This window comes from Bacillus rossius, chromosome 12, assembly GCF_032445375.1.
Source record: "Bacillus rossius redtenbacheri isolate Brsri chromosome 12, Brsri_v3, whole genome shotgun sequence".
Taxonomy (NCBI): domain Eukaryota; kingdom Metazoa; phylum Arthropoda; class Insecta; order Phasmatodea; family Bacillidae; genus Bacillus; species Bacillus rossius.
The window spans coordinates 34,595,704-34,667,792 of record NC_086339.1 but is presented as its reverse complement, the minus strand read 5'-3'; the positions used below and the strand labels follow the sequence as shown (position 1 = coordinate 34,667,792).

The 72,089-nt window shown below is 39.4% G+C and overlaps 1 protein-coding gene across 1 annotated transcript; it reads right to left on the bottom strand.

The window, feature by feature from the left end:
• Positions 1-33,347: 33,347 nt before the first annotated feature.
• LOC134537829 (maltase 2-like) lies at positions 33,348-57,904 on the bottom strand. Its single transcript, XM_063378679.1, has 10 exons — positions 57,632-57,904; positions 55,165-55,344; positions 53,487-53,647; positions 48,061-48,186; positions 45,344-45,543; positions 41,849-42,047; positions 39,091-39,346; positions 36,505-36,700; positions 34,349-34,492; positions 33,348-33,482 (listed from the first exon to the last, which is right to left on the bottom strand). Exons 1-10 carry the CDS (start codon positions 57,810-57,812, stop codon positions 33,410-33,412), a joined length of 1,716 nt encoding a protein of 571 aa, XP_063234749.1. The 5' UTR covers positions 57,813-57,904; the 3' UTR covers positions 33,348-33,409.
• Between the last annotated feature and the right edge of the window lie 14,185 nt (positions 57,905-72,089).

Here is a 72,089-nt window from a genome sequence, read left to right as displayed (position 1 = left end):
CCATGCATCTTTTGATGAGTTAAAGTTTAACTATATGAAATTAAATATTTAAGTGAACATAAATATACACTGATCAATAAAATTGGTCTAGGGAGGGGCTATCGCCCCCGCCGCCCCCCTTCTGGAGCCGCGCTTGTCCCGAATACATTTAGTTTTTAGTTAGGTTAGGAAAAAAAAACTGTGAGGCGCTCGGTGTGGCTGCAGTGAGCCGTGTCAGGGTGCGTGATGCCTGACGCGGGGCGGAAGTGTGTTCGCAGCGCTCTGTGCGTGCACTTCCTCTGTGCGCCCGTGCGGGTCGCTTCCTGTCCGCCCGCTGCGTGTCTGCGCAGCCTGCGCCTGGCTGTGCCCCCACGCCACGGGAAGCCTTCTTTTCACAGACGAGAGAGACACACACTTGAAGTTCATGCTCGCTTTATTTTCCGTTCTATCACATTGATAACCCCGGTGTGGCATTAAATTTTGCGGTCGATTCGGATAGGTTAGCTACATTATAAATACTTTAAAACATTGTGGATGGTTGGTTATATTAGGTAAGTATAGCTACATTAAAAATACTGTAAAATCGTTTTATGGTTGCTTAGCAAATAACATTTTAATATGTAGCTATCCAGGGCTAGGACACCGTTTACATGATTTCGCAGTATCTTTAATGTAGCTATCCTAACCAAATCAACCGTCCACAATGTTTTAAAGTATTTATAATGTAGCTAACCTAACATTTACAATAAACAAAAAAAAAAAAACCGAAGATGCACGATCGGGCGTTTGGCTCTCTCGTCTGTGAAAAGAAGGCTTCCCGTGCTCCCACACTGCAGGCGCTCGTATCGACCACGTGTTGCTGTCTCAGACTGCGTGTTGTCGACGTGTATTTCATTACAGATAACCAACAAGAAGAAACAAGAAGAGTAAAACTGAATGTTTAAATAATCCGTTAAATTTTCCGTGAATTTTTTTTAACTACGTCTTATAAAATTAATATGAATATACAGTGCTCACGTAACCTTATCACTAAAGCTTGCTAGTTTTACTACAATATTTAGTACCTTTATTTACACATTTTTTGTTATACTGTCTAATTGTAACAGACAACGGACGACAAAATATGCAAGGGTGCGCATGAGACACACCACGAAAGTTTTCCAAAAATTATATATATATATATATATATATATATATATCTTCAAAAACTCCACAAGGCGACAGAAAGCACAATTCATTCAAAAGACAAATGACTTGTTCGATGCTTGTGGATTCTGAACGTCAACTTCACTCCTATGTCGAGGTTCTTTAAGTGGTTTGCTGTGAAACGTAAACACAAAATGGGGTTAAAATAAAGTTACTAATAGCTTTACAACTAATAAAAGATAAGGAAATAAACAGTGCTCATTAACAAGGTGTGTCGGGTACTTACTCCAGTTTATAAATAATGTAGCAAGTTTACTCATAAAAGAATAATTCAGCTAAAACTGATTCCATAATAATAAGTGAAAAGAAAAATACTGTGTATTACAATTTGTGAGAGAATATGTACCAGCGTTCTAGCACCAATATAAAAATAAACAGTCAAACAGTTATAAAAGAATATATGACCAAACGTCCATATCGTTTACCTTATTGGAACGAATTAAAAAAAAAATTCAATATAAAATAGTTTTTGCTGTTATAATACCTTTTTACTTAGTACAAACCACTCGAAAAAATTCTCCCAAACAGTATGTAGCAGGAATCAAGAACTTCCCAATGCAGTACAGTTTTGATGCCGCATTGCTGAAAACGTAGTAAACTTCAGTGTTAGAGTACCAAGTGCAACAGGTTAAATAAAGTTTGGATATAGGATTGACTTCCCTGCAACGCAAAAGGCTCTTGGCGCACTGCCAAGAACTGGAACGCCGTCAACTGGTTCCTGCGACCTTGCTTGAACTTGAACCGTGGCGTTGTTTTCCTGGATGGTTTCTAAAAATAGGACGCCTATCAGAGAAAACCTGTTTGCCAAAAGCCGAGATTACAGCTCTGGTAATGTAATAATTTTAAAATGCAGTGACTTATACTGTCCATAGTTAAGAACATAAAATATGGCTAGTTTTTTTATGTTCAAACTTTAATGTTGCTGTAATTATCAATAAAAATCAACGCAATTGTGATTGAATGTAAATGACAGATTTACTTTCCAACTAAACAACATTTCTGTAAAATCCGTAGATATGTATTCTTTGAGACAAGATAAAAAAAAATATATTATGCAATATTAAAGTTCATGTTTCTAGTTTAAATGAGGTGATGGGTCCACATTTGTTCCGCTCCATGTAGATGTAATTTTTAATACGAGACCAATCGTCGGTGCCATAGCCGTACACATACACCCCTGTCTCAGACTCGCTTTCAGTCTACTGCACAGAAAAAAAAAATTGTAAAATTACACATAAAATGGTTTATGAAAAAAAAAGTATAACAGTTGGTGTAATTTTACACAACTGTTTCAAAAAATCCAATTAGTGTACAGGCTTCAATAAAAATATTCAGATGATCATATGTTATTACAATATGTACTAACGTGTTAAATTACACATTTTAATAAAAGGTAAAATTACACTTAGAAAAGTCTTAAATTAATTAGTGTCCTGGTTTTCGTGCTGTACATTTTACTTCTAGACATGTAATGAACAAATAGTACACACTCTATGGACACACAGTACACAAATAGGACACGCAATGGACACCAAGTACACAAAATCAACACGTAATAAATACACAGAGAACACATACAGTATACACACAATACACACTCAATTCACACATAGTACACACAAAGTACGTGCAATGGGCATACAGTTCGAACACTAGACACACAGTACACACACCAAGGACACGTAATTAACATTCAGTACACACTCAATGAACATGCAGTACACGCACAGATCAAGCAATGGAGACACATTACACACACTTGACACACAGTACAAACACACTGAACAAACAATGGACACACAGTACACACACGCAGGTTACGCATTTGACAAAAAAGTAGCTCATTTGACTAAGAGGAATCACATTTTAACGAAATTTCGATGGGGTGTCAAACGATCATAACACGGTAATACGACCTCGTCACAGAAATATACTCTCGCCAATATATACAGCAGATTTTTTCCCTAACCTAACTAAAACTGTGTTGGGGAGGAGTTCGGATTAGGGAGGGAGACTAAGTGCGTCTCAGGCCGAAGCCTATACGCTCTAATCATGCAGTGTGTTAGCCATGCAGGAGGGGTAGCATGCATCATATGCTAGGAGGGGGATTGGCCAGCCATGGCAGCGATTGGCGCCATGACTAACTCCTCTCACTGACTATACTAGACTAAAAACTAGATAGGTTTGGGCCCGCGTAAAACACTGCATAGACACAGGGAAAAACCCCGGGTACTTACATGCGGGAAGCAAAATTTCATGCATTAACATCAGGCAGGTTTATATACAGTAGTTTCCATCTGCTCCAACTATCTTTGGCTCCAACAGATCCAGCCATTTTCGACTAGGAGTTAGTGAGGCTACAAGGCCACGATGCTGCATGGCTGCAGCGAGCAGCCACAATGTTGGTCGTGGGGGAGGACAGTGTTGTCCGAGGTGGCACAGCCAGCAGACATCAGACCCGCCGGCAGTGACACTGTAGCGGGAGGGGTCGTTACCACAACGCCGAACGTACAATAACGCCGAATACCATAACGCCGAATGCCAAATGGACCGCAACGCCGACAGCTAGAAAACTGCTGTGTACCTCAACGCCGAAATACAGTAACGCCGAAAAAAGTTGCTGCGGGGAGGGGCGGCCACAGGAGCGAAATGAAAAAAAAACTGAATGAATTTGTGTGTGTTTTTTAAATGTATCTTAACGCCGAAATACCACAACCTAACCTAACCTAGGCTAGCCTAACCTAGCCTAACCTAACCTAACCTTACCTAACCTAACCTTTTTGGATGTCCTGCAATGATATTTTTCGGCGTTAACGTATTTTTTTCCTAGTTGTGGTAATTCGGCGTTGTGGTACACATCAGTTTTCTAGCTGTCGGCGTTGTGGTCAATTTGGCATTCGGCGTTATGGTTTTCGGCGTTATTGTACGTTCGGCGTTGTGGTATTTCGGCGTTGTGGTGCGTCCCCTAGCGGGAGTGATGAGACATGGTGTTGTTCCACGAAAGGCGCGGGCTGGTCGTGAGCTGTAGTTCAAGGGCGTGATGTCTGCTGGCCAGGGGAGGGGTGGGGGTGGATGGAGGGATAGTGCAGTGCTGTGCGTGCGGGAGAGAGGAAAGCGTGTAACACAATGATGGCGAGGCGAGAGGATGGGAGAGAAAAAAAAGACAGGAGCGTGCGCAGAATTTCGTTCCAGGCGGAATAGAACTACTTTTTCCTCGCTGTTTGCATTCTAACTCTCTCTTTTGTGAGTGGGATTAATAATTATTATTTTTATTTTATTTCTGGCGAGGATATATCCTCCCCGACTTCGTCTGCGTACGCCAATTCAAAAAGATAACAACGTTTTTATTGCTCAGATCCTACCGAGTGAGTTGGGGCATTTGTTAAGGAGCTTTTATTTCACGGGTAGAGTAAAAACGGGATGGTAAATAGGGCAAGTATCAGAATTTATAATACGGATAGAATGAAGGGAATAGAAACTAGGGAAAATAATGCTATAGGCACTGTTAACTCATGTACTATTCCGTTTACGCCACCCTTGAAGAGGTTCTTTTAATATTTGACTGGCATCCAAGAATACTCGCGGGTTTGAAATTCGGTCCAGTCATCCTAATTTATGTTTTGCATGGCTTATGGAACCCTCTCCGGGAGAATGTTGTTTTGGTTGTACAGATCAAGCGCACAACCTGTTCATGAGGCAGTGTACGCGCACGTGATTTCGTTGCGCCGATGGGACCTCAAACTGCGACTCAAATTCAAATGGCGGATCCAAGATGGCTGCCATGACATCATACTGGCCGATGTAATATATTCCTTGGCATCAGTGGTGGAGGGTCAGTCTGCCCCGGTGGCTTCCTGATGGAAGGAGCCGTCCTCTTTTTTTTTTTTGCCCTCGCCTGGTTTTAACTGAGGACTCCATGACGCAAGTGCGTTTGTTTTTAAAATTCCATTAAATAAATTTTTTATGAATTTTAAAATTTTTCTAAATTTTTTTGGATGAAAATTATGAATTTTCAAGATGGCGGACATGATGTTATAATTTCAAAATGACGTAAGGTTCAAGTTTCCATGATGGCAGGTGTAATGCAAGCAAGATCTTTATTAAAATTTGATTAAATACTAATTAAGTATTTTTTAAAAATATTTTAATACATAAATTCACTCTCGCCTGGACAACTTGTAACGAATAGTAAACAAAGGACCTTACTATGTCACCATTCGCTAACATGTGACATCCGATGATAATGTAGAATGTCTTGGTTTCAACACGAATGTTGGAGCGACAAGAAGACAGTCTTCAATATGATTCGTATCCACTCCAATTTGTACAAGTTATCTTACGTAACCGACGTAACTTATTGTAAACACTCTCGTAAACTTCATCAAAAAGTCCTCAGATTTAAGAAAGTTATTTCTCTGACATTTAGGAACTCAAAGAAGCACAGTATTTTTCTTTACGTAACCATAACGTAACACTCTTACATCTCTTACGTATATTCGCTTATTTCAATACACACCAATACCAAACCAAAACAGTACCAGACTCTGGTAACAGATATCAAACACTCGCCAAATTATCTCAACAGGCTCGTTACCGTCCCTGCCGCACGGGTATGCTAATTCCTTATGTCACTCGTCTCTTGTATGCCACATACTGTACGTTGGAGATCTCTTTACAAAACAAAGTCCAAACACCAACCACACTTGTAAAAGTATCATCCAGAGTCCAAGAAATATTCCAAACACCTACACCTGAGTTTCGCGAAATAAATCTATCCCCAAACTTTTGATTAGACGATGAAATACCAAATCCAATCTTCGTAAGCGGCGTCCCGGTTAGTGTAACAACGCGTGGAGATCCGGCGAGACAGCAGTATTCTGCTCGACGGGGTTACATACCTGATTTAAATTTGTTTCCCTAACCTAACAAAAAACTGAGTGTGTTTGGGAAGACTAAGTGCGTCTCAGGCCGAAGCCTATACGCTCTAATCATGACCCCGGCGGCCATCTTGGATCCGCCATCTTTAAATCGAGCGCCCAGCTCACTAATTCTGCACTTTTCGTTACGGCCGCCACCTTGGGTTTACCTATATGACGTCATCGTTGTACTTTTCGTAACGGCCGCCATCTTGGATTGTAAAACGTTGCAATTTTCGTTACGTACACCGTGCAGGAGAGGTAGCACGCATCATGTGCTAAGAGGGTGATTGGCCAGCCATGGCAGCGATTGGCGCCATACCTGACCAATACGCTCGAGGACACAAGTGAGAACATTCTCACACTGTCGCAAAAACCCCCCTACAGATCACACGACATTTTTTTTCACTAGGAAAACTTCTTTCCACAGAAGGGCTTATTTTTCTGCCTGTAACATTTTTTTTTTTTTTTGCTGTCCAGCTGTTAGCCTGTCAGCAAGTCTTCGTGCGTATGACGCAAAGCCTCTCATTTCTGTTAGCCCATGACCAACATATAGACGATTTAGGGTGAAGGGAGGGAGGAGAAGGCCAGGAGGCAAAACATAGTTCCTTCTCGAACGGGAAGAATTTTTCATATTCCCAGTGTTGATAGATAGCGTGTAATTAATCATCCAAATAATAAATAGTGTTAGCTAACTTTTGATGCCACTAGGGAGAGCCCTTAACGAGGTCGCGTTTTGCAAACGTCTCAGAAGCACGGCGAGGTCTTGAGTGTCTGCTCTGCGCGGTACACGGTCTCGGACACTCAAGTCTCCCCTTCAGTGGGCGGCTGAGAGAACACAATAGGCACTTCTGCGAGATTTACAACAGTGGCCGCTCTTCTTAATGAGCGGGCGAGCCCTGAGACGTCGCAGTATTGTGGTCACGTCTGATGTCGCGGTGTCTCTCCTTACCAGTCGCTCGGCGCGCGGCAGCCGCGGACCCGCCTGCTAATGCCGCGGAGCGCCGGGACAATCGCCCATCGCTTCCTGGCCAGCCTCGCGGCACACGCCACGGCAGCCCGCACACTGGCGCGTGTGCAGGAGTTCGTTATGTGCATTCCTTACACGCAATGAACAAGACTGAGACTGCAATACTGTCACTGGCGCATGTTCAGGAGTTCGTCATGTGCATTCCTTACACGCAATGAACAAGACTGACACTGCAATACTGTCACTGGTGCGTGTTCAGAAGTTCGTTATTTGCATTCCTTACACGCAATGAACAAGACTAAGACTGCAATACCGTCACTGGTGCGTGTTCAGAAGTTCGTTATGTGCATTCCTTACACGCAGTGAACAAGAATGAGACTGCAATACTGTCACTGGCGCGTGTGCAGAAGTTCGTTATGTGCATTCCTTACACGCAGTGAACAAGAATGAGACTGCAATACTGTCAATGGTGCGTGTTCAGATGTTCGTTATGTGCATTCCTTACACGACATAACAAGACTGAGACTCAATACTGTCACTGGTACATGTTCAGGAGTTCGTCATGTTCATTCCTTACACGCAATGAACAAGACTGACACTGCAATACTGTCACTGGTGCGTGTTCAGAAGTTCGTTATTTGCATTCCTTACACGAAATGAACAAGACTAAGACTGCAATACCGTCACTGGTGCGTGTTCAGAAGTTCGTTATGTGCATTCCTTACACGCAGTGAACAAGAATGAGACTGCAATACTGTCACTGGCGCGTGTGCAGAAGTTCGTTATGTGCATTCCTTACACGACATAACAAGACTGTGACTGCAATACTGTCACTGGTGCGTGTTCAGAAGTTCGTTATGTGCATTCCTTACACGACATAACAAGACTGAGACTCAATACTGTCACTGGTACATGTTCAGGAGTTCGTCATGTGCATTCCTTACACGCAATGAACAAGACTGATACTGCAATACTGTCACTGGCGCGTGTTCAGAAGTTCGTTATGTGCATTCCTAACACGCAATGAACAAGATTTGAGGAATAATGGACTGCCTGCTAATTTTCATTTTATTACAGAAAACAATAGCATAAACTTTTATCAGAATAATGTAACTTACATTCCGATAAGTTTCACTACGTTTTGTGTTTACAGAAAGTCTGAAATGAACATTATTTTTTTCACCTAATCCAAAACCTATTTGAAATTGTATTGATAAATTTAGTACTGCTGTCTTACAATGATTATAGTTAGAAAATAAACTGAGTATCTTGTAAGTTCATAAAAAAATCAAGGTTGTGGACTTTAAACCGCTTTGCGAATTTTTCAAATCACGGGCATTTTGAGAACTAAAAACGGGAAGTTTTTTTCTCAATATGGTAATTTTGCCTTCGAAATTGTGTCAATTTTTTTTTATTTGTTTGGATTTATTGGCGGGATTTTTTCCCTATAAACTGAAAATTTTGGTGAATTTTAGAAATTTTTGAGATATTTTGGTCAATTTTGAGTTGGTTTTTTTTTGGTAAATTTAGGCAATTTTTAAAAGTCGAGTTCAGAGGTCAAGAACCTAGTGCCAGGTCTTCTAAAATATCAACCGTGAAGGTAAGAATCCAAGATGGCGTTCGACACCAACGCTATCACGCACCGGCCCCAGGCGTTGGACGCCCATTTAATTACTACTAGCGTGCAGACTGTATATTTTACTTGTTAGTTACCCCGAGGCCCTCCAGCCCATGCACTACCTAAGCATCATGTTTAGCCAGTGCTTCCTGCGGTCGCCGCCGGATGAGTCCAGGCACACCCTGGCCTTTATCGGCTGTAAACCTGTCGGGCCGAGGTACGGCAGGTCGGAGGGTAGTCCGAGGAGACGAGGACATCCAGTGGAGTGATTCTAAAGAGTGGCGGTCGATTAGCCTATTGGCGAATGGTCTTATGCCGTATAGACACCAAGTTGGTAGTAGTACGGGAATAATCCACGAAAGATTGAAAGGTGACCCGTTGAGGTTTCCTCTAGGCCCTGGATTCTGATTGGGTAGGAATCACAGCTCCGGTACTAGCCTGGACAGCTATCAGAGGTTTGAAAGGCCTCCACTGGGTGTTTTGAGGGGTCCCAGTGTGATGTGGGAGTTCGGGGTAGGCGCCATCAGCAGTTCTGAGAAGGTCTAAGGGCTAAGGACACAGCCAACTTTCTGGTTAGCTGAGTGAGGCAGGGGGCTAAGGTGGTCATAGCTGAAGTTGTAACACCTTCCCGTGCAAAGGGGGGAGTAATCCCATGACAGCTTTGTCTTAATTTAACTTGCTGTGGAAGTTTTAAACTGTTCTGTAAGCCGACTCCTGATCTTCCCTAAAGGACGCATATTTGGGAGGAGTGGTGGAGGTACCGGTGTTAGTAATACTGTTGACTCATTCTTTAAACATTTAATCTATGTGGTGAAAATTTTTCTCATTTGAGTATCTCAGAAGAGGTCTCAGTTAATTATATGATGTTATATTTAATCATAAATCTATAGCATTGTTCCTGCAATTATTTTTTTTATTGTATTCGTATTTTCTTAACACCGGTGATAATAATGTAAAATGTATAACATGAAATTTGTATGTATAAGATAGGTACTGTAGTCTACCTATAAATAATAAAAATATGCTAATGTGGCAATATACGTGTCGTACATTCAAAAGGAACCTGGTTTGAATTCAAAACCTTGTAAACTGGTATTTGATTAATTATCACCCAAGATCATTTTCGACAAACGTTCGGATAATTTCCTTCATTTCTTCTACACATTTTCTTGTATTATTTTTCTAGTATGTATCCGTTTCCATCATTGACAACGAAATATAATACATACAATTAAATATGTTATTAATTCATTTCATACTTGTGTGGATAGCAAGAAGGAACTAATTAATTATACTTTTCTCCCAAATAGAGGATTTTTCCAGCAGCCATAGTGCCACTTCTACATTACTTTGTAAATAACTTAGGTTTTTCTGACTCACCTACATCTTTTGACTTATAATCTTATAACTGTTCTAAATGCTTTAAAAATAAATTTGATTCAGTTATGAATTCACGGTTCCATATACTTATAAATATTAAGACACTATCTGAAATACAACAAGAATTGTCAAGTTGCACATTATAAAATTTCTCGAGATAAGAGCGAACGATTGTATGGAAAAGCTTACGAGAAAATAATGGATAAGAAAAGTGCACAAGAAGTATGATAGGTTTAATTGACACACGTCTTTGTTTTTAAATATAAAAGGAATTTTAAAAAATGAAGGTTTACCTATGAATGATAGTTGCAAACAAGAAGGGAAGAAAGTCGAGAAATATACTTTCAAGATTTAATGTTAACATTATCATACACGAAAAATAAATATATATAAGAAGATTGTTTGCTCAATATATTATTACTACAGCCATTTCTATTGTTACACGAGATGTATTATCAACAACAGAGATTTATTTATTAGTATAGAAGAAATCAAAACATGTGAGTTTATTTTGAAGCAAATTATTAAAATTTAAAAATTAAGTTCGTCTGAATGAAAAAGACCTCGCAGAAAAGCTGATAGTGAGATCATCAAGAACTATTTGAAGAAAGATAACAAGAATGTGGAACCATCCAAAACTCCTAGGATAACCTACATAGGGTTTACGTATAGGAGGAGTTAGTATCTCAAGAGGTTGTAATCACGTGTGTTCTCAAAGCGAGAACACGCCCCGGGGCTGCCCACGGCCAGAAGTCGCGCCACGACCGCGCCGGAAGTCGACCATCTGGTCGAGTCGTGCAAGTGTCGCGGCGGCCGCAATTGGCCGGCACGCGTCGGGTCACGCCCCCTCGGCGCGTGGCGGCGTGGGAGGGGGAAGGACTCGGCCTACCACATCTCCCCACCCTCTTCCTCTGCGCAGAGCCGGCGGTGGCCAGAAGCGCACTAGCGTCAGTGCGGACCGTGCACAGCACTCACTGCGTTTAGCGGGAATCACCTGAGGACCTTGCCCTTTAACACTTTCGCACCTACTGAAGTAAAAATGCAGTGAAAAGAGAAAGACAAATAATCATTTGCAGTTACAAAATAAATCTGGAAAGTAGACTCCAGATTTAATCCAAAGCAAAATTTCTCCCTATTATTCTGCTAAGAACTGACTGGACTGCATTCAGAAGGAGGAAAAAGTCCCAATATTAATCGCATATTCTATATAGTGCAGTAAAATTATCCAAAATTTTCATGATAGCTTAAATAATCCATGCAGTTTTAAAAATTGGCACATTTGTACCTTAAGGTGTTCCAATAAACACACTTAAAGTCCCCAGTGGTGGGAGGTGTGCTGAAGGGGCGCGATCCCTAAAAAAAAAAAATTGATTCGTTTTTTGGGTGATATAGGCTATCGTTAACAGTAATGTTTAGAGTTAAAATTAATATTTTCAATCTAATGGTCAAGTGGCAATTCTAAATCAAATATAAACATAAAGTTCATTGGAGTTTCTTTCTGTTATGTCGCGGAGTGGTGATACCAGGCACATCAGATCCAAATGATCACTTCCACTCTCTGATGCCGGCTCGCTGGTCGCCATGCCAGCAGTTGTCTCTGGTCTGTTATAAGTGATAAATGTTTTATCCCTGAAAACGTCTTCAGTGACAAGTGTTTAGTGGGTGGAAAATGAATTCTAGGCCTAGTTATGGCAAGTAAAAGTAGAAGAGATGGTTAGTGCAGCAAGAACTAGAAGAATTTAGTGGAGACATTTTTTTTTTCTTTAGGAGAAAAGTATTTATATCTATGATTGTCACACCAAAGAAAAAAAATAAACAGGAAAAAACTTTTTTATTTGGTTCGAAGTACACTATCCTTTCCCACAAACAGAAAAACTCATATCACTGTCAACTGGGATTGTTGGAAACTTTGACTTAAACAGGAGGTTGGTACTCAATTTTGGCCAAAATGTATGGACATAACTTCGCAGAGGTAAATATATTATGCAAATACCAAGTTTTATCTTTTGAAGTCATACCAATGTCAGTCGACCCATTACTGTTGTTTCAAATGATTACATTTGCAAAAAAAAAAAAAGCTATGAAGATCTGACATCTTTATAGGAGTTTTAGTTAGCTTCATTTTCGCTTGCTCTTTTCAAAGAAGGCTGCATGATAAAAAATTAATAAAGCATTTCTTTATCACATTTCGCCTGTTAGTGACACCATATCAATGTGAAAGGGACTGTCATAGTTATAAATGGTGGTTTACTTCTGCACCGCGTTAAGTGGCAAGTTGGATCCCCTTTTTTAAACATTTGTCAGCATATATATGTTATGTAAAGTCATACTTTGGCTTCTTCTGTTCTGTTATACTTAATGAAGGAAATGATACAATCAACAGTACTTTGTTAGTAGAGCAAAGATGAAGAACGGGGAAAAAACCAACTGTGGATATAAACTTTGATATAAATATAATTGTGACTGTTTAACAAGAACACTTCCTAGCTAATCAGTAGAATAAGTCCCGACAGGTTCAGCTACTACCACAACAAATGGAAACTGAAAATATTGAAACTTCAATGGCTGCCAGTGATACCGATTGCACTCTAATACAAAGTTCTATCAATAAATCCACATCTTAGCCAATGGTCGCTATTGTTCTTTTGATGTTATTAACACCTCTAGAGAAGAAATTAAATCAGGAATATTAACGTTGAATCCAAAATATTATCTTGTCAGCTTCTACATCTTCTTTCGTTTTCTTCTTTCATACTTTTCCTCCACAGTTTCACCGGCTACGATACAAACTCTGAAATATACCTACAGGAAGAATAAATAAAGTCTTGTTCATCAAGATATTTAAACAGATCAAAGAAATAGCTGCCACTTTCTGTGACCCAAAAGATGCTCATGGCATCCTAGAAAATGCAAGGGTAAAGATGTTCCAGCAGTGTACCATTCTCCATCTAGTCATAACGATCTAAATCGTCACAGGTACTCTAGAGATGGTGGCGAGGTCTAGTAGAGAACAGGGTTTTGTGCACCCCAAAGTGATTTTATTTTATAACTGTTCTGTGTAACTAACTTTGTGCCATCACTTCAAATGCAGACATATTGTAATGGAATTTCTTCGTTCAGAAAATTCAACAAGCGTCCTCGCTGGCCAACGATTCTGACGACGACTTCGTGTATGCACTTCACGACGACTGGAACGTAAGTTGTACTTTGCGGCACTTCAACCAGTTTATATCCTGGCGGGACAATCAGCGAAAACAGGTGAAGCATGTGGTTTAGTCTACCATTGAGATACGTTTAACTTGCCAAATTGTAGTTTATTTGTGTGACATTCACAGGCAATATATTGACTGCTCACAAAGATTCGTATTTTTTAATGCACATATTTGGTTCGAATCCAATAATCGTACCAATGGTTTTAGCTTTCGTAAAGTCAACATTTTCACTAAATGCTGGAATGCTTTTTTTGTTTCGATTTCAGCGGAGTTGAAAGTGTACATCTGGTGGTAACTTTTCCTTGATGTAATTGGTAATATCGACAATTTCTTACAAGTCAACAGGCAACTGTATTTCTTGAGCAGTCCCATAAATTTACAGGAATTTGATCTTGCAATTATCTTCATGAATATTCGATATGGCATTAAATGATCGAAAATATGCAAGACCAATACACCATTCTGAATCCAACCAGAGGCAGGAAATGAAACAACCGCAGCTCCGAACTGTATCCTGTCAACATACGTGTTACAGACACGACTATTTCTGAATATTGTGTTTAATAAAAAACTTTTTAGTTAAATGCGAATTCACAAGTGACCACAGTTTATTTATTAAGTCTACTCCTTGGTTTCATAATTGTAATTTAATTAAGTAATTAAAGAAGTGCTGACATAGTTCTGGTGGAGATTTCAAATAACCGAAACTGTCATAGTACACCAACTTCTTTTTACAGACTTTATGTAATCTAACCAGTGTGTACCAGGACCTGCATAATTGCCTATATTAATAATAAAACACTAGCGAGTCTAAGTTTTGTTAGGTAAATTATCTCACATGACAACTCCTCGGAAATGGGGTATTATAAGTTTTCGAGAGTACCTAATTAAATCTGTATTTGAGAGCTATCGTTTCGGCAGAGTATATATATATATATATAATTTCTCAGGCTTTTTTTATTTCAGCAAGCCCTTAAACATGATAACACTTTGTGATCACCAGTTTTCTCATATTTACTGAATGAGAGTTGCGTTGGTGGTGGTAAAATTTTCAGAAAATCCCCACTTAAAATTTGCTAATTTTAAGCTCAAATATATATAAGTAAGGAAAATGTCATATGCATACAAATATATTACTAAAAGATTAGTTTTTATTTTTAGTGTGTTTTATATTATTAAATGAATGGGTGATAATATTCTGGGTAAAAACATTTGGGAGTTTTGATACAACATTCATATTGCAATGGAATTCGTTTTACTTTTTCTCATTGAAAATAACTTAAGGAATTTGTAACATAAAGATTTGTTCGAGTGTTAGATTTATCCTGCTTTATTTTTAGATAGTTTATGTTTTAAATTTGACCTTCCAAATATATGTATATGTTTTATTTCCATGAGACAATAAATATAAGCGACAAGTTCGGGACGTATTTCCTATCAGTACCTGAAAGAAGTTTGCTATTTAAATACATTTCAAGTAGTGTGTTAATCATTTATTTAACAATTCATTGTACATAACTTTATTTACCTCTCTACTTATAACTTAAGTATCATGTAATTACTTAAAGTCATCACTAAAAAGCAATCTTACAACTACAATGTGTCATTTAAAATGTTTTTGCTATCTAATGACGAGGCGCGTTATATCTTCTAATGTTGAAGAAATTACAATCGCCACAAATGATAGCAATGTGTTACTTGTGAATGTTTAATACGTGAGTTTACATGCAAAGATGCCCTGTTTTAACATTCTTAGTCAAAAAACATTAAATCAGAACATTAACTCAGTGATCTACATAATAAAGGTAGTACATGGTATAATCTTGCGAATTAGTTTTTAATAAATTATGTTCAAAGAGAATTAGCGTGAATTTTTAACGAGTGAACAAGGTGAAGAGGCAGGTAGTTCGAAAAAAGTCTTATGTTCGGAGATTAGACTTATCATGAATGGAGTTGAAATCCCATACTTTTGGATAGCGATGTAGAGATTTTATGCAACAGAGACGATTGCGTTTCGATGATCGAAAGTATAGGAAAAAAACTGCCATTAATAACTGTACCATCTTTAAACTTTTGTGAGTAACATCGAGGGATAACCCCATTATTAATAGACAAACTCTGCTGGAAATTGAAGGTTCAGGAATCACGAAATATGTACCCATGTTAATTAAAAGGTTTAGCCAAGCCAATTATTTTAGTTGTTGAGACTATGTACCACCTTAAAAATAATACTAGACTTTGGAGGATAGATAGATACTGCCATGGATAATGTAGAAACCTCTACAACTACTGAAAAGTGGGAAGTCACTGACAAAATATGATTTTCTTATTCGTAAGGATCCCCCTTATGTATATGTATGCTAAAACTAGTTAGGATAGTCTTGAAGCGACAGAAGAAGACTTGTGTAGCGCCGTGAACGAAGTCACAATGATTGATAATCAATGTAAGGATAAACGTATTCATGTTTTAAAGAATTAATGAACTGAATTTTATGACCAGCCAGGGTTAAAAACCATAACCAGGCCATCATACAGGTTAAACCAGGTGAACCTTTCCACAAAAAGTAATACCGGATTCCAGCCTGGTATTTAAACGAAGCAGAAGAATATTTACGACTAATGATCGAATGTAACCTGGGTAATAGAGCTCCAACGCACTTTACCAAGCCATATTATGTGTCAGCAAAAAGGATGTATCCGTTCGTTTGTGCTTGGAAGCACGCGAGATAAATAAAATCACGGCATAAGACCAGGAAAGTCCACGGCCCACCAACGATATTCTACGATTATATCATGGAGTCGAATTCCTGACTAGGTTATATTTATCGGCCAGTTATTGGTAGAAACCTTTGAGAGAAAACTTCAGAAAATATACATATTTTCTGTTTCAAAATTATCAGTTCATTTTTCAGGTCATTCCTTTCTGGTTATGCATTGCCATGGCCGAATTTACAATATATTTAGACAAGACCTTAGGATCTGAATGTAGGGAATTTGCTCATGAATATGTTGATGATATACTTATTTCTTCGTCTGCATATGAAGAGCACATTGAACATGGTAATATTGTCCTGAATAAATTGTGGGAATCTTACATGACTGTGAAATTGAAGGAATTTATGTTCTGCTGTCAAAAACTACCGTTCTTAGGACATATATTGACTCCAACCGGCATGAGAAATTCACCTGATAAATTACAAAGCATTACAAATTTCCCAATACCGAAAATCGTCAAACAGTTAAGGATATATCTCGGAGTTATCGGTTTCTATAGCAATTATAGTGATCAAATAGCTAAGATAGCCGTACCTTTATTCAGTCTATTTTGAAAGAACAGATGGCTTTTGAAAATTTGAAGAATATAATTATCGAAGGACAGATCAAGTAATATATATCCCTATTTTAGGCAGGGAGTATCTTCTCTACACGGATGCATCATCTTACGGCTAGGGGCAAAGTTAGCACAAATGGACGATAAAGGAATAGAAATAATAGTAGCAATGGTAAGGGAATTTTAAACAGTGCTGAGAGAAACTGCACTGTCACAGAAAAGGAACCACTAGCGATAATATGGGTGTTGCAAAAATTCAGGTACCTACTTCTAAGAGAACGCATAAAGTTACTTACCGACCACCAAGCAATAATGTGTCTGAAAACTGGAGTCTTTTTATGCACAATTTGACATAGAAATATGTCACATCTAGGGCAAGGAAAATACCGTGACCGATTTCCTTAGCAGAGTGGCAGATGTCTTGTCAAACGAATTACTATGTAACAACAACGCTAAAGAATTTTTATTGGCCCATATAGTGACAGAGCAAATTATGAATAATGTTGCTGTCAAAAATGTTTTTGTCAATTTAGCACATTAAAAAAATTTTCGTCAGAATTTAATGGTAAAGTTAATAAACGCCGAGTTGAACCAAACTTCATAGCAAATATTGCGAATGAAGGTGAAATAAATTAAATTTTCTGAAATTTATGGAAAACTGTTATTCCCAAAGAAAAGATAAATAAAATAATATGGGAAATTCATTCAAACTGTGCCCTTATCGGTTAAAAGAAACTGGCCAAGGCATTAAATAGGCAGATATGTTGCCCAAATTTAAACAAGGTGGCAGCTGCTATTACAGCTTCATGTGATGTGTGCCAAAAATAAAAACGCACAAAAATCTTATTGGCGAATCACAACCTATTATTCCCAAAAGACACCTGCAGTTAGTATCTTTGTATGTAATTGGACCTTTACCCGGATCGGTAGCTGGATTAAAAAACATTTTTGTGATGGTATTTATTATCTAAATATACTAAGCTTTAACTTACCGCCAATGCCACTAGTAAGATTATTTATCAAAAGGTCCAACGTTTTGATAATGATGTTGGTCACCCAGAAACAATAATTTCTGATCACGACAGCCAATTTGTTAGTAACATCTGGCAGGAAGGTTTAAATAAATTTAATACTGTCCCCACCATGTCTTCAGTTAGACATCCACAGAGCAATCCGGTTGAACGGCCAATGCGCACATTGGGAAACCTGCTGCGGGAATTTTGTCACGACTCACAACAGAGTTGGAGTAGAAAATTGCCGTTCATCGGATGCTTTCTTAACAACACTGTACGTAGTTCGACGAGTCTCACCCCTCACGAAGATAATACGGAAAGAGATCGTCGATAATTCCGTAATAATTAATACCGAAACCTTAAATAGAAACACACGAAGAAGAGAAGTGTGAAATGCAAGAAATCCTGAGGGAAACTGAAGTGTTAGTGAAGGCTAAGTTGATATCTGCAGCGAATATTCGCGAGAAAAAACAGAAGATTTTTGGAAAAAATAGTTTCAACTGTGAAGAACTTGTCTTGAAGAGGACCAATCCTGTTAAACCAATTCTGAAACTGTGTCACTAAGAAGTTATTACTATTATTAATGGTCCGTACGTCATTGACAGAATAATTAAGCAGAATTGTTATGAATTGTCTGATATTGAAACTAGGCAGGTTGTGGGTCATCATAATATCACACAGCTCAGGGAATATCACACACCTAAAGTCCCATGATAATGTAATGTATTTATTTTAACAAAATGTATCCGGTGATATTGCACCAAAGCATTTATGTGGCGATAATTTTGAAGTAGTGTTATGTTTGTATTCACTTATGTTATCATTGTTTGAATAATTAGTGCAATATGTAACTTTTAATGAATTATTGTGTTTATGTTAGTGTTTATTTAATATTAATGATGGTATTTTTGAGGGGAATTTTGTACATCCATCATTATGAAACATTTGAACATCGAACATAATAATTATTGATATTTTGTTTTGGACTACTGGAGAAATATCATATCTTTATTGAAATATTGCCCAGTTATGAACATTTCTGGAAGGAGCTATATTATAAAGGCAAATATTTTCTCTTTCATAGAAGAGTAAATGTTACAATTTAACTCTTATTAGTTTATTTATTCTTTGTGTTTCCTTGCCTTACATTTAATTCAACGTGTTTTTTCTCTGTGATTCGCTTAATGTAATATGGTATATTTATTTTCTCTTACCCTTGCCCTGGATTGAAAAAAAACAAAACGAATATCAATTTAGGTTGAAAATGGTATTACTTCAGGAATTATGTAAATGTGTTGGACAAGCCATTACATATGAAGAATATTAGAAAGTATAAAAGCCTCAATATTAATATTTGACAAATATATGTATTGACCGATGTTTTTATTTCTGCAAGTTATATATATATATTAAGAATTACTGACGCATTCCTAACTCATCGGAATGGCTGTCTATACATTATAAAAAGAAGTAGTCAGCAACTTCAATAGAAATTACCAAACCTGTTAGTTTATAAACAGCTGCGACTAGCTAATCGACGACAAAGTCGTTTAACACAAGAAACTCAGAAGATTCTATGCTAGTTATCCTACCCGAAGGAAGTATGTCCTTCAACTCGCAGACTTCTACGAAGTAGCTGGAATCGAGAATATTGCAGACGCGGAGGGCTTCAGGTCATATCGCACCAAAGTGAGCCGATCCAGAAACTGCAAGTTCTGAAGGAAGGACGTTCCAACTGTTAGCAGTCGCCATTTCATACCTACGCAGACCAAGAGTCCATGCAAGGAGGCCATCAACGATGTTAAACCCTGGTGTCATTTCGTACTGAGGTTGTTCGTTCGCCCCAATTGGTTGTCGAATTCTTCGATTTCCGATGTTCGGGTCATTTCCGTACACATTTCGAGGTAATGACGTACATAATTTTACGTTGTGAGAAGAAAATTTGAAATTGACATAAATGAATTAAAACTAAAAAAAAAAAAAATGTGCTCTGGTATTCGTCCCCCCAAACCCTGACTGCAGATCTGACTTGAGTTGCGCCATGGAGGTAGGAGAACGTGCATGGTTACCGCTAACACTGAGCAACTCCAGCGACCTCAGAGACGCGTGGCTGTGCATTGTCACTGTATCTCCAGATACGACACCGTGTTCGTCGCTCGGCTGGATGGCGAGTGGCAGTTCCGGGGCTGCTGTCTGCGTGGCGGCGACAGCAGGTCCCGTACAGGTCCACTGCAGGTGAGCGCGCCTTCCATCGCTGACGAGCATCAGTCGCTTTGTATTGTCAGTCATTACTCAGGGTCTCCAACACCAGTACCTGCTTTCTAACTAGATCAAGTCCTTTTCATAGATTTCTAACGTTTTAGTGCATTAACCCACAAGTCAAGTACTTTTTTTAAAATTAAAAATGCTTTAGGAAAGCAAAGATTTTCTTAACGTTAGTCAAAGTTGTTCTGTGCCTCCCTCTCTCATCAGCAGTAACTCAAAGAGCATTTTTAGCAGTTACATTTAAAAAGTAAATGAAGTAATTAATGATTTATATAGCAACCGGTGCATAGAAAAAAAATTTCTGTTTTTCTTCATGAGTTAGAAACACATGAATGTATAAGTATAAAATTAAATAGTTGTCAGTTTAAAGTATACTAATTAACTTCAATAAAAGTTTTATTTTAACTATTTTATATTACATAGTAAATATAAAAAAAACATGTTTAGTGTAATAATTACAATTTTTATATTTGCTCGTTAAAACTGAAAGCGGAGGTATAAAAAAACTTTGAAATTTTAACACTTAATTAGAGTTTTTTCTTCCTTGTTTTTTTTTAGTATCTGCTGCTGTATCACTTTTTTTTTAAACATTTTGAGTTCATTTCTAAGAGTGTATCCAAAAAGTGTAAAACAATACCTTGGTGTCAGCCAAAGAACACAATGAAGTGGATAGATAATGTATCGTAGAAGTGGAAGGAAGATAACCCGCTGCATTGTCGTGTACAGGGGCGTAATTCTGAAGAACCTCTGCGGTGGAAAAAAAGGGTCCTTGGGGGGTGGGGGTTTTCTGCGTTCGGTTAGGCGACTCGAGTCATCTCTGATAAAGTTCTTTTCTGTTGTATAATTCCCATATTTGGTCCAAAACGCATGCAATAATCATAAAAAAATAATTTATACAGAAAGTTTTCCATTCCATCAAACATAGCATTAAACATAGTTTATTATGACTTGATGTAAGCTTTTGGACATACGCCATTGCTTAGCACATGTACGTCTATGTCTGTAGAAGAAAACTTCAAAAAACACAAATGACAAAAAAACACAAACTAAGCAAAAAATTTCTCTTGTCAGGATTGAACGCCACACAATACTCCACAACAAAAATATGGTCAACAAACAAAGAGAAACAAAGAAAAATGGACTAACAGAACGAAAAAAAAACCACAAATGATGACAGCACAAAAAAAATGAACACAACAGACATACATGTACTAAGCAATGGCGTATGTCCAAAAGTTTACATCAAGTCATGCACTCCCATTGCACAAATCTTTCAAAGATAATATAGTTTATTATGTTTACGTTTATCAACCCCTTTTCATAGTCACACTATTGAACGCGCAAGAAGGGCTGCTTAGATTCATGGGGGCCCGGAACAACCCCCCCCCCCTCCTGGTCAGAAAACCAAGGACTCGTGTATCTATAAATTCATCTTACAACACATATATAAAACTCAAACACAGAAATTTTCAATTCCAAAATATATGAAGTACAAAAATGTTAAATTTTGGAAATGTCTTGATGGGAAAAAATCCTTTAGCGAATATTAAGTAGTATTAAAGTTAAGTAAATTTACTAAACATGTCTGCTTTCTTGTAAAATGTATGTATGTGAGACAGAATATTATTGTCGTAAAATTATTCACTCATATTTCCTTTCAGGTTTGGTATGTGATAACAAACAGATTATTAAACTGCTGAAATTTTCTGCATCTAAGAAAAATATACATGATTTGATTAAAAAAAAACTTGTTATTAAAAAAATTGTAATGTGATTAGTAACTTCGTCATGGTAAGGTTTGTCTCGATTGCCAGAATAGTTTTCTGCTCCAAACAAAACGGTTTCTAAGGTTAACTTAAAACTCTTTAGATAACACTACCGACTGTGACTAGATCTAATGACAATTATAAAATAAACTCAACAGTTCGCACGAGAGATGTAAAAAAAAAAGTCTCCAAAATTATACTACAAGCAGGTCTGGAAGCTTATATCTATAGTGATAAGAAATGTCGGTAGAATTATGATAGTTCGTTATCCATGCTGGCAGTTTCCCCCCTGTTTCTTGTATTTTCTTGTTTTAAATGTAAAATGTTAATATATTACCACGACTCCCAGCAAAACATAAAAGCTCAAACCTAGATGTGGAAACAGAACACACTATCATTGTTGACAATCAAAGAACCATAGCAACTCTTAGGCGCATATTTTCCATTGTTAATGTATCCGCAGATACAAGCCTGCGATAGCCTCCCAGAAAAATTAATCGCGGTGAGACGTCATACTGCAGGCAAGCTAATTCCAATCAAGGGACGAAGGAGAAAGCCACCACAAAGTAGTAAGTACAAGGCGTACCTTGGTCATGGTAGATTTTAAATCATTGTTTATATTGATCACGGGTTAACAGGAATGAGGGAGTGTGCATCCACGTGTGACACAAAGTTATGTGTTAAGTTTCAAAAAGTGGTTTATTATTTTGAAATTTTTGAAACTTTGCTAATCGGACTGCATTGAGAACATTACGCTTCCGCTTAATTAAATTCAGTAAATCGTTAAATGATTTGTGATTTTTTTAGCAGTTCTCTTTGAAACTCGTTATTTATAACATTTGAATGGGTTGTAAATTTAATATTTATCAAACTAAATAACTTCCAAGAAATTAACATAACTTTACTAAACAAATAAAAAACTAACAATAAGTCACAAAAATTATTACAAATATTTAAATTAATTCTGGTATTTACACAATGTTTGAATATCTTCTCGTGTATTTAATATTTTATTTTATTTTGTATAGCTTTCTGATAATGTAAATTATTAAGGTATAAATACAAATTAAAATATATACTTTGCATTCTCTGCAGTAAGCCAGAACTTTATCAAGTAGAATATAAGACTTTTACTTAAATTTAAAAAGACGATGTATTCCAAATTGTTACGCTTTTATTTAACGAGCAGCATTTAAGGTTCGGTCACACACTCCATACTTATTATTATTCTACATTTTTCATTATTATTTTTATTTGTCTACTTATATAATATTGATAAGATACCAGTCATGAATATGTTGATCTAATAATTAATAACGATCACTTGCGCTACTCTTTACAGCCATTGTATTTCAAGAAGTGTGTATATATTGACAATTTGTGTGGTAGAACAACAAATGCACGGGAGGTATCATGTCAAAATATTTTTAAAAAGCCCTTCAATAATAAAAATAACGAAGAAAATAAGAAAAAAAGTTTCCATAGTATGAGAAAACGAGCCTTAACAGCTTCTATTTGAAGCACGTTTATCATACACGTAGGACATATATAATTCTTCATTTCTTAGTTACAACACATATATGGCAGGATCGTGTCTCACATATTCTCCAAACTAAGGAGCATGCAGGTGGAAGGGATGGAGAGAAGAAACTAAATTAGTTTCAAAGGCGAATCGAGGGTGTTCGTCGCACGGGTTTGCGCAGGGATTCAAGGCGAAGGGACATTAAAAGATTACAATGAGCTCAGAATCTTTTCGGATATCGACGTAGCGCTTACAAGTTCGAGTTATCCCTGTATGTCGTGACGGAACCCGCAAATGTCACCATTAACGAGCTGTAGACGGATAGAGTAGTCAGTCAGTGAGACTGCACCAATGGTCGTAGCCAGGATAACAATTATATAAAAATATTTTTATGAGTAAGTTTTCTCAGCAGTTGATTTTTAAAACATTATTGTTTGTCACACCAAAATGTTAGTAAATATTAGACATTTATAACTACAATGTTTACACTTTAAAATATAAGTAATAATGTTGCTTGATAAAGAGAACTGAACATTTTATAATTGGTTCATATATATTAGTCCGGCCCGCAGAGTCTGGGCGCCTCGGCTCTCAGGTAAGCGAACAACGCTGCAGCGTATCCGAGGTTTGCGCGAATACACCACTTCACAAATATCTGATAACAGATTTGTAAATCTTTATTTGGGATTCATTTTTCTTCCATTTGTTTACATCACTACAACTACACGTTTAATATTCTGCAATTTTTAAAGAAAAATAGATTCACTGTCGATGTATTGGATCTCACATAGCTAAAATTTTTAAATTTATACAATATTGGTGTTTATTGTAACACACGTGGTAGTTATTCTAGAAAAATGTTGTCGCTGAATGCTGTTCACAAACGTATGTCGCAAGTTCTAAATCAGAAATATATACAAAAACAAGTTTATTTCAAAGAATGGATCCAAGACGATATTTCGTAATTTTGTAATTATTAAAGTTTATCTCCACGTTTTATTTCCTTGTGTGGTTGGAACAGGGCCTGAGTGTGTGTGCGTGTTCCAGTGCAGGCCGTGTCTTCGAGGGGTTCAGGTAATGGTGGAGTCCATGTGCGGGGAGGGACAGGGAGCGGCTGACCGGTGGCTCCTCCCAGCGGCAACTGCAGGTACTGCCGCCGCGCCAGTAGCGTGTTCCAGTGCGGGCCGTGTACTCGAGGGGTTCAGGTAATGGAATGGAGTCCATGTGCGGGGAGGGACAGGGAGCCGCTGACCGGTGGCTCCTCCGAGCGGCAACTGCAGGTACTGCCGCCGTGCAGGTAGCGTGTTCCAGTGCGGGCCATGTCCTCGAGGGGTTCAGGTAATGGAGTCCATGTGCGGGGAGGGACAGGGAGCGGCTGACCGGTGGCTCCTCCCAGCGGCAACTGCAGGTACTGACGGCGCGCCAGTAGTGTGTTCCAGTGCGGGCCATGTCCTCGAGGGGTTCAGGTAATGGAGTCCATGTGCGGGGAGGGACAGGGAGCGGCTGACCGGTGGCTCCTCCCAGCGGCAACTGCAGGTACTGCCGCCGTGCAGGTAGCGTGTTCCAGTGCGGGCCGTGTCCTCGAGGGGTTCAGGTAATGGTGGAGTCCATGTGCAGGGACGGACAGGGAGCGGCTGACCGGTGGCTCCTCCCAGCGGCAACTGCAGGTACTGCCGCCGTGCAGGTAGCGTGTTCCAGTGCGGGCCGTGTCCTCGAGGGGTTCAGGTAATGGTGGAGTCCATGTGCAGGGACGGACAGGGAGCGGCTGACCGGTGGCTCCTCCCAGCGGCAACTGCAGGTACTGACGGCGCGCCAGTAGTGTGTTCCAGTGCGGGCCATGTCCTCGAGGGGTTCAGGTAATGGAGTCCATGTGCGGGGAGGGACAGGGAGCGGCTGACCGGTGGCTCCTCCCAGCGGCAACTGCAGGTACTGCCGCCGTGCAGGTAGCGTGTTCCAGTGCGGGCCGTGTACTCGAGGGGTTCAGGTAATGGTGGAGTCCATGTGCAGGGACGGACAGGGAGCGGCTGACCGGTGGCTCCTCCCAGCGGCAACTGCAGGTACTGACGGCGCGCCAGTAGTGTGTTCCAGTGCGGGCCATGTCCTCGAGGGGTTCAGGTAATGGAGTCCATGTGCGGGGAGGGACAGGGAGCGGCTGACCGGTGGCTCCTCCCAGCGGCAACTGCAGGTACTGCCGCCGTGCAGGTAGCGTGTTCCAGTGCGGGCCGTGTCCTCGAGGGGTTCAGGTAATGGTGGAGTCCATGTGCAGGGACGGACAGGGAGCGGCTGACCGGTGGCTCCTCCCAGCGGCAACTGCAGGTACTGCCGCCGTGCAGGTAGCGTGTTCCAGTGCGGGCCGTGTCCTCGAGGGGTTCAGGTAATGGTGGAGTCCATGTGCAGGGACGGACAGGGAGCGGCTGACCGGTGGCTCCTCCCAGCGGCAACTGCAGGTACTGACGGCGCGCCAGTAGTGTGTTCCAGTGCGGGCCGTGTCCTCGAGGGGTTCAGGTAATGGAGTCCATGTGCGGGGAGGGACAGGGAGCGGCTGACCGGTGGCTCCTCCCAGCGGCAACTGCAGGTACTGACGGCGCGCAGGTAATGTGTTCTTCCTCGGTGAGTGTGTGCACCGCTGCAGCAGCTCTGCAGGGTGATGCTAGAAGTGTTTACGCTGGCACCTTGAGAGCATTGCGCTTAGAGGCGGTACCGCGTTAGAAATACCAGCAAGCGTTGAGTTTATAGACCCGTCACACTATCATACACACCCTGACCCATCTTTACTTTAAAGTTGGTTGGAGGAATCTGGGCCAGGAATGAACGTGGATGTAATCAGCCAATAAGGCGTGAGAGGATAATGTTTCGGACAGTTGAGTCTAGACTAAAGCAGACTAACTATGTGATAGTTGTGGGTCCAATCATTCAACTAACCAAAATTCAACCCAATAGAGTGATTTTTGTGAAGTTTAAACATTATATAATGTAAATGAACGAATTATTTTTAGTTGATTTTTAAAATAAATATAGATTGTGTCACTAATATCTCACGGAATAGTAGACTTAAAGAACTTCAATATTCACATAATTAAATTTAAGTAATAATTTGTCTGACAAAGGAAAACTTCAAAATCTTCTACATAATCTGGATTTTATTTAATTTCCTTTTAAACTTGGTTCTTATGTCAGTTATTTGAAGATTTCGCCTAAACAAAGTCTAAATATATACATGTATATGCAAAGTAGTATTAAATATAAATTACCAGAGAGCAATTCATACACTTTGGTGTATGAGGCAACTAGGGCTATAATGGGAAGGAAAATTATTATACACTACTTAGGATTATAATAATTTTTCTTAAATTATCTCTCTGTAAACTTAATTAGCTAATTTGCTTAATATATTTTTTAATTCTGTCTCTTTGCATGTGTTTATTTTCTATTAAATCATGGACAGGAGAGTCCGAAACTCCAACCCTATTCTCAAATTAACAACACTGTATAATAACAATAATACAAAGTGCAGACACGCCACTTTTTTCGATATTTTTATTGTGTTGCCTACAAAACACTAGGTAAGATAGCTGAGCCATCTGAAGCAGTATTGCTGCCTCTCACACTGAAGGTCATCCATGAAGCAAGCCAGTGTAGATAATATTAATCTTTAAATAGTGCATTTTCACCTCATTCGTTTGCGAAATAGTTACTAGGCAAACACTAGGTTAGAAGAGGCGTATCATCTTCTGAAGCAATCTTGCTGTCTCTTAAGCTTACGTAAATTGCTGCAGCAGTCAATTCTGTATAAACTGGATACTCTAATAGTGCACATTCAATGTTTTTGCCTAGTTCGTTACTTGCTGTACACCAGGATTGATGAGCCGTCGCATAAACAAAAGAAGTATATATGCTATTCCTTCAGGTTTCGATTCCAATAAAAAACGATCGTAGTTAGGACGACCCATCAAATACTTCAGTGAGGCCACATCTGTCGCTGCACTCTTGATTATATAAGCCGTAGCACCTACTAGAGTAGTCGTGTTGCTACTCCCGAAGACTTCTAAACCTGAGGAATCTACTGTGGCGGGAGTGGGCCTGACCCTGCGGGGAAGGTGATTGTCGCTTGAGGTGTCGGAGCTGTTGCCGGCTCTAGTTATCCGAGACATGATCCAACAGGTTCACGGAATGGGTGCATGGAAGCGAATACATAGCCTCTCCGCACCAATGGCAATCCTCTGCCTCCTCGTGGCACCGCTGTTGAGGGACGTGTGGTGGCTATGCCGAGACGGGTACTCGGCCTGGTCATAGCTGCGTCTCTAACTAAAGAGGACTCTGCCGGGCGTAACCCTGCCTCACCGCATCCTCAATTGCCTGGATGGGACCAGAAATGGTGAATGGGCTGAATCTGCGGGCAACAGCAGATGCGATTGAAACCTTTCTGGGGGGTTGGACTGCCGAGCCCCGGTGTCTGGGTACCCGAAGGACTGAGAACGCTGTTGGCATGCCAGGGGCACCCGGGCCTAACAGGCTGTAAACCGTCTACGCCCCGTCCCCCGGTCGGGGGAGGTACCGAGGTCAATCCGAGGTCCCTCCAGGTCTCTGGCATGGCCTAACGGTTAGTTCTAGCCACGGCTTTCGTGGTCGCCGTCGGAGGAGTCCGGGCACGTCCGGGCCTTAATCGGCTGTAAGCCCGCCGGACCGAGGTACGGCGGGTCGGAGGATCATCCGAGGAGACGAGGTCGATCCAGTGGAGTGGCTCCGAAACACGGCTGGTCGGCTAGCTGCTGGCGAACAGTCTATTCCCAATATAGACACCGAAGTTGGTAGTAGTACGGGAAGTATCCATGAAAGTGAAAGGGTCCCTTTGAGGTTTCCTCTAAGGCCTTGGATCTGATTGGGTAGTTCTCGTACGTACAGGTGTTGCTCCGATCTTTTGGAGCAGATTCTGAGGGTTCCCTAGCCCTGTGACGAGTCGACGTTGTGAGCGACGACACAGCTCCGGTACTAGCCTGGACAGCTAGGAGAGGATTAATAGTCCTCCACCGGACCACGGGTTCACTGGGTGATTGAGGGGTCCCAGTGTGATGTGGTAGATCGGGGTAGGCGCCAGTAGTGCTGATGTCATAGGGCTAAGGACACAGCCAACTGTCTGGTTAGCTGAGTGAGGCGGGGGGCCGAGGTGGTGACTATGCTGGGACGGGTAGCCTCAGCCTCTGGTTATAGCCGAAGCTCTAACACCTTTCCCGATTGCGTATACGGCGTATTCCGTATCCTCGCCCATGGGGGCCCCAGGCAAAAAAGGGCTGGGTTAAAAAACCAAGAGGGGTGGTAATCCCCATTTGATTGTGCAGTCAAGCTGCATATTTTTGAACTTCTCCCGCAGTATACTAGATGAGCCGTAGCATCTACTGGGGTAGTCGTGTTGCTACTCCCGAAGACACAATACCTACGACAGTCTGTTGTATATAAGGCGGACCATCTAATAGTGCTTTCAGGCCACATATGTCACTGATCTCTTCCCCCGCTGCACACTAGATTAGAAGAGTCATCTCATCTACTATAAACATTTTTTAATTTCTTTGTTGAAGTCGATCCCTGTAGATAAGACAGCACATTAAACAGTCAGCCTCCTCCACTCATCAGTCGTAGATCTCTTATCCGTAGCACATTAGGTCAGAAGAGCCTTAACATCTATTGAAGGCGATTTGCTGTCACTTATTATCACCTAAAATTTCTCGCACAAGGTGAAAGTGTTAAATTATTTTGTATTTCTCCGGTTCACTTCGTGTTTTTGATTCTTTAGGTTGACTAGTTAATAATAGCGTTAGACTACTCAAGCTGTCTCGCTAGATCTCTGTCTTCGACCCTACATTTGCAGGGATCATTTCTAGTTAAGATATGTTAATTATTTGTAATAACACTATTGACATGATTTAAAACTAAGGTGAAGTTAACTTTTTTGATTTTACTTATTAAAATAATTATAACGATACAAATTGAATAAAGGACTAAAATGTCCTATAGTGTTATTTTTGTATGTGTATAATTTTGTGATTTTTTGAAATAGGTATGTGGTTCTGATTGCTCATTTAGAGTAATATTCCTTTTTTTATTTTTAGTTTTTTTCATCATTTTCCAATACTTATATGATTTGGGGTTACCCGAAATAATATTTAATGTTTTAAAATTTGATTGTATTTAATTTAAATGTTTTGTTGGTTGTATTTGTTTGAGTGTCACTGAGGCAGTTGTAGAGCAGGCTCTGACGGCGGCAGACAGAAGACACACGAGATCACAGTCACTGACCCAGAAGCTGCAGTGAGAGCAAAGCGGTCAGAGACTGAACAGAGACGCCTTTCCAGCGAGAGACGACCTGAAGAACTTCTAGCTTATTTGAAGAAACCCATTATTTGTACTCAGGGCTTCCAAGAGAAGATGTTGATAAGATACCTTTAACCTTAGCTCGTTAAATGTATCTTATCAAGGTCTTTTTTTATTGTGAACATGGATGAATAGGCCTCACGGGGAAACTCACCATGTATAAAAAAAGAGTTAACGAATTGAGCGCTGTACCTCCTGAGAACGCACTATGAAAATTTTTTCGTACTTTAACAAGGATAGTCTTTGGAAACCCAGTTTCCAGAGATATCACTTGAAAAATTGCAAAGTAGAGCTTTGTACCATTTGCAATTTTACAAAGTTATGCCTTGCATTTTAGCAAGTGACATCGTTGCCAACTGGGATTCTAGAATTTTCCCTGTAAAAAGTACAAAATTTTTAACAGTTCGTCCTTTAAGGTGATTGGGAAACCAGTGCAAATAATGATGTACAGTTAATTAGGAAGATGATTAAATGACATTGCTACGATTTACGTATAATTGCATCTATGCCACAAATTGATTCCAGGTGAGATTTTTCCGTGACTACTGGATTGGACTATTAACCCATGAGAATTTTAAGGGTGCGCATATATTTTTAGGTCATTATTTTATGTTCACGTTAAACACGATTAAGCATACTTTTTGTTTGGTTACATTATGCCAAACTTAAAGTATGTATATTGTATGTATAATATAGATACTGCATACACTTTACGAATATAACTACCAAAGTTATTTTTTAAAGGTTTCATCATCAAACAAACTAGGGGGGGAAAAAATTATAAAAAATTTTTTAATGAAATTTTGCTAGTTAATTAATAACATAGTGTAATTGTATTTCCTAAGTTGTTATTTAATTTTTCTTATATGTGATAATTCTTACAAATATATTAACTTTTGTACAATTTTAAGACATTTTTCTGAATGATATTCAAATCTATTAAATTAGCCAGTATCAATGTCTTTAAAGATAAAATATTCTTTTTCTTCCTTAATTCTCCTGGTTTTAAGCCCCAAAAGTATTAAAATGTTAAATTAATAGCTAACCACGCAGAAAGTTTTCAATATTTATTATTCTCGATTAGTGAAAGTTAAGGTACTCAAGTGGTCAGCATGTTTAACAGTATTTAATGTAAAATAGAAAAGAAATGACATGAAATTGAACACGCGTGTTTGAATATTATTATAGACATGACTTAACATTTCTGCAGATGATAATAAAATCCTGAAATGAAAGAGCAAAAAAGTTAACGTTCACATTACTCTTGAACCTATATTATAACTAAAAAATAAAGCAATGACACAGTGGTGTTTTCATTGGATGGGATGTGATTCGACAGCCAGGTATGTTACCGGGTGGTTATCAGTGAAGGGGATATGTTTAGAGTGAGCAGTACAGTTACAAGTGTAGGTACATACTGTTGCGAGGCTGCTAGAGACGAAGCCGGCCAGTCATCCAGCCCGGCATGCCAGTCTGTGGGGTTCCTAAGGAAACACCACCGCTCACTTGGGCACGGGTGACGCCCGTCTCTCCCAATCCTATTACAAGTTAGAAGACCTTTTATTAGCGGCCGCTTTTTGACAATCAAACACAACCCCTCTCCTTTACTTCCCCAGTGCCTTCCTATGGAGTCCGGGTGACACTGTTTCTCCGCAGAGTTTCGGCATGTACCCAGAACTTCGTCGCTTGAAGTGGCGTAACTAGGACACCATTGATCTCGCAACTTTGAGCGTTTAGTTCAGGAACTTTGATGACACCACCCTTCAGAGGTCCTAAAAAACCTTACCATGGCGGGACCTGAGAAGAACCATTCGAAAATTTTTTATTATTGCTCTTGATATTAATTTAAAGAACACCGAGGAGAGATAGTAGGCTGAGATTTTCAGGAGGTATATAGAAAGAATGGCCATATGTCGATATGTGATGAAATTATAACAAATGTCTGTAATTTTTAACAGAAAAATTAATTCAAATGCCATAATTTACTACAAAACTTCATTCACAGAATTGCTTCAAATAAGGAAATGTTTACACGAGAACATAGTGTATGGTTAACTTAGTTAAATGGTATATTAAAAACATACTGTCACCGGGGAAAATCACTTGGAATTCTCTTACCATGAAAGGCCTTGTTTCGCTTCTCTGGCTCTTCGGATTGACCCTGCCTAGCCGAGCTCAGCGCGTGTTCGTGTCGCGCCCAGCAGGCCTGCTTCTGAACAGGGGAGCGGAAACAATCTTGTGGACTGGTGGCAGCGGTGGGTAGTGACATTAAGAAGTGGGGGAGGGGGAAAGTAGAAAGGGAAGTCAGAAAATACACTGCATTATGTTATACGAGACCTACAGAAACCACAGACTACAACGTAAAGAACTATTCTACCAGTGTCAACTGACCCTATGCTAACTCTACACCACCCTGCTAGGAAATTGCTACACTTTCTCCCAACATATTCAGGAAAGATCACTGAAAACCCGAAGCGATTCCTTAGACGATTCGAAGATTACTGTAAAACATTTAATCTGTCAGATGCAGAAAAACTAACATGTGTCAGCCACTGTAAAATAGACACTGCGTATTATTGGTGGGATCGACTCCGAAACACCTTTACAGAGTACGATTTTCTCCAGAAATTATTTCTTCAACAATTTTGGAGCACTCGAATGCAAAGTAATCTCAGAATACAGCTGCTCGCTCAGAAATTTGAAAATCAGAATTTTTAAAATTCGAATTACGCTCAAGTTAGATGTACGATCAAACCCACTATATAGACTATAACATGGAAGATGAGAAATTAATTTCTATTATTCTGTCACAGTTACCAGTCAAATACTAACTTCAAATGACAGGATGGCAATACAATGGAATAGTTGACTACAAGAAGCATCTTCTCACATAAGACAGACTCGTGAAGCTTGACCGGACTAGCTCGAACAAAGAAACTAACGACCGAATGAACACTAATCAGGCCATGCCATTATACCAAAACTGGCGTAATAAAAAAACACTACCATGCGAGCGGACAGAAACTTCCACAAGTGAACACACTAAATTTTCACTACCCTAAAAACAACTGGTACAAAAAATGACTGATCGCAGGCCTAACAACAACTACTGGAATAATCAAAGGAACAACAGGAATGGAAAACAAGTTAGCATCGGGTACAACCAACAGCGGATGTATCAACAACAGGAAAAGGCAGTTTGGTTTCATCAAAAACAATTCGACACGGAAAATTCAGGAAATCAGACCATACATAATGCAAACACAGCTTTTCGTTAGTATCGCATCGAGACACAAACTTTTGTACTATCACAAAACGAAGACAATTTTTACAATGTAGGCCACGATACAGATTAAGGAGGAAATTCGACACTTTTATTCCACCAAGTAACGAAAATGTCAATACAAAATGGCTGACTGCACATGCAAATGGATGTTCAAATTCAAACCAAGGAGGTAACCTCACTTATGCAATTCCATCAAATAATGATAATGATTCGACATGACTGTCATTACAAATTGAAAGGTGCGCCCAAAACGCGGAAAACTAGTTATGGATAGCAAAATCCAGCTCCGTACATCAATCCCTAATAACAATCTGGAATGAGCTCAATTTTATTAAAAAAAAAAAAAAAAAAAAAAAAAAAAAAAAAAAAAAAACACTACACCATATTGTTTGTCAAAAGTGTTAACGAAACGTATAAATATAATAAATTTAGTTCTTTAATATTTCCATAAAGTTTGTTGTAAACAATTATAATAAGTTTTGTAAAAATATATGACATTCTTCATAAATAAAATTACTTTTAATCATTCATCTATTTATTTAATTTAATATCAGAAAGTACATAACAATAACTATATCTTCAAATCTTTCCCGTGCGTAGCACCAGAGCTGCCTTTCCCTTCAGGCTGATCTTGACGAGTGACAAGCTGTCCCTGAGGAAAATAATTTGCCAGATGTAACAACTAACCACAAAACTTAGATCTATGCACAATCAAAATAAAATATTTTCAACGCTTACAAATAAAACATTTATATTACTAATACCGAATTATTTAAAGAAAAATAATATGCACATTACATTGTAAATAAATTTTTGATATGTCAAGTAAAATTAATTTTTGCAGTAGAATATAGTTAATTTACTCACTTTCATTTGTTTTTATCTGTACACAATTTTGTAATCTAACCAAATTTTATTAGTTTGCCTTTCTATCTGTGAAACTAGCTGCGTTTAATGTGATGTGCCTAAGATCTTAAAGCCTAAAGCAAAGTCTTTGCAGATTAATCAAAATAAGAAATAATTAACTTTACCTCAAGTCACGTGTGCAAACTGGCCTGGCATAGTTGTGACGAACACTTGTGGCCTTCAGTTAGAGACATGGGACATGATGTCTTTTTTCAAAATGCCCGCGGCGGAGACACACTGTTACACCGATAAATACTGCAAGTACGACAGGACGCAATGTTGTCTCGTCAGTTGTCTAAGTTGAGCTATTTGAATAAAAATAAGTGATGTATTCAATTCTAGGGAATACCTAAATTGCATATAACCATTAATTAACTGTGATAGGAAAATTACGTCTTTTCTGAGTCTACTCAAGTGGTATCTAAAAGATCCTACGAGCTGACACTGCAATGACCTTTAAATAAACCATAGCTATATGTTGAGTATTCAGATATTAATTTTTTTTTCCGGAAAAGTCACATGCATAGGTTTATGCGAGTGTCGATGTTCGGATAAAGAAAGTACTAGTGTGAGAACAACACGTGTTTCTTTCACAAGCAGTCACTCACTTACCCTTCTTGGAAGCCTGAGTCCACGCCCGCTATCTCTACAACCGCTGCAGTCGGCAGATTGGAGAAGGCAGTGCTTAGACTGACTGTCTCTGTCGCGCTCCCTGTGTTCACCACCACTATGTAGGCTGGCTCCCCCTTCAGCTCTCTGCACAGACACGTGAGCGAGCGGTCACACTTCAGGTCGCGTGTGTGGAAGAACAATAGTTCAGATTAGTAAACTGTGTCCAGGACCGGATTTAGGGGAGGGCAACCGGGGCGAAAGCCCCGGGGCCTCCACAAACGGACTCATACAAAAAGGACTATGGAAATGACCAATCTCCGGAACTATTTTACTACCAAATTCTCGCAGATCAAAATTTCAGAGCTACATTTCCAAACCTTGAAATTGCATTGAGAATGTATTTGGTTTTGATGGTTTCAAATTGCACTGGAGAGCGCTCATTTTCAAAAATGAAAATTATAAAACAAATAGGCTCCGAACCACGATGGGACAAAACCGTTTATCGTAGCTTTCTCTTCTGAGCATTGAAAGCGATTTACTCCGGGAATTAGATTTCAGCGAAATCATCAACGATTTATCGGCGAAAAAAGCTCGGAAGGTTCCGTTCATTAACACTAAAATTTAATTTCATATAATTCTTGTTTCCGATTATATTTATGTATGTTTTTAAATACTAAGAGAATTTACTTGATTTCACAATAAATTATTTATTGGAAAACTCGACTGAAAAAAATTGTTCATTTTATTTGGGAAATAATTTGGTGGCAGGGGGCCTCCGCTCCTCTGTTGCCCCAAGGCCTCCAGACCTCTAAAGCGGCCCTGACTGTGTCAAACGAATATTCAAACATAAACACACACTGAACACGTGGCTGGTCATTAGAACCATTTGCCTGTCTGTGTTTCTCTCCCTCCTCGTTTCGCATGTCTGTTAGACAGGGACTACGATGCGCTTTGTTGAACACTAACGATTCGTTTGTACCAACATCAGAACGTCAACCACAATTCACAGCTGATTAGTTAATATTTTTGAAGTGAATCTTCTATTGGGTGCGATGAGAGTAAAATATCAAGGCCAAGTGAAACGTTTCTGACGCGAAAAAGGACAGAGAATATGTACTTGGTCAAATAATTATAAAGAGAGCTCGATGCTATATGCGTTCTCCTGTTTGTGCGATTATTCGTCCCACCCCCAACACAAAAAAAAAACAACTCAAGATAGATAGATGAACGAAATAATGAGACTTCTGACTTTGTTGCTTGTTATTTTGATCACTTGTAAATAAATTCGTTTCATTTATGTTTTTTCAAACTATTTTTCCCCATGCAAAAATGTATTTTTTGTCGTGTATTGTTGTCCTGTGTGCCATATTAGCGTCATGGAATGCGAGAAGATACTATGGAAACGTCTAGTATTGCAGCATGTATATGTAAATTGTTTATTGTCTACTAATGTTCAAGAGCGGATCCAGAATGATGTTCAGTTGAGGGCCAAATTAAATTTTCTAATACAATTTTCGTACATTTAGAATTTAAATATTTAGTTGGTTTTATTTGTAGTGCAAAAAGTCCTGTTATGTATAGCACTGTAGTAAAATAACACTTAAGTAAGTTTGGAGAAACTATGGTAATGAATTAGGAGACAATTAAATAAATATATATATATGTATGTATTCCGGGTTCAGGGGAGGGTCATGCCGCTATGCCATCCCCCCCCCCCTGGTTCCACCAATGCTAATGTTATGTATTTTTTGCTTTAGCCATTTGTGCTCTCCTTCCGACAAATAAAAAGAATTTATAAAACAAAGCAAACAAACATTAGAACCAAGTGCAACCACCGACTGGAAGCCCACGGGAAACCTAAGATGCACATAAAGTTCTGCTTTTCCCGATTACACCCGAACAATTCCACCTTCGGCAAACTTCGGGGTTTGTTTTAATTTTTGCGCAGGAAAAACTGAATTCAAATATTAAAAAGTGGTCGGTTAGGTTAGCTACATTAAAACACTATGGACGGTTAGTTAGGTTAGTATAGCTACATGAAAATAAACAGAGAAATATAAATAAACCCCGAGGTTGGCCGAAGGTGAGTATTCGGGCGTGTTCGGGCAGGGACAGGACTTGATGGACATATTGGGCTTCCCGGAAGCCCCGCCCACCTGGAGTACGCGAACACACTGGTGGAGATGGCGTGGTTGTGGAGGGCCCCTCTCTGTATGGCCCTGACTCTCCTCAGCTGGGCCGCGCGCTTGTACACTTTGAGGTGGCTGTTGGCAGCTGCCTCCTGGGCGGCGATGTTGAGGCTCACGTAGTTCTTGTTGACCGGCAGCCATGTCTTGTTGGCCGCGGAGAAGCCTTCGGGCAGACACGGTGCGGCGCTGAACATTTGTCATGAGTAGAGACCGGAAAAATTCGCGGGTTCAATGACCTCCAGGATAGACTCCAATATCGTCTACACACTCGGGCAAATGCCAACTGTTCATTGGCTGTTGACTTGTGAGTCGTCTCGACTGGGTGGCCTATGATTCGACACTTCTATGTGTGAGGGTCTCTAATTGGCCCTCAGTCCTCCAAATTAATAATGAACCAATGACAGAAGCAGCACTAAGGTATAATTATTTGAATTTTAGCATAACACGAAATGAACCCGCGAATTTTTCAGGTCTCTAGTCATGAGTAGAGACCCGGAAATTTCACGGATTCTTCTGGCCTCAGTATAGAATTCAAAGTTATAGGTGTGCTCGACCCATGTTTACTTTCCCATTGGTTGATTTCTTAGCGAGAACATTTTTATCCTTGTTATTTGGAACTACCTGATTCGCTTACTTCTCTCCTAGCTGGGCATCGTTGGCTCACGGTCGTAGACGGGCGTGTCCAAACAACTGCGTGCCAATCATGAACACAGTGCGAGAGTGTGAAGGTTTGCATTCTAGCTTGCGACTAAATGAATCCGCGAAATTTCCGGGTCTCTAGTCATGAGCTATTTACCAATCACTCAGCACGACGGGATATTGCCGTGATCTTTCTCAGGGTGCTTCTGCAATCGCTCGATGCTATATTCTCACCTTTATTCCCTTTGATATATCTAATGCAACCGATGTTCACCTGAAGTTATGCCTCAAACCATTTTTCATGCATTGGTCAAACACTGTGTCAAAAAAAATTGGATGGCATTTTTTATTAGTACAATTAGTACCGGATTCTCATGAGCTTTGACGAACCCGGTCAACTTTGGAGAGCTGTAACGGCGTTTTAAATGAATGAAATTAAAAAAAATTATAGACAAAAAATTTCCTCAAACGATCATCTACAAGATTGGTCTGAGGTAATTTTTTTTTGTAAAATGTATAAAAAAACCGTTATAGAGCAAAAAAGAAAATTTTTATAAAACTTTTCTCACTTTTTTGCTTATAACGTCTTTAATTTTTAATTTAGGGCAAAACGTTATATAAACATATTTGTAGGCAAAACAATTTGCTACAAATTATGACTTTACACATTTTTTGTAAGACGCATAGTTTCCGAGATATCGCGAAAAAGGTGTTTTCACCACCTTTTTCCAAGATGGCGGCCGGGGGGCAAGGGTGGCGACCCCACAAACTTGAGGTTAAGCTTCTATAGACCCCCCACACATGTCCCAAAAATAAAATTGCGTCCTCTAAAAAATACAAAGCTCATGTAACATTTCAATGGACTAATATGCAATTATAATGGTTGATTTTAAAGCAATCTTTATTCTTATACCACTATATACTTCACACAATCATTAAATTTAAACAGGATGATAAAATAGAACGGTATTTAAAAATAAATTTTGCCTGGACATAAATTTATGATTCAGTATTTAAAAAATATTTATTTTATTTATTAAACTAAATAAGTTTTATTTTGCATTGTGACACCATAAAAATTATAATTTAAATTATGAAGTGATTTCGCTTTGTATGGGATGGCGAAATACTTTTTGGGCTGTGGCTCGGTTGTGAAAGAAATATTTTTAATGAATTTATGCGTGTCTTGTTTCAGTAAATGTGTACGGTCTTTAAAAAATATATATATTCAAACGAGGCAAGTTGCTGAAAACACACATTTATAGTACTTTAGCATCTTGACAAAAACTGGTAACTTGAATATACATAAAACTGAAATACTGCATTCTATACGATTGTCTACAAATTTATAGTAATAAGACTGATTAAAAAAATACATGTATTTATTTACTTAGGAACTTGTTCATATTTTAAACATTCATTATTTTAGACCAATAAGTGCTTTGTTAGTAAAGTCTGATGTTAAATATAGTTATCTGGAACGTAAAGAGTGTAAACTAAGGATTTCCTTAATACAATAATGAAGGTTAAATGTCGTGTCTGGAATGTCGGGAACGAGAAGTGAGTTGGTAGACCCTAGTTGCTAGAGACCGGAAAAAATTCGCGGATTCATTTCACGACATGCTATAATCCAAACAACTGGTACCTTTATAATGCTTCTCTTATTGGCTCGCAGTTCATCTGAAGGACTTTGAGACAGTGGAAAACCTTTAAATCAAAAAAAAAAAAGTATCGAATCGTAATCGTCCCAGTCGACAGGTGTCACGAGTCAGTGTAGCCAATGAGCAGGTATGGCATTTGCCCGAGTGTGTGGGGGATTTGTGGAGTCCATCCTAGAGGTAATCTGAAGCGCGGATTTTTTCCGGTCCCTACTGATTTCAGCCGTGGTTGCCGACCGGACGCGAGGAGTCTCACCTGCGTTGGTGGTGTTGTCCCACTGCAGGGGGGTCCTCGCGCGGTCCCTGGTCTTCTGGATGTAGTGTTGCGCGCCGGCGTTGCAGCCCTGCGGGTCCACCCCCTCAGAGTACGTGATGTCCAGGTTGTCGGTCATGCCCATCTCCTCGCCCATGTACGTGATGGCGGCCCCGGGCAGCAGCAGCTGCATCAGGTTGACGGCGTCCTCCAGCCCCGGCACGCGCGTGGCAACCCGGTAGTTGTCGTGGTTCCCGGACTGCCGGCAGTCGGGTCACACACTCTCACCTTTGAATATATACACCGTATAGAAGTCGCGAGTGGATAGGATTTACTCTACGTTTTTCAGGAGCGTATGATGAGCAGCTTGGGAACTTCACCGCTGCAGTGCGCTGCCGTAACGCCCTGTATCGTCTTAGGTTGTTATTTACACGTTAGAGCGCAGCACTGTCGCCCGCTGTCTTTCCCCGCACCCCCCCACCCATCATTCACTGCAGCTCAAGGTCGTTCAACAGGAGGGGGAAGGGGTGTTTGAAGAGTTCGACACTTGTCCGCTAGGGACCACCACAAGTCGATGCCCTAGAGATGGTGGCGATTGCGGCGGTGAATTAACCAACTACCTCAAACCGTATTAGAAATTTTAACCTGGGCTGGCGACTTCTATACATATTCAAAGCTCTCACGCAGCTGTGGTCAGGGCCGGATTTGGAGGAAGGCAACCGGAGCCTCCACAAACGGAGGGCCCCCACAATAGACACTTCGGAAAAAAAAAATTCTTCCAAATTCCGACAAGTAAACACTAGTAAACATCATTTTCCTTTGATATTCTTTTTACAGCTGTTTTACCTTTACCTACAGTACTTTGTACGTACATGATTATATTATTGTTAAATATTAACAGAAATATTCATTAACACTGAAATTTAATTTCATATAATTCTTGTCTCCGATTATATTTATGTATGTTGTTTTTTTAAAATACTAAGAGAACCTACTTGATTTCACAATAAATTATTTATTGGAAAACTCAACTGAAAAAAAAATTGTTCATTTTATTTGTAAAATAATTTAGGGCCAGGGGGCCTCCGCTCCTCTGTTGCCCCGAGGCCTCCAGACCTCTAAATCCGGCCCTGGCTGTGGTTGACACAGCTCTGTTCGAAAAACTTATTACTAGAGACCGGAAAAATTCGCGGATTCATTTCGTGATAGGCTAAAATTCAAACATGTGAACAATTCTGCTGGTTCTGCTGTTGGCTCGCAGTTTAACTGGATCTCTCTGGGCAAATGACAGACTATTGACCAAAGAAGCCTCGAATCACAAGCTACCCAGTGGAGACGCCTCACAAGTCAGCACCCAATGAACACGCGTGTTTGCTTGAGAAATGCAGAGTACAATGGAGGCTATCCTAGAGGTCATTGAATCCGAGAATTTTTTTAGGTCTCTACTGATTACTCACCAACACTCGCATGCGGATAAGACCTATCTACATAATAGTGCCAGGTGTCCACAAAAGATGCACATATGTGTTTGATACTTTGGTTAAAAATTTATTTCAAGTTAAATGAGCACCGCATAGCGCACGTGTTCTTTATAATGGATGTCTGCCTTAGAAGACACATATAACCTATATTTACTATTGCTGTAAGACAGCCCAGTTATTTGACCAATGTGTGGTTATGAAGAGAAGCATGCATGAATAAATAGAACACGATTGTTACTAACCGAAGAAAGAATATATACATAGATTTTATAACCACTTTTTTCAACGGATCGTAAATGGATCGATAGTGCAATGATATTCTATGTAAGTGTCTTTACCTCATCCGTGATCATGTGCTGAGGACTAAATAACTAGGCATTTTGAGATTACAACCAACGGATTCGAATGGCATCGTCCATTGTTAGCATTTGTGGTAAAATTTAAGTGCCAATAGAAAAACTCATGGAAATCTCAAATAAATTTGGATGATTTCCAATGTAGTATAATGAACAATGTGATATAATTCAGGGAAGGTAAAAGCTGATGTTGCAATAGAAAGAGATTAAACACTGTCTAAAACTCTAAAACTATACTTCTAATCGAAACTGACCTCATTCACCATATTGATAAAAATAAAACCTCATAATTCACTATAAATGTGAAAAATTTGATTAATATTCGTTGAAGTTAATATAAATCCTGTATAGACATTTCGTACAGATAGTTAAACTTAATTTTCTATCAGTAAAAGTCCCTCATAAATGTGTTAGAGCTGTCAGTATGATAACTTATACGTTTTAATTAACTTTTTTTTATAAATCCGTGGAAGTTTTCATGACTTTAAAGTGAACCTATTTTAACGATTTTTCGTATTTTATACATTAATTTGTTGGAACCTATATTAGTTCAAAGGGAACATACACTCAGGGGCGCAACAACAGGGGGGGGGGGGGGGCAAGGATATTTTGCCCCCCCCCCCCCCCCCCTCTGAAACCTTGAAGTGGGGGCAAACGGTGGCAAAGAAAGTGCTGTGTAATCAATTTTTAGATAGTAAAACTGCTTGAATAGCACCATTTTCCACCTTGAAATACAAATTTTCCCGGGGGAGAACCCCCGGATCCCCCCGCTTCAGTAGGGGGGATCGATGTTTCTTTATAAAAAGGTATATTGCCCCCCCCCCCCCCCCCTTTGGAAATTTAGTTGTTGCGCCCCTGCATACACTGTAAGGTGTTTATGTTTTAAAGCTCATATCCACAGTTAGTAAAGTGTAAGATACTCACGAACCAAATGTACCAGTTCCCAGACGGCACGCTAGCCATGACGTTGTTGATGGCGACGTTGAAACTGTTAGCATTGGCACCCGAGTGCACCGCAGTCATGAACTCCCATATGAACGGCAGGTGGCCTCCAGGATTGGTCTTGTTCCCGAAGTAGCCCACGTCCTTGGCCAGGGAGCCAGTCGTCTCCAGCATCATGAACCTGGGCAGTAGTAGATACATATTAGTAATATATTACTAATATAATATTAGTAATATATTATAGCCTATATATATGATCCTCTAATATATATTAGAGGGTCCTGAGCCAGGGTCCTGGGTCAGGTGCAGAGGTCCCGACCGTCATATGTTATTATGACATCACGGTGGCCATTTTTTTTTGTGTAAAATTTCCCCAACATTCCAATAAATTACTTACAATTCCTAGAAATTTCCCCCATTTTAAAGGAAAATTCCCATTTAGAAAGGAAAATTTCCCATTTTATTACACAAAACTGCTAGAGTATTGAAATGTCCCCATTGAGTCTTGAATTCCATATGGGAGACATATAAGTCTCTGGTAGGAAGCTTTGACCGCGACCTTGTCTGCCATCGTTGCAATTTTCGTTACGCTTGCTTAAATTTAAAATCTGTAAATATTATATGATTTGAACAGAAAAAAATTTAGAATTAAAAAAAATGTTTTTAATTAAATGTAATAAAAATCAATTCATCTTGAAAATCGTCCACCGTATTTAAATACCGTAATTTTCGAACTATATTTTCGGGGAAAATTTTAAAAATTAAAAAAAAGTACTTAATAAAATTTTAATTTAAAAACACACTAACACAGTGGAGTATTCTGTTCGAACTCGGCAAGGCAATCGATTGAAAACGGTGATGGACTCTTCTTCCATGGAAGCGAACAACAGACTGACCTCCCACCACTAATGCCAAGCTAGATATTACATCAACCAGTATAATGCCATGTCCGCCATCTTGTTTAGATCTGGTGGAGGTTGCTTTTAGTTTAATTTTTGCCCGATAGAGTGCAGTAGTATGTACTCACATGACGTCCGCCATCTTGATGGCCATTTTAGCCGCCATTTTGGAAATCTGTAAATTTTTAGCTAGAAATTTTAAAAATTTCCACAATTTATCAAAAATGCACTTATTGAAATAAAGTTTGATGCAATCACTTGGGTTGATCCCTAATTAATGTAAAAATAATAATTTAATTAAAAATACTATAACAGTGTCAGTTTCAAAATATAAAACAACAAAATACAAATATAAAATTTATTACATAATATCTACTCTAATACAGGAAAACTTTTGAATTGTAAGATTTAGTTCTACATAGGCTGAACTCACTGATTCTCAGCTCCAATAGGTTTACTTAAGACAGCGACCAGCCTTTACTGACATAGCCTTCCTCTTCCTGACAAGAGTTTCTCGATACCGTCTTTAACTGACTGCTTTACTTCGTCAGAAGTGTAAATTGTAGCAGCTTATGTCTTCAAGCGCACCTCTTTTCTTGGTCCTCGAAAGGATAAGTATGGTTTATCATATTATAATTCCAGCTTAAAATTATATTTTAATGGTCCGTACGATAATACTGCATCAGTAAGCTGATTGATAATGTTATGGTTAATATCGTCAAGAAAAGCACAAATGTCTATTGACTTATTACATGTATTTAGATAATAGTAGTATTTCAATATTCCACGAAATGCACATTTCGTCAAGTAGAATACATTATCATTTACCTGTAATGCACCGAGTACAGTCTTATGTTTAGTTTAATGTCCAGTCGTAATAGAAATCGGTTTATGCCCATCTGCTTGGGTGCTTGCACGCATACGAACCTCCAACCGAAACCGAGGAGTCGAAAAGTCTGCAGGTAGTTCCGCATTAGGCACATGGACTCACCTTTACAGTTGTTCGCGTGTCGTCTCAAATTGTCAATACGAGTAAACCAAATATGGCCCTTACCGCAGCGAAACTTCATACGGGATGTATTCTTCGTACGTTTAATTCTCTCAAGTCTTCGTGCATCATTGACAAACGCAAACGATATATCGTAGTAGCTCCAAGGATGTAGGCCTATAGTCGACGAAGACGAACCAATTGTACCAATTTCTGGTATACTCTTATGCACATCGATGCATCGTTGTTTCAGCGTAACCTTTACTTTCTGCTGAACAGCACGACCTTTGCATGTCATCATGTGTCTTTTCAACTTAACATTTCTTGTAAATTGCTTGGGACCATTTTTACAGCTAAAAATTTTGTGAGAAATTATTTTAGCAAATTCTCTCTTCTCATGTCGACAAGCTTTAATAATGTTAGAGATAATCTTGTCACAGTAACGACACCGATGCTGGAAAGACGCCGATGCGCTTTCAGTGGTTATCGTTCATACTTTTGATACTAACTACAGCCATTTAAGTCTCCATCAATGGCGAAACGTCATTCATCGAGGTTCCTCTGTAGCCAAAACTTCAGACATTCAAGTATCTCCTGCTGATTAAACCACACCTGTAGAAGTCTCTTTTAATGTTTTTGGTGAAGATGGTACACATTCCGCCGAGTTCTTTGTGATTTTCGTCGTCAATGCCAACGGGATCTACGTTAATGTCGACTCCGCTGCCATCAGGGTCCCCGGTGTGGATGGCACACATTCCATCAAATTCTGCGTAGTTGACGTCAATGCCAACGGGAACAGCATCACCGCCGTAGCCGCTTCCATCAGGTTCTGCTCTGTCGATGCTAAACTGTCCATCCGGCTCGACATTGGGACAACTACTTAATATCAGGTAACGTACTTAAGAGAGAGCCAATTCGCACTCACACAGTTGTCACAGGAGGACAGAGGGCGCTGTCGTCTAGAAATCGCTTATATACCCGCAACCCACGGAATAATACGAAATTCAAAACACGATCCATTTACATTAATACGCGAGTCATAAAAACATTTAAAAAAAAGAAGCACATTTGGAAGCTCGAAGAGTGTTTTTAGAGTTTGAGAGCTTGAAGAGTGTCTCCTTCCGTGTGCAAGTTATTGTGCGTCGTCCCATTTGTACGACAGCAAGCTGGGACGGGCTCGTAGTGCAAATGGTGATGCAGATGAAATTTGGTTACATTTTAGGTGCAATGGCGGCTTCAGGATGACTTTTCGGGAGGGGCTATCGCCCAAAGAAAGGTCATAGTTGCAAATAATATGAAAGAGGTCAGATATTGGCCTTGGAATATTATTTACAAATTATAGAATACAGAACCTTTGTAGCTCAATGCAACTTTTGATGAGATACAAGTTTAACATATGAAAGTAAATATTTAAGTAAAGATAAATATACACTAATCAATAAAGTTGGTCTCGGGAGGGGCTGTCGCCCCCACCGCCCCCCTTCTGGAGCCGCGCTTGTTTAGGTCCCGTCTACATTTCCTGTGGCGCAGAGTAAGGACTTGTAAGTGTTTCACGTGAAGAACACCTGTAAGTGCGTGAAACAGCCTCACCTTGTGAAGTCGCCCTTCTTGGCCGTGTACTCGTCCAGCAGGGCTCTGTACTGGGTGACCATGTCGTAGGTCTCCGGCTGGTTCAGCGTGTAGTCTATCCTGTTGGTGTTGTTCCGAAACTGGGCGTCCTCGAACAGCCGCGACACGGAGTCCACCCTGAAGCCCGACACTCCCTTGTCCAGCCAGAAGCGCAGGACATCCTGCAAACCACCGTGGAACCACGTGGGTGTGCGGCATGGTGTCCGCACAGTTGCCACGCTGCTGTGGCGCGGCGCGACGATATCCCGTCCACTAATCATTCATTCGACAAGCAAAGAATTTCTTTTTTATTGGGTGTCATGGATTCACTAAATGTTGCTATTATTATCATTGCTGATGAATTTTCAGTCATTAACCTGTATTCAACTTATTGGACTCAAAGCTAGATACCTGAAAATTCGCGGGTTCATTACGTGCTATACTAAAATTCAAATAATTATACCTTAGTGCTGCTTCTGCCATTGGTCCACTGTTAATCTGGAGGACTGAGGTCCAATAAGATACCCTCACTCATAGAAGTGTTGAATCACAGGCCACCCAGTCGAGACGACTCACAAGTCAGCAACCAATGAACAGTTGGCATTTGCCCGAGTGTGTAGAGGATATTGGAGTCTATCCTGGAGGTCATTGAACCCGCGAATTTTTCCAGTCTCTACTCATAGTGCATGGAAAGCGTGCTTGAAATTAAAGCCATACAAATATTTTTTTCATGAATTTAATGTGCTTTCAGTTTGTCATAAGTTTTTTTTATGGGCGAGAACAAATTAATATTTTTAAACCTATTTTATTTCAATACCTGCAATAAGGTTTAAATATAATTAATTCACTGAACGTTTAAATGTTAATAGTTATGACTTTATATAATATAAATATTATACGTGCAGGATCAAAAATAATAATAAAAACAAATTACATTAAATAATAAAGTTAAGAAAATTTTAATTTATGATCTTTAAACCACCAGTAGGTTAAAAATATAAAAACAACGAGAATAGGATTTTATTAAAACATCTCTTAACTCAGTGCTCTAGAAATTCTTTCTATATGACGTTAATAATTGTATTCATCCCCCACAATACGAAATAAACAGAGCCTGAAATATTATTTTGTGATTCAAATGAGAACCTGTTAGATATCAGACCTATTTGCTTAGGTATGCTCTCTTTGGTAATAAATAGTTAGGAAGCCAGAGAAAAATAAGTGGTATCATATAACACCACTGAGCAATTACAGGTGATATGTTTAAGGCTTAATTAAATTTTTATTATTATTAAAATATAATTATAACATTGTTTATTTTATATTACTTAATTTATTTAGTCAATATTTTCAACAACATTCATAACAGATTAAAATGCAGCAGAAAAATGATATTGCGAAATTAATATATCATAGCCTCTTGTAGGGAACTATCCAAGTATTTGTGTTTGAATTAAATATTTTTAAAATTAACATGTTTATTTTATTTTATCAGTGATTTGCTGATATCATGTTGATTTTTCAGGCTTTTCATGAAACTTACGGATGAATGCGTTAAGTTACGAAAGAGAAATAAATTAAAACATAAAATGTCACTATTGTTAATGTTAAGTAACAAATTTTCTTTCAATCGGCACTACGAAATTAAAGTGTATTCATAATGTGTCTCAAGTAATAATGCGAACTTTCGCTAAAAATTAAAAATAAATTTAGTAACCACATTTCCAGGATGCATTTGTTAGATATTATTCCAAAGCATACCAAAGTAGGAATCCGTATAGTTATTATTACACATAAATAATTTTAACAAGTTATTCAGTTTTGACGGAGGCCTTATTTCGAAAGATTTTTGTTATTGATAATTGCAGTCACATTAAAATCGTTAAAAAAAAAGAAATTTCATGGAGAACAAACAAAACCTTTTTTTTTTTTTCAGTACTTGCCTTAGTTTATATAATTATTATTTTATAATGTAATGAAAAATGTACAACTATATAGTCCCTTTAGAAAATGTTTTCGTGTTGTATTTCCCACTGCCTCTACATCTTTGCAAAGTTTAGGCTAGAAAATAAAGAAGAATTCTACCTGTTGTGTAAACCACAACAGTATGGTAAGGCTCAAGAAAAGCTATGTAGGTTGGCTTCTGGGTTGTAGCCGCGTCCTCGGCAAATAATTCACCAAACGTTTCGGGTCGACATTGCAGTCGCCATCATCAGGGAGCAGTTACCTACAGTAGGTAACATGCTCCCTGGTGATGGCGAAATTGCAATGTCGACCAAAAAACGTCGGTGAATCGTTCGCCGAGGACGCGGCTACAAGAAGCCAGAAGCCGAGCTACTCCGGACGATGGCCGTGGAAGCCTGCGAGAACCGCCGCGTGTACCTCAAGGGCTTAGCCAGGGGGGGGGGGGTGGTAGGGGTTAAAACCCCCCTCCCCCTTAGCACCAAATCTTTAATTAATTTCTTATTCATTACTCAAACAAATTTCATATTAAAATTAATAAAATTTCACCATTACTATATTTAAATTTAAGTACCGAAAACTGCTAAAATTAGCACTATTTTACACCTTAAAATCCGAATTTTCCCGGGGGGGAGGACCCCCGGACCCGCCGCTTTAATACGGCGGGGGGGGGGGGGGGGAGGCCCATGCTTCTTAACACCCCCCATACACAAATCCTGGCTACGCCACTGGTGTACCTTCATGTCGGCGACCAGACGGCCGGACCGCCAGTTGAGCTCGGGCTGCTGGGGAGTGAACACGTGCCAGTAGTACTTCTGCCTGCTGTCCACCCACGTCCAGGCCGGACCACCGAACACTGTTCCCTGCGGGCAGCACTGTCCGTGAGCGCACTGGACCGCACAGCAGCCAGGGGCGGATCCAGGGGCAAGTGCCAGTTGTCTGCTACATTAACATTGCCCGACAAAAATTATTGTTTCTGAAACCAATAAAATATTTTAATATATTTTATTAATTTCTTGTAGAATCATAAAATCTCTGGTGGTCGGATGTTATGTGTAGTGTGAGTAAATTAAATACAAATTTAATAATTTTAAGACTTTTTTTTTCTGGCCACTCTGAAATCCTAGAGTGCCCCCTCCGAGGTGAACCCCTGGATCCGCCACTGACAGCAGCAGACAGTGCTAGCATCACCGCCGCCTTTGTTCCATAGCTGAGAAACATAACACCGCTTGCAAGCACGAGCGCCGGACCGGGACTAAGCCACTGGCAACAGGGAAGTTCTGGGTCCATAGCTGCCATTGTCTACTTCCTCGAGCGACCAGCGGGCATTAGTCCAGGAAACCAAGACTTAAAAAGCCACAAACCTGTGAAAAATTTGTCCAAAGCTGAATTTTTGCACAGTTGTAGATTTGACTATGCTTAATAACATACCGAAAGTTTACCGCTGTAGACCTTGTGCGTATCACCGAAAATTTGCATTTAAGTCCTAGATGACAGTGACTTACATCAGTCCATTAAAATGCTATCCATTTGTACAGTTTTTAATTTAGACTGTCCATAAAACTACCAAAATAATCCTGAGACTCTAATACAGCTATTAATGTTGTAAAAAGCATAAATTGTTAATATTAAAGATGTGATATTAAGCGATTAATTCATGACATATTATTTTTTATCTTTGCCACTCAGATAAAAATACTATTTACACCAATTTGAAGAATCCAATGCGAAAAATGTCTAAATAAATGTTTTTGGTTATACCTTTAGCTTTAAGACAGTATATTTATAAAGAGTCTAACGTAATTAGTTGGCTCATTAAAGCGGCCCGAGCGTTGCAGTGTACTGCGGCCGTACTGATCTCTCACGGCCACCGCCGTTCCAGCGCGGCATTGCGACACACTGCGTACTGCGACACTCATTCAACTGGGTCTTATTTAGGGATTACTTAAAACATAGCTAATTCATATGAGAGGGTGTATGTTACATGTAATGAGATATGCATTTTTTTTTCTTATATGAATGTTTTTAGATACAATAAAATTAACAATAAACGATTTCTGCTTGGAACTTGTAAATGAAAAACTCTAGAGGACCTCTGGTTTTATATCTGCATGGATTAATTCTGTTTCAAAAATTTTATTATTAAAAGTTATTTTTTTAGCAACAAATTTTTTTTATTTCTGATACATCGTTTTATTTTCGATCAGAACAATGCAAAATTTTAATGTAGCCTGTATTCGACAAAATGAAAAATTATATATTTACTTCTTTAAAATCTGTTTACTACATAAAAATTGAATAAAACGATACATCGTAAATGTACTCTAAGTTTTTTTTTTTTCACTTTTACAACATAATTCCTATAATAATATGTTTTTTTTTCCAGAAAATATATAAAACACGAGTTGTGTTGTAAAACGTATAGGTAGCATTACATATTCAGTTTTTTTTACATAAGTTAATGTATTTGAGTGCTGCGCCTAGCTGACGTCGTTGGATTGCTAGTGGCAAAGAGCGGTGGTGGATGTTTTTGCAAGAGTTGGACCATATTTTATGACCCTACCTGTGAGAGGGTGTTCGTACCAGAAATTCTAACGGTTAAGGAAACTATCCATTCTCTGTAGTCACGTACGGGTGTGGTACTCGCGCAATATCGTCAAATATCACAACTTTCCGGGACGTTCGGTCATTTCTCGGTTAGCTCTGGTTTCGCCATAGTAAACGGAACAAAATCTTGTCTGTAGTGATTTCATATTCCTATTACCGTAGTAGTATGGCGTTTGAGGACAAACCAAGTTTGCTGTATACTGGAAGCCTACTTAAAAAAAGTATTTATAGAGTTATTAAATTATTTACGAAACACAATTTTGTGGATCGTTTGGGAAATTATCATTTAGGACTTAACTGCTCGTTATTGGTGTGATCACAAGGGATCATCGGTAATCTTTTTGTATATTAATAAGAAACGTTTATTCTACAACTGTACAAAGTTTCTGCTTTGGGATAATTTTCCATGTTTCTTAACAGCGAAATTCGTCCCGACCACAAGCCGACTTCGGCAACCTCACAGTAGTACACACTACACGGCTCGGATAGCTTCAGGGGTCAAACAAATTGTATGAATCCCTTAACGAATATACCCATTTAAAGAAGAATAAATATGCAACAACGTTTATTGAAAGCGATTTTCACGTAGGGCTCTTTATATTTATGTAAGATGTATTAACTTTTCCGTAAAATTGAATGAAAATGAATTTATCAACTTTAATGATTTAAATTGTCTATTTTATATAAAGATGTTAAAATTGTGTACTTTTTATTACTATCCTCAGATAGGGCAATGTTTCTAGATTATTTTGGGTTCCATACTGTCAGTCTACTCCATAAACTGCATTTGCAATATCCATTATTGTGGATCGTTGCAAAAAATTGACATTTTGGGCTTAACTGCTCGTTTTTGGCGTGACGCACAAGGTTTGCATCGGTAAACTTTTGATATGTTACTAAGAAACGTTCACTCTACAACTGTGCAATGTTTCTTCTTTGGGATAATTTTCCATGTATTAAAATCCTTTGTTTCTTTACAGCGAAATTCGTCCCGACCCGAGCCTACTTCGACAACATCGCAATAGTATACACTACGCGGCTCGGATCGCTTCAGCGGTCAGACTAATTGTATGAGACACTTAAAAAATATACCAATTTAAAGATGAATAAATATACAACAACGTTTACTCTAAGCGATTTCCATTTTGGGCTCTTTAAGTTTATGTAAAATGTATTTATATTTCCTAAAAATTGAATGAAAGTGAATTCGTTAACTTTAATGATATAAATTGTCTATTTTATAGAAAGATGTTTAAACTTTGTACTTTTTATCACTATCCTCAGATAGGGCAATGTTTATAGATTATTTTGGGTTCCATACTGTCAGTATACTCCATAAACTGCATTTGCAATATCCATTATTGTGGATCGTTGCAAAAAATTGTCATTTTGGGCTTAACTGCTCGTTTTTTGCGTGACGCACAAGGTTTGCAACGGTAAACTTTTGATATGTTACTAAGAAACGTTCATTCTACAACTGTACAAAGTTTCTTCTTTGGGATAATTTTCCATGTATTAAAAACCTTTGTTTCTTTACAGCTAAATTCGTCCCGACCCGAGGCTACTTCGACAACATCGCAGTAGTATACACTACGCGGCTCGGATCGCTTCAGCGGTCAGACTAATTGTATGAGACACTTAAAAAATATACCAATTTAAAGATGAATAAATATGCAACAACGTTTACTCTAAGCGATTTCCATGTTGGGCTCTTTAAGTTTATGTAAAATGTATTTATATTTCCTAAAAATTGAACGAAAGTGAATTCGTTAACTTTAATGATTTAAATTGTCTATTTTATAGAAAGATGTTTAAACTTTGTACTTTTTATCACTATCCTCAGATAGGGCAATGTTTATAGATTATTTTGGGTTCCATACTGTCAGTCTACTCCATAAACTGCATTTGTAATATCCATTATTGTGGATCATTGCAAAAAATTGACATTTTGGGTTTAACTGCTCCTTTTTGGCGTGACGCACAAGGTTTGCATCGGTAAACTTTTGATATGTTACTAAGAAACGTTCATTCTACAACTGTACAAAGTTTATTATTTGGGATAATTTTCCATGTATTAAAAACCTTTGTTTCTTTACAGCGAAATTCGTCCCGACCCGAGCCTACTTCGACAACCTCGCAGTAGTATACACTACGTGGCTCGGATCGCTTTAGCGGTCAGACACATTGTACCAAGCTCTCAACAAATAAACTAATTTAAAGTTTAAGAACTTTGCAACTACTTTTATTTAATGTTTTCACATCGGGCTCTACGTGTTTTTGTTATACGTATTTTCATTTGTGCCCTTTTTTTCAGAACACCTCTCTTCTAATATTATTGAATAAATATCATATTTAGTCAAACGTAGTGAAAGATTTTTAAATTTAATCATTGAGAATAATGCTTTGAGTAAGTTTTGGTTTGCTATTCTGAAAGTATACTATAGTAATTACGTTATAGTGCCATATTGTTGAGTGGTCAATAAAGTATTATTTAGGACTTAACTTCTCGTTTTCGGTGTTCCGCGCAAGGTTTGCGGAGGTAAACATTTCAAATGTTGCTAGAAAACTTGAATGTTACCACTGTTTTAAATTTCAGTTAGGAGCAAATTTTACAAAGATTAAAAATCTTCGATTTCGTGGGAGTGAGAGTGGCCACAGCGCTTGCGGCTGTGACTCTGTCGCAGTGCGTAGACGACATTGATAAGCTCGGGAGTCTCTAGTGATCCTATAAATTAAGCTAGACTTTTGATAGATATGTTCCTGTAAAGCTTAAGAACTATACAACAACTTTTGTAAAAGAAATATTTGCGTAAGACCCTTTATTTTTAAGTGAATTGTCTTTTTATTGCCTTGACTGATGTAAAAAAAACTTATTTCATTAATTTAACATTTTCTTTCTTACCTTTAATATTAACTTTTAGAACTTTATTCATTATAAATGTGAGTAGTAGTGCTTTAAGATTATTTTCATATAGCTATCGAGAGTCTACGGTTAAAAGTGCGAAAATGGGAAGCATTTTAATGAACTGCTGCAAGTCGCTGTCATCAAGGACTTAACTGCAAATTTTCAGTGATACGCACAAGGTCTACAGCGGTAAACTTTCGGTATGTTATTAAGCATAGTCGACTCTACCACTGTGCAAAAATTCAGCTTTGGACAAATTTTTCACAGGTTGAAACCTTTGTTTCCTGGGCATTACTTTTTTTCAACACTGAATAGCTGTAGAAGTGTTTACATATCATTAGTACATATTGCCAAGCTAGTTTACCAATGTACATGACATAATTGCTACAGGAATCCAATTTTTTTATTCCACATCATTGTTCCACCATTTTATTTCCAGAATGATGTCTCGGCTATATGAAAGTTCTACTCAATTCTGTATGAAGTTTATTTTGAAATATTCACAACATTCGTGCGTAATATTTTAAAATATAACAATATAACATAAAGCAAAATTTAAAACACAAATATGTTTCTAAATATACTAGTTACGTTAGCTGCAGCTAGGAAGCGTAATTAGAAATGCCTAACTCAGCACTGTGAGTTGTTTACCCAGTTGTTGGGGACACTCCTGACACCTGTGTCGTTGTTGTAGTAGCCAGGGTGCCAAATGTAGTAGTCGCTGTAAGGTTCTATGCCTTCCTTGGACTTCTGGAACCATTCTATTTGGTCGCTGCAGTAGTCAGGAACGTAGTCAAAAATGAACTTCAAACCTGTGAATCATGAAGCATCAGCATATTTATCAATGACATAGTTTAAAGTTTCTAAAGTGAATATTCAAGCTTTAGTAAGTGCATTCTATATTATAAATAAAATCACTACAGAAATTAATCTTAGTTTTTAATGCTTGAATGGTTAGTAGAACTGCGTAAAATATTTGATGAATGCTGCTAGACGATTGTTATGTAGAGCTACTTAAATACTAGTATTGATTGTAGAGCCAATAATGGCAACGATATAGTTTTTCAGCAGAAGGTTAACATGTTGGATTTACTGGTGTGTACTCCCGTTAAGTCCTGAATGCACCAACACGAGAGTCGTAGGGAAATGGAAACGTCATTCCATCGCAACTCGTAGGTGTTTGAAGAGAGGATACAATGAGGGGCTGAGTTAACACATCCCAGCATCATTGCCACACCACCCCTCCTTTTTTTAAAAAAAAAAAAAAAAAACATTCGGTTAACCTGTAGTTAACTCACGGAATCCCCATCCAAAGTGTAGGCTATCACAAAGCGCATATCTGTGGAACTCCTCAGACAACCCACTGAGCCTGTGATCTGACCGAGGTACGTCCAACCTCCAACGGCTGGCGACGCTCGTCGTCTGTCCTTCAGCTGATCTGGGACCCTCCAGTCCTGCTGCAACTGGCGACGACAGTGCGCTCTAGCGGCGAGCCAGGGCTCATGGCAGTGGAGAAGCCTAAGATGTACATCAAGTCATGTCCCTCGTCGAGCACGCCCGAATATTCACCTTCGGCCAACCTCGGAATTTGTTTTATTTTTGCGCAGGAAAAAATGAATTCAAATATTAAAAGTGGTCGGTTAGGTCAGCTACATTAAAACACTTTAAAACACTATGGACGGTTAGTTAGGTTAGTAAAGCTACGCTAAAATAAACAGAGAAATATAAATATATATAAATAAACCCGAGGTTGGCCGAAGGTGAATATTCGGGCGTGTTCCGGCAGGGACAGAACTTGATGTACATCTTAGGCTTCCCATAGCAGTGGCCCGCGCTGCAGTCAGCAGACACACGAGCCACTGTGCGCAAGAGCGCTTCTTCCCGTCACACAATACACCGAGGCCCAGGCCAGGTGCTTCACTATCACCAGATACACACCGTTGCCTTTAAACTTATCAGAAAAAATAGTTTTAAACTTTTCAAATAATATAAGGCATCATTTCGATCATGGGAAGAATCTTCCTGGGTCATTATCAAGTTTTGTAACGTCTAGGTCGTTGGTTTTCGTGGACAACCTGCTTCTAGATGTCTAACGTGAATGGCAGAGTTGCCGAGGTTTCGGCATGCCTCGTTCCCGTCGCATTCCAGCTACTGTAGATGTCTGCCGAAAGGCATGTTGGAACATCAGGCGAAACCACTTCACGGACGTGGCCAGACCCACATTAAAATATTGTTGAACACGGTACAATATATGGAGATTACAGAATAAACATCTGCGATACGACTTTTAGTTTACCCTAATGTAAACTCACATGGCAGGAATACATACCCAGCTTGTTCATTTTGCTGATAACAGCGTCAAAGTCCTCCATGGTTCCAAAGAGAGTATGGATCGAAGTGTAGTTTGACACGTCGTAAGTCCAATCCCTGTCTGGCGATTTATTGATTGGCGTAAACCAAACGGCGTCAGCGCCCAGCTCTTTCACATAGTCCAGTTTCTCTAGCACACCTGTAAAACCATTTCTGCTCTTTCAATTTGAATTTAAATAGACAGTGATCATTTAACTATCTTTGTTTTGTTTTATAATGAAAATTACCCTATAAGGTATTAAATTTTTTTACACATTAATGTATTAATTGTTATACTTATGTTACAGTGAGTTGTATTAAAAGTATGTCAGTGTAACAAGTATTAAATACCATTATTTTTTCTAAATTAATATAAATGATACATTATGCATACTAACACATATACCTATTTTTATATCTTTTAAATGTGACATATTTACATATACAAATTTTAATGGTCGTTATGACATACTTTTGTATCTAAAATAACCAAAAATTATATTTTTAGTGCCAAACAACTGTAAGACAAACTCGACTTTATATTAAATTTAAAAAAATAATAATTGGTGGATTGATTGTTAGTTTAAAACGAATAAAAATGTAATAAATCTAAGTACTTTATGAGAATGTAATATATTCAAATAACAAATTATGAAAAATAGTTAAAAACTTTTATTAGGCTATCACTGCTATTGTAATAGCAACCATGACTTTCGAGTTGAAGCCACTTAATTGCGTGGAAGTTCATCATCATTGATTTGCATGCTGCAGCAAGAAGCTGCATGGTGCTCTGAGGACTTATTCTCTTGTGCCAGTTAGTGTCTTGCTCATTCCACAAATTTAATACCTTGTTGTAATGTTCCTTACAAACAATGAATGAAAACGTGAAACCTTACCTCCTTATTGGTTCTCAAGAAGAACAATTTGTGTTACCGAATAGAATGGTTGTGGTTTTTGTATGGTTTTTGTTGGCTTTGCTAATTTAAGTTTGTTAATCCTTAAAGCGACCATTCCCTTTTTTTTTCACGAGTATGGCCTGAAAAGATGACAGTTTAGGTCTGATGAATCGGGAATTAGTGTTGAGTGAAGATTCAGGCTAAAATTCCGGCTTTCATTGGTTAACTGAAAGTCACTCCAGGTCAAATATGGGATGCTTCTTGCAACAGGCCATACCCGAGTGAAGACCTAGATTCCCTACCATGAACATTGTTTCCCCGTCTCCAATGTCCTCGGTGTTGACGAGGTGTACACATGAATAAATTAACATATCGGGAGTAAAGGCGATCGCATTAAATTAACGAAAGCACTTGATTGTAAGCAACCCTAGCAAGAAGAATGAAGCAGGATCAATAAATGCATTGAAAGTAGGAGCCTTTCCATAGGGTCTTTAGACCTATTACTATAAGTTAATTTCTTTGGGCTTGATGTATTGTATTCTAATAGGAATCGTTGCTCTAATGCAAATACACAATTAAAATTATATGAAATGGTTCCTCTTCAAGCCACATACAAATTGTATAATTTCATATACCTATACATTTTGATATATATACCTATATGTTTATTGAATCTTAAAACATCGTGTCCGACAATGGTTAATCATTACCTCGCGGTTGGTAGTTGGTAATTTATTGCCTACCGCATAATGGTGGTGAAGGAACAACTTGAGATAAAAATCTGGCAATTAAATGAATATATATATATATATCCCCTTGGCCGGGAATCAGACAGTTGACTAATGTTTCACTAGCCGGAGACTTTAAAAACCGGGAAGCCTTCTTTTCATAGACGAGAGAGCCAAACGCCCAATCGTGCACCTTCGGTTTTTTTTTTGTTCATTGTAACTCATGATAACTAATGGTCAATTATGTTAGGTTAGCTACATTATAAATACCTACTTTAAAACATTGTGGACGGTTGATTTGATATGGATAGCTACATTAAAGATACTGTGAAATCATGTAAAAACAAAAAAGCGATCATGAACTTCGGGGAAACTTCGGGTGTGGCTCTCTCGTCTGTGAAATAAAGGCTTCCCTTAAAAAAAAAAACGAGAAAACAAAGGTAACTAGGCCAGTGGTGAGGTTACAGGGGCGCCACATCTAAATTTCCAAAAGGGGGGGCAATCATCGATCCCCCCTATTGAAGCGGGGGGTCCGGGGGTCCTCCCCCGGGAAAAAATTTGTATTTCAAGGTGGAAAATGGTGCTATTTAAGCAGTTTTATTATCTGAAAATTGATTACACAGCACTTTCTTTGCCCCCGTTTGCTCCCACTTAGGTTTCAGAGGGGGGGGGGGGGGCAAAATACTCTTGCCCCCCCCCCTTGTTGTTGCGCCCCTGGTGAGGTACTGATGTAAGCTTGCTGACTCGTGTGCGTGAACCGGCCAGTGACAGGGCAGGGGGATAGTGACACGGCGGGGAGATAGTGACAGGGCGGGGGGATCACCTCTGAAGTCGCCGTAGCCGTCGCCGTCGCCGTCCTTGAAGGAGAGCGGGTACATCTGGTAGATGAGCGCCGTCTGCCACCAGTCGAGCCGCGCCGAGTCGGGCACAGGCAGGTTGGGACCGGCGGCTCCACAGCTGGCAACAGCGCCCAGCAGCACCATGGACACGGCGACCACCCTCATGGTGCCTGCTTGCTTGTCGGTCTGGCTGCAGGGGCCGCTTCAACCACCTCCTCGAGTGCCTTGTTTGTCGCGAGGTCAGGTGCTGCGATAGCAGCGTGTATAGAGATAACACTTCCATGTCCCTGACTTCAGCACAAAGACCTCAGGTCCTCGGAGGTGAATGGAAATACCCGAAGTGCCACTTTCAGGCGAGTTTGATAAGGTGGCGACCTGTAGAGAGGAAATGGCTTCTACCCAGCTGTGAGTTGGAGCGAATCCAAAGTCGGCCTCCGTAGCGTAGTCGGCAACGCACCGGGATACGGTGCGGGGGCTATGGGTTCGAATCCCTGGTAAGACATGGTTGTAATATGTGTTCTCCTTATCGTCTCCTTGGCGCTTACCCATACACCTACAACTACAACTACAATTACTCAACGACGCGGGGTTACATAAAATAACATTAAGGAGGAGGGGGGGGGGCCATGAATGGCACATTGGTGACTGTCAAACTTGCCGGTGTGCCAATCATCTTTAAAAAAAATCCAGCTAAGACTGCCATGGCCCCCACAAGAGTTTATTTTTACATATTTAAATTTTATATTTTTTTTTACAAACTAGAACAACATATTGAGTTGTTTTATTCATGCAATGAAATTTTAGAAGATTCTACACCTACAGCTAATTATACGTTAAAATTTAAAATAGATATTAATGCTAAACGTTTAATAATTTTGGTGCTGGTTGTTATTGTCATTGCGTGTGTTGTGTGCATATTAGCGCAGTAGTATGTCTGTTATTAAGTAAAGTACCTAGTCTTATTTTGTAGCCAGTGTCTATGATTTAACATAGATACTAATTATATTTTTCTGTAACTATTTTCATTTTTATCTCGGTGTGTGAAATTAATATGCATACTTTCCTGTGGTTATTTTATAAATAATGCTTAGTTTGGACTTTTAAAATAGTAACTATAATTATACCCTGTATTTTAAGGTTAAAAAACATTCTAAAAAGAGTGAAGGTGAGAAAAAAACATGCAATTATAATGTAGCACGTGACTGTAAAGTTGGGGAGGGGGGGGGGGGTCCATCTCCGATCCTGGGTCCAGGGCCCGTAATCGAATTTAGGGGCCACGAAGGCAGCTTCCCGAAAAGGAAAGTGTGGTAGCATACACTTAAACAATACCATGTGAGTCCAGGACAGTAAAAAAAATAAATAATTCCTTCCTAATATAACTTAAAAGAGAAGCCTTATACACATTCTGGCATGTTAACAGCCCTACATCATAATTGTAATAAGTATGAAATAAAGTCACTTAAATACCGGTGTACTTACCGCCTGTAAATAGTTTTATTTAAGACCAAGTTCACTTTATATTTAAGTGTGTGTGATGATCAAAAACAATGAAATATTTTTTTTCCTCTAAAATATTCTCATTTAATGCTGTAAAATGTTTATTAGTTTTTAATTTTTAAAAACACCTAAAGAACAGATAGATGTAATAATTAACCAGTTTCTGACCAAATAAGCAGATAAAATATTATAAATAACTGAGATATAACACTTCTAATCATCTAAAACAATTTGCTATGTAATGGCAAAAGTAATTCATTTAATTAATCTCCCTATAGTAAATTATATTTCAGCAAATGTAAATTTTAAAAAAAAAAATAAAGAACTAAACACGGACATTAAAATACAAGTATTTATTCAACCCGAATATTCTTAAACCCACTATGAATAAACTATGCAAGGTACGTACAACATTCAAAATAGTAGTAAGCTTTGATTTTTTGGATACACAAGAATGAGAAGTCGTATATTTAGGTCTGTGATGTGTGACTTATGATGTCCTCAGGCGACCACTGCCATTTTTGATTACATCAACTTTGCCGCATTTGGTTACATCATCACTTAGCACACCACAATATTTAAAAATCTAGCCTCCATATAACCTTCTTGAGAAAATAATGTACCACCTGATTGATCGGTAAATGCAGGGCATATTTTTACATGTGTCCATCATAAAGGTTTATATTAAGTTTGTAAATTTTAGATAAACATTGTATTTATACTCACTCGGCGTTTGAAGCCTCATGGTCACATGAAAAGTTTACCCTTTCCTGTGACAATATGTTCCCAATCTGATTCGTGGCTTCATAAGGAACCCTGGAAATATTCACCTCATGAAATCAGCATATGGTACTTCTAATTTTCCAAGTGACTTGTGTACTTTTTCGGTAGGTAATCCATCTCATCCACCCAGAAACCCGATTAGAGGATTAGAGGATTAGAGAACCATAATCTCCCCCTAACAGTAGTTTACAGTCAATTAAGGCTTAGAGCAGCCCCAAATTCAGTTAGGTGCTCGGTGATGTAATCTTTTTTAAATTTTAAATGTTATTAAATTTTTTTTACGATTTTTTTCAAATTTTTTATCTTTTTTATGTTAATAATACAGAATTCCAAGATGGCTGTCATGGTCTCATAATGCAATACGGCGGAATGTTCTATAAAAGAAAATGGCGAAATCCTAAATAGCCTCCGGGGTCAAATATCAAGGTCAAGGTCATCCAAGATGGATGCCAGAAGTGACATAATCCAAGATGGCCGCCGCGGATCCTTGGATCCCGAGCCTTGACCCGGTGTCCCAGGACATATGAAACCTCCCTACTTTTAGGATATATTAAAAAGTAAATCGAGTTCACTTTTGCTTCAACACTAGAATTTTTATACCATGGTTCAAGACAGTCACGCTGGTCGCTTCTGCACAAAATAGTTTACCAAACACAACCTCTTGTCTGCTCATCTCCTTGCGGGTACAGCGGCCACAGGAAGGGGAGTAGTGGTGGCTTACAGGCTGGGATGAGAATAGGTGCAAGCTTGGGTTACTGTCACTCTTTTACAGGCCCGCGATATACTTGCCACGGCACTTCAAATGGAGCTTTTCATCCAAAACCATTAACTCTTATGTTATCGCTTATCAAGTAAGACATTTGGCTTAAAAGCTACTGAATGAGATGCCCCATATTTGCGAAAATATATTTTTCAATTTTTTGGTAATCGTAGTTTTTTTCTGATATCGTTCTCTGTATTAATTGATTATTTATTTAAGTAAAACTGCACAATTTATACTTATTTATTCCATGCTTGCTTCTATAGCATTATAGTTGTATCTCAACGAACTATTTTTGCTAGACTCTCTGTATATTTTATCTAATTGTTATGTGTTCTAGAGCTCCAGTTATATATTGTTTACATCCAATGTTTTATTTTTATAATCATTTATTCTAGCAAAATAAATTATACCAATTTGGTGTACTACTTTTGAATAAAGTATGGAATTGGCCGCAAGCCGATTGAAACAAGCTCGCTTCATATTTGCATGTAAACTGGTTGAAGGTTGCTGTTGCCGATTGTAGTGGAATGTGTTATGTAATGCCTCTTTGCGCCTGCTACTAGGAGCGCCGCAGCCCGCAACACAGGGTACAGTCTTCCACAAGGCAGGCCGGCCTCATCACGTGCTGAACCTGTTTCCTGTTTCGCTCCAACAAGGTACACTCGGGAACAACCGGTTTTCACGATTGATGACGACTTGCAGGCTCTGCGTTTACAAACACTGCATCACATGACAAGACTAAACTCTTCATGTGCTGACATTTCAGATTTTCATCGAAGGGTAAAATAAGGGTCGGATTTACTGTCTGTGGGCCCCTAGGCTGAGTCTGTGGTGTGGGCCCTCTCTAAGGGGAAGGGGGTGTATATTGAGTATTCCCTTCCAGTGAAACAGTGGGTGCCTCTTGCCTGGGTCTGGGTGGGTAGTTTATTTTAATTGACCTATAAAACTCATATTTTTTATCAATTATATATTTTGAAAACATTAGTTTATTATTAAACTAGACAATTTAACGAAACCGTATTTAGAGGTTAAGGAATTAAGTGACACCAAAACCAATGAACATAATTGAAAATTATTTATGCAGAAGAGTTTAGTTCGGCGCAATTAATCCACACAAAACAACTGGACACTATGTCGACGCGTATTTTAAGAATATAAGAAGATCGACATCGCAGTATAATTTTTTTTTTTTTTTTTTTTTTTCGTGTCGTGTGGTGCGGGCTCCCATTTGTGGTGCGGACCCATAGGCTACAGCCTAGATAACCTGCGCGTAAATACGGCCCTGGGTAAAATATAAACAGAATATAACATCTGTAACATAAAAGCTGCAAACATTTCTTACTGTCTTATCATTTTTACTGTAACAAAATCACAGTAACTCTCAGTCACGCCTAACGAGATATTTTGTTAATCTGTGAGATAAGATAAAATCCGTATGAAATTATTTATTACAAAATAAGATAAAATATCTTCACGAATCTTGTAATAAACACCGAGAGCTTATGTATTAATGTGCTTCAAATACTGACGTTTATATTTGTAGTTTTATGCACAATTCACATTCTTTCGATCAGGGGCACAACAACTAAATTTCCAAAAGGGGGGGGGGGGCAATATACCTTTTTATAAAGAATCATCGATCCCCCCCTATTGAAGCGGGGGGTCCGGGGGTTCTCCCCCGGTAAAATTTGTATTTCAAGGTGGAAAATGGTGCTATTTAAGCAGTTTTATTATCTAAAAATTGATTACGCAGCACTTTCTTTGCCCCCGTTTGCCCCCACTTCAAGGTTACGGGGGGGGGGGGGGGGGGCAAAATTCCATTGCCCCCTCCTGTTGTTGCGCCCCTGCTTTCGATTAAAGTTATATTGCTCACATGTGCTCAAGAAAACTAAATATTTAAAATATGTATGATATTTTTTTTATGTGAGATGTTGAAAACGAACATTAAATCTCGAAGAATGCTTTTGATTCTTTAAAAAAATCACTGTTCATACGTTTGTTGTCCAACCAAGCAAACATTAACCAACAAAAAGAGTAATATTAATTTTTAAGTTTCTCGTTTCGTTACTCGGTACTAGATTGCGCACCCGTTACTCAGTACCGAAAACATACGGTTTGTTACAGCTCTACATTCAATGCTCTCTGTGTGCTGTAGGTAGTTCAAGCACAAAAACCAGACAATTAATATTATAACATAAAGTTATACCCTTGGGTACTAGATGTTTTTATTAACACGCAGGATATACGATGGATACACAGACAATAATCACAAGTTTTTTTTAAAAAGTTAATTAGAGTCCACAGTGAACAATAATCAATACAACACTGTCACCTTTGAATATATATATATATATATATATATATATATATATATATATATATATATATATATATATATACTGTATAGAAGTCGCGAGTGGATAGGATTTACTCTACGTTTTTCAGAAGCGTATGATGAGCAGCTTGAGAACTTCACCGCTGCAGTGCGCTGCCGTAACGCCCTGTATCGTCTTAGTTGTTATTTACACGTTAGAGCGCAGCGCTGTCGCCCGCTGTCATTCCCCGCACCCCTCACCCATCATTCACTGCAGCTCAACGTCGTTCAACGGGAGGGGGAAGGGTTGTTTGAAGAGTTCGACACTTGTCCGCTAGGGACCACCACAAGTCGATGCCCTAGAGATGGTGGCGATTGCGGCGGTGAATTAACCAACTACCTCAAAACCGTATTAGAAATTTTAACCTGGGCTGGCGACTTCTATACAGTATATATATTCAAAGCTGTCACAGTTTCTCTTGTAGAGAACAAAAAATTTTCAAATTTGGGTTCTTTAAATTACCAATCTTTAACCTTAGACCACTGGTAGGTGCATTTATTGTTTTGGAAAATTATTGTCTGTCTGTTTGCAAATGTATTCCAAATATTACTTTTATCAGTTCCAAATTAGAGAAGGTCAGAGTCAAACTTATTTACTGTACTATAAGCTTTAGGAGTTCAGGTTAAAGCAATTTGTGTACAACAATAGGTAAAGTCCAAACGTGTGTGTGATGATGTGTGTGATGGCTCGTTATGCACATATATTTTCACATCTAGGCACAGTAGGTATTCGTCAGAATCCGCCTTACACACTAGTGTTACCAGTAACAATACCTTTAATTGTCAAAAACACATTTGAGTTGTAGGATGTATCTAATTAAAACTAAATCACTGAATTTATGCGAGACGCCTATTTTCGCGTCCGCAGAATCTGGTTCACCATCACAGAATGTATTTTGTTTAATCAGTTCAAAAGGTCTTAAAATCAAAAGATGCTTCTAATTGGCCAGAGGGTTTAAATTATGACAACCTCTTTTAAACATAGTTACTTAAACACAATGTCAAAAATAATCTCAAAGTATGAAATATTACTAGTAGTATGCAAATGGGCGTCCGGCACCAGGTTTCAGGGTTGTGGTGCTGGTGCCGGGTCAATGACCGATTGCTCTGACGTCACGGCGTCCAACTAAGGCTGTGTTTCCGCTACTGTATGTGTGATCATTCCGTTTCCTGTGTGTTCGTTCCGTTTCCTGTGTGTACTGTGTGTACGTTCCGTTTCCTGTGTGTACTATGTGTACGTTCCGTTTCCTGTGTGTGTACTGTGTGTACGTTCCGTTTCCTGTGTGTACATTCCGTTTTTTCCTGTGTGTGTACTATTTCTTCATTTCGTTTCCTGTGTGTACTGTGTAATCATTACATTTATTGCGCATAAATTGCATGTATTGCGCGTACATTGCGTACATTGTGTGTTGGAGCTGTTGGAGCTTTTGGAGCCGAGTATACTTGTATCCTTGTAGCTTCATAGACATGTAGTTTCGTAGCCATGCGGTCTTTTAGTCATGCATTCTCGCAGCCATGTATAACTCGTAACCAGCTAGATCCTTTTAGACTCGTAGCCTTGTAGCCTGCGTAGTCTCTTAGACTCGTAGCATTGTAGCCCAATATCATTGGAGCTGTTGAAAGAAAAGGCAGTTGGAGCATTTGGAGCTGTTGGAGCATTTGGAGCATTTGGAGCATTTGGAGCATTTGGAGCTGTTGGAGCTGTTGGCGCTGTTGGAGCTTTTGTAGCATTTGGTGCTAACAATGTAGTCGTTGCACGTCTATGCAAGGCTAAATGTTTATAAGATTGCTGGCTTTCGCAAGTGATCCTGTAGTAGGATAGAAATTGTGTAATAAATATTATGTTTGTAGAAGAACTTGTGGTGTTTTATTTCTCGAACCTTACACTTTTCTGGTATTTAAATAAAAATTTTTTTAGCTTCGTCCAGGATCGTGCCAAGGACCTTAGTCGACCTATTTAATCAGTATATTGTTTGCAAAATTATTTATTGAATTTTGAACTTTTTCCTGAATTTCTAGGTTAATTATTACGAATTTTCCAAGATGTTGGTATTGATGGCTTATAGGATAATGGTAGTACAGTATTTAAAGTCTCTTTAAGAATTTTGAACATGGTTTATTGAAATTATTATTTATTTACATAAAATTAAATGTTATTACATCGATCGAGTATCGAACCAAGGACAGGAGCGGATCGAATTAATCTGTAGAATGGTTGCCAATTTTTAAATTAATTTTGGAATTTTTCCCGTATTTATAGTTAAATAATTACATGATTTCAAGATGGCGCCCAAATAATCAAGATGGCAGGCACCTCAGTAATAATAAATGATTACTGCACTCTAGCGGGTAAAACTTAGACTAGCATGATGGTAAGACGAGTACACGCACAAGATGGTGTCCTCCAGCAGACGAAAACAAGATGGTGGCAATGACCACTAGCATGTGGTAGCTCCTGGTAGCATGTACTGAATGCAAAATGTCGGATCCATGATGGTTGTCAAGGTCAAAGTCGTAGATCAATGTCAATGTCAAATTTCAAGGTCAAGGTCAAAGTTCAATGTCAGCAGTTGAGGACAAAGGTATGGCGACCAGAAAATTATACTAACAGGGTATTAGCACACTCTAGCAGACATAAACAAGATGGGGGTCTCCAGCAGATGATTTCAAGATGGTGGCCGTCACGAAAAGTGCAACGGTGGTTTTAAGGAGTTTTATTATTTAATTCGGTTGATTATTTTTTTTAATAATTTTTAAATTTTTCCCCGATTTTCTAACATAAAAATTACGGATTTTCAAGATGGCGGACATGACATCATGCTCACTGGCGATATATATGCTTTGAAAAAAGTGGTGGGAGTAAGTCTGCCTGCAGCCACTGTGAGGGAAGGATCGGTCGCCATTTTTTTTGCCCTCACCAGGTTTGAACTGAGTACTCCGAGCCCTGTATCGTAAAAGTAGATTTTAAGAATATTTTGTATTAAAATTTTATTAAATGATTTATTTTTATAAATTATAAAATTTCTTGCATTAGAATTGGATAATAAATAAAAAAGTTAAAGATGGCTACCGTAACGGAAATTGCAACGGTGACGTCATCATCCAATATGGCAGAAAACACAATGCCGGAATGTTCGAGATAACAAAATGACGTCATATAAAATGGCGGATCCAAGATAATGGATCCAAAATGGCCGCCAGGGTCAAGGTCAAGGTCACGACCATCCAAGATGGCCACCGTGACGTCAGAGCAATCGGTCATTGACCCGGCACCAGCACCTCAACCCTGAACCATGGCTCCGGATGCCCATTTACATACTACTAGTAATATTTCATACTTTGAGGTTATTTTTGACATTGTGTTTAAGTAACTATGTTTAAAAGAGGTAGTCATAATTTAAACCCTCTGGCCAATTAGAAACATCTTTTGATTTTAAGACCTTTTGAACTGATTAAACAAAATACATTCTTCTGTGATGGTGAACCAGATTCTGCGGACGCGAAAATAGGCATCTCGCATAAATTCAGTGATTTAGTTTTAATTAGATACATCCTACAACTCAACTGTGTTTTTGACAATTAAAGGTATTGTTACTTGTAACACAAGTGTGTAAGGCGGTTTCTGACGAATTCCTACTGTGCCTAGATGTGAAAATATATGTGCATAACGAGCCATCACACACATCATCACACACAAGTTTGGACTTTACCTATTGTTGTACACAAATTGCTTTAACCTGAACTCCTAAAGCTTATAGTACAGTAAATAAGTTTGACTCTGACCTTCTCTAATTTGGAACTGATAAAAGTAATATTTGGAATACATTTGCAAACAGACGGACATAATAATTTTCCAAAACAATAAATGCGAGAGATCGCTGAGACCTCCCCTCGCGCCAAGGGCAAACGCCAGTACCGAGCGACTCGCGGACCGGGGCGGACATGCGTTCCACGGGGAGCCAACATCCTTTGTCCACACCGAACAGTACTCCGGGTAATTATAGTCATACAACCCAAACCTATTTTCTTTGTTATGTTAACTCTCTGTGCGTCCCCGGTCCTTTTACGGTGTAGGGCCTAACCCAGATGCTTAACTATAAACTCCCCGCACGAGACATCACGCGGGGTAGTTCACCTTACGGCACGGGCCGACTCCCGCTACCAATGAACCTTCATTAATGTCGAGTGCACAGGCGCCGACGACAACTACGTGTAAACTTTGTATCGAATTTAACTGCGGGCTGCGATTCACACAGGTGAATCCGGGCGCCGCCAAGTTAGCAACTTTCGGGATTGGCCGCCTCCAATCATACTCCCCCTTAACCTCGGCTGGAATTAGGGCTTAACTAGTGACAGTGCGTCAGAGCACTCATATTGAATTAAGTGTAACTTTGTAGAGTACCTAATTCTTTGTGCGCCATGCAAGTGTAATGTAAATTTAATTTGCAGTGTAATGTAAATGTAATTTGCGACTGTAATCACCTGATTAAACGACCACTCCGCACCTTCCGTGGCGACGTGCCTGTGACAATATAAATTTCTAGTTCGTGTTTGTTATTGTATTGAGCCTCCCTACCCCAGCTAGGAATCAGTGTATTATGCTGCACAGGGCCTGTGATGTGATACCAGCTAGGGGCCCCTCCAACCACGAACTTCGCCGACGGTCCTAGCGGGCCACGCAGGGGCAACACACCCACGAAACTGCCGCCACCCGTCCCTATGGAATAGTTACGGGGAATGCCTAGCGGGCTAAGGGCGTAGCTTTAGATTCGTTGTCCGGTGGGCGCCAGGCTAGCTTGGAAGAACTAGACCGTGAGGAGGTTCGTGGGTTCGCTGCCCCATCGTGCCCCGCTAGGTATGTCGGCTTACGGTGGTGATTGGCTTACTGATGGATACAGGATGCGCCCTAGGCAGTGTAGGAGACTGCATACCTATACATGTTATAACGAACGCTAGGCTGCAGGTAAACACTCAAAAGTGAATAATTAAAGTAAGGCCTTGGAAGCGTCAGCCCAGTAAACAAAACAATAACAACAATAATCACAGAGGTGCTCAGACGTCGTATAAAAGAATTTTATTTATAACCTCCTAGCAACTCTAGTAGGCTATGTGGATCGGGGATGAATAATAATGAAATAACAAGACTGGTGGTTTGATTTATATAAGTGCCCTTTTTACTAAAATAATTTACCTTCTTTTTTTATCTTTTAAGTACACTCGTATTAAAACAAATTGATTACAAAAAGGAGGGAGCCCCGGGGCAACAAAATACATATAAAAGTAACACAATAATACATCTTGAACTTAATACTGGTTTTAAGTTAGCTCGCAGGCTCAAAAGAAATAAACAATTACAATGAAATTAAATTATATCCTGTGTTCTGGCACCGGAGGTTTCGGCAGATTAAAGTCCAGAAAAAAACATTTTGAGTAGAAACTTGGAGATAAACTCGGAGTTAAACTTAGAGTGGAGCCTGCAGCTAATTTTGGAGCTAAACTTCGAGGCTAATTTTGGAGATAATCTTCGAAGCTAATTTTGGAGCTCATTTTGGACCTCAACTTGGGGCTAAACCTCGAGGCTGATTTTGGAGGCTGATTTTGGAGGCTAATTTTGGAGGCTGATTTTGCAGCTCGCCTGCAACCAAAGTCCCAAATTACTTAGACTGGTTAACAGGCGGCTAAGCCTGGGCAAAACTATGCCCAGTGAAAGGCAAAAAAGGGGGGGTGGTAGGGATGACGACTACTTACCCAAAACAGCGGGGTGAAGTTCATGTAGACTGCCTCCAGGAGCAGGGAATGCAGTTCGCGGCAAGGAAGTTCTCGGTAATCATGATTAGAGAAAATGAAACAATTTAGATTAACAAAAAAAAAACTATTGCGGGCAGCAAAATTTAAAAATAAGTGAATTGAGGCCTCTATGCCTTGACGTTGGCGACTACATGACCTAGTGTCGAGTCTGGAACGAACAACGGAGATTAACTCTCGCGGATCGGGACGCGTGGTCCGCACAGACCAGATGCTGCCCGCCGAATCTTCAAAAAATGGCGTCGGGGCGCCTAATTAAAGGAAGCAACTGCCCCCAGCCAAAGAAGGGGGGGTGGTGATTGCCCGAAGGTGTCCGGAGATGCCCGAAGGGGCGAATCAGACTGCAACATGTTCGCCGCGCTCTCACGCGAGTCGTAGGCGAACTAAAATCGCAATCGCACTGTGACTGCTGCCAAGGTCGATTGTGACAAGCTGTCTCTTATGGGAGGGATGAGTATTGCGCTCTGGTGGCCAAGACGAGAACCTCCCTGGAGGGTCACAGAAACCTCCGCTAGAGTGCAGTGGGCGCGTTCGCGACCAGCGCTCTGAGCAAGGTTAGGGATTTTTCCCGCCGCTAGACTTCGCTGAGGGCTCTGTTTGACCAGTGGGAATGTCCTTGGGGAGACAATGTCTCCGCCCGGGGTTCAGTGGGGGTCGATGCTCCGGGTTGTAGTTCCCGTGAAGCCACAGGTGGGTGATGAGGGGAGGGGGGTTTAAATTTGCTAAGTCGCCTGGGAAAGGCGTCATGTGGACCGTCCCGAGGCTTCGCCGCTGGCTGTAACTTGGTCCACAGGCATGCTTGCAAAACCCTTACCTATGCTTGCCTCCGAGAAATGAAAGTTGCTAGCAGTGGGGTTGGGGTAGCGTTCACTAGCACGAAAGTCATTTTGTTACATGGAGAAAACGTGACGCGAACCGCGGCCGAGATGCTGCGATCACAAATCGTCAGCAAACAGTATCTAATAGAAGCCTGCGAACAAGCACAGGTGCACTGGGTAGCACAAGATTACGTCGGAGTGTACAGTAATGGAAACAAAATTTAATAAAATAAAAAAAATACAAATTTATTATTTGGTTTCCTTCTTTAAAAATTAAAAATTAAATTTGAATTCGTACATTTGTGCCTGAAAGTGGCACTGAAACGGCACATACTTCCGCCCTGAAAGACGGAGTCAGGGTGGCCAACTTGAGCCACCAAAAACCTAAGTGACTTACCCTGTACCACGATCTACTGTAGTAAACTACTTACAACCGATAAGAATTCTTACACGTTTAAATAAGAGCTAAAACTTACAGATAACTTGTTGAATAAGTGGCGCCACTTAAAACTAGACATCTTAATATAACACTTCTTAACTTCAATATCTTATGAACTAGTAACATTTTTTTTTTTTTTTTTACTTATAATTAGGACCTAGGAATTTTTCTTTAAATATCAACACTGTGTGTTGAGTATGGCATGCCGGAATATTAGCGCTGTTCCTTGTGTAAGGAAAGTAGTGAAGAGTGCCCCTACTTCATGTCAGGGTGCACCTTCTTCACTTGGGAGATGTGGGCGCGCGCGCGAAATTCGCCAGAACTCGGGTCGGCTAGAGCGACGGTTACTGGCGTGAGGAATCGTATCTGCCAGGGGCCATTCCAACGATACGAAAGCTTGGCTAATCGCTTGTCGATAGCCTTGCTTAAGGTGTGTGTCTTGCACAGCACCAAATCACCTAGTCTGTAGGGATTGGGAGAACGTTTTCTGTTATATTTCTGTCTGCTGGCCTCATGGGCTAAGTGCAGGTTTCTACGAGCTCTACTCCAGACTTCCTTAATGTTCCTCGGGTCGTCTGGTAGTAACTCTTTCAAAGACCATTGATTAGAGAGTGGGGTGTTGGGCTGGTAGGTAAACATGAGTTCAAACGGTGTTGTTTTGTGACCTTCATGTCTGGCCGAATTGAAAGCCATTTGTAACCACACGAGGTTAGAGTCCCATTTATCCTGCGAGTTCGCATGAAATGCTATGAGAGCAGATCGGAGGTTTCTGTTGAAACGCTCCGCATGCGAAGGCTGGGGATAGTATGGTGTAGTGGTTACATGCTGTAGTCCGTGTGAAAAACACATGTTTTTGAAAAGGGTCGATTTAAAGTTTGTGGCATTATCAGAAACGATGATGGAAGGAACTCCAGAAATTTTGAAAATGTTGTTTTGTAGGGCTCGAATAGTAATTTCGGCCGTGGCTCTCCTGACTGAAATTAGCCACACAAATTTTGAAAAGGCGTCTACACATACCAAAAGCATTGTATTTCCGTCCTTTGATCTTGGGAAGGGTCCCACAAAATCTATGAAAAGCTTTTGCATGGGCCTTTCGGCCACGTCAGAACTTAAATAGCCGAACTGGGTCTGCTGCGCAGGTTTACTCAATGCACATAATTTGCATAGTTTTATCCTTTGTCCTTGTGCATCCCGTCCCAGATAAAATTCCTGCGAATGTTTTCAATCGTTTTGAAAATTCCTAAATGTGCGCCTAAAGGTGACGAGTGGTGATACTGAAAAACCATGTCCCTGAGATTTTGAGGTAAGGCTATTCTGAATCTTTTTCCTTGTTGTGTCCTTCGGTAAAGTATGCCTTTTGAAAGTTTGTAATATTTTGGAGGTGAGCCTGATTTTATTTGGTTAATTATGTTTGACAATTGTGGATCAGAATTTTGATTTGATTGTATGTCGGAAAATGCTAGTGGAAAATCTGTTAACAATGCGTGGCAGACAATGGGATTGTTTTCCTGAATATCGGAGTTGGAAGGGTTCTCGAACATTCGAGAAAGAGTGTCTGCCACGATGTTTTGTGAACCACGAATATGTTGGATGTTGAATTTGAGAGAAGCAATTTTTACAATCCAGCGACCTAATTTACCTAGTTGCTTCGGATGGGCTAAAAGCCAAGCAAGGGCCTGGTTGTCTGTTTCTAGTAGAAATTCTTTATGTTCTAGATATGGCCGAAACTTATCTATGCCGAAAACTACGGCAAGGCACTCAAGTTCGTATACCGAGGAGGCTTTTCTCTCTTGGTGCGTTAAGGTGCGGGAGGCGAAAGCTATAGGCTGCCTACAACCATCAAACTCTTGTGAGAGAACTGCGCCTATGGCTACGCTGGAGGCGTCGGTCTGAAGAATGAACGGCTTATTGAAATCTCCCTTCGGAGCACTGGAGGGCTAATTATGGCTTGTTTGAGAAAAGA

Coding starts and splice junctions, on each gene's coding strand:
- LOC134537829 (XM_063378679.1), bottom strand. CDS start 57,812: ATGAGGGTGGTCGCCGTGTCCATGGTGCTGCTGGGCGCTGTTGCCAGC. Junction 39,347..41,848: donor GGAACTGGTACATTTGGTTC/GTGAGTATCTTA, acceptor GACTGCCGGCAG/TCCGGGAACCACGACAACTA. Junction 36,701..39,090: donor GGACAACACCACCAACGCAG/GTGAGACTCCTC, acceptor GTCTGCCCGAAG/GCTTCTCCGCGGCCAACAAG.